The 57,505-nt window shown below is 41.2% G+C and overlaps 2 protein-coding genes across 5 annotated transcripts; one reads left to right on the top strand and one right to left on the bottom strand.

Moving 5' to 3' along the window:
• Window positions 1–4,398: 4,398 nt before the first annotated feature.
• PRIMPOL (primase and DNA directed polymerase) lies at window positions 4,399–30,324 on the top strand. The gene is made up of 12 exons (XM_067551651.1): window positions 4,399–4,590; window positions 7,731–7,822; window positions 8,647–8,788; window positions 10,710–10,857; window positions 14,830–15,120; window positions 23,222–23,384; window positions 24,546–24,643; window positions 25,479–25,565; window positions 25,666–25,774; window positions 26,884–26,966; window positions 27,052–27,098; window positions 28,904–30,324. The coding sequence occupies exons 1-12, from the start codon at window positions 4,411–4,413 to the stop codon at window positions 29,213–29,215; spliced, it is 1,752 nt and encodes a 583-aa protein (XP_067407752.1). The 5' UTR covers window positions 4,399–4,410; the 3' UTR covers window positions 29,216–30,324.
• A 219-nt stretch (window positions 30,325–30,543) lies between these two features.
• On the bottom strand, window positions 30,544–55,048 carry CENPU (centromere protein U). Of its 4 annotated transcripts, none has more exons than XM_067551647.1 (14): window positions 54,697–55,011; window positions 48,177–48,258; window positions 45,593–45,635; window positions 44,394–44,547; window positions 43,485–43,608; window positions 42,242–42,338; window positions 41,087–41,218; window positions 39,661–39,733; window positions 38,538–38,658; window positions 37,229–37,307; window positions 36,279–36,326; window positions 32,843–32,904; window positions 31,649–31,805; window positions 30,544–30,937 (listed from the first exon to the last, which is right to left on the bottom strand). In XM_067551647.1, exons 1-14 carry the CDS (start codon window positions 54,926–54,928, stop codon window positions 30,803–30,805), a joined length of 1,539 nt encoding a protein of 512 aa, XP_067407748.1. In that variant the 5' UTR covers window positions 54,929–55,011; the 3' UTR covers window positions 30,544–30,802. The 4 variants fall into 4 exon arrangements, with proteins under 4 accessions (XP_067407748.1, XP_067407749.1, XP_067407750.1 ...); XM_067551648.1 differs by having other exon boundaries at window positions 44,394–44,511; window positions 54,697–55,007; XM_067551649.1 differs by lacking the exon at window positions 54,697–55,011 and adding an exon at window positions 53,366–53,586.
• Between the last annotated feature and the right edge of the window lie 2,457 nt (window positions 55,049–57,505).

Below are 57,505 nucleotides of genomic sequence, written 5' to 3'. Positions count from 1 at the left end.
TAGCAAATTCTGACAGTGAGACCCCTATTGTCAGAATTTGCTATCCTGGAACTGCAAATGGAAAAGGATGAGGGTTAGCAAAGTCTGATGGGGCATGTATGTCAGTATGTGCTACCAGTATCAAATTTTATGACACTATCACAGCACAGTTAGTCTTCCCCATAGTGCCTTACATAGTGGACCAACCACTCCCTCCACAATCCACTGCACATATCAGTCCAGCTGGGAGCTATGAAATAATTTCCCTGGTGTCAATGTGCTTGTCCCGCTTTACTGTACGATTGTGTGTGAAGATGTGGGGGTAAATCTAAATGAAATAGGATTGATAGTCAGATGGAGATAGTGAGCTGTAATATGGCAGCTACACATGGTCCAATACTAGCATTTTAAAATACATAATTTTCCAGTGTAGATTAGGCTCAAAGATACATTGCTGAGAACTGTTTTCAGCAACAGGTCAATTTCCTTTCATAGGTCTTTTTCCCATCAGCCTCTTTGGCCATATCTGTGCTAGTAAATATCAGCTGAAATTCTCTGATGGTGGAGGTCATAATGTAGACAGGGCTCACTAGTGGATCAGATTGTTTGGCGTGAGTAGTTTACGCATTTCAAGAGACAATTTGAGTTGAAGTAGCCCGTTAGAGTAGACACGAAAAATCATGAACTGAATAGAGACATTGGATTTATGGTGTACAACAATCTGAACCCACTAATAACACCCTCTTTCCTTTCCTCCTTATGACTGGAGGGGTGTAATGAGCCACTTTACCTTGAATGGTCCCTTGAAATGTGTTAAATGCTTATGCTAAACAATCCGTTGTACCTTGTATTTAGCAGTGACACTCTGACTCAGAGTTTTGTGGACCTGAAGAAAAGTTCTGTGTCAGCTCAACAGCTAAATCATAAATCTTAAATCATTGCTAGGAATCTCTGGAGTGTGAGATGAGCACCTTTTCTCATTCCTATAGATCTAAGTAAATATGTATATATCTAAATATAGTAGTGTGGGGTTTTCAATTCATGATGTGTTCTCCCACTGCTGAGCTGTAGCACGCCTGAAAACTGGCAGGTTGTTTCCTGCTAAAACGTATACTTTGTAGCATGACTCAGCAATAAGTGTGAGAAATTAAATTTAGTTCCCTCTGTCTACTGGAAAGCACATGATCTACACATCAGCTTTATCAAGTGCTTATCTGAAAGTGACAACCAATTTAGAGTTTATGGTGAATACCAGACTAAATTACTTAGGCATGGTCAACATTAGGAAATTAGATCAGTATATCTGTGTTGCTCAGGAGTGTGAAAAATCTTGTTTTCTGGGTCTAGTTTAAAATACACCACAGCATGGAGTTTTTCTTCTCCATCAGGTTTATTAATATTAGTAAGGTAAAGAGCCAAAAGACCCAATATTATTGTCATAGCCAGTGCAAATGTAAGTTGTAGAGAATTTGCATGTATTTGGGTTTTTTTGAACTAAGTGGAACTTCCCTGTCTAGAAAAGGCCAAATTGTTGGTGGATGTGGAATAAGACCTTAGATTTCCTTCTGGAAACCAGGATTTTCCTTAGAATAGTTTTTCCTATGGGAGCAGTATTGCAAAGATCCTTGTGTGATAATGATATGAATAGGGTTTACTGTCTCCTCTTGTTCTATGGCAATAAGAAGATAACCTCCATTTCTAAGTGCTTTAGTTCATTTTGTTCAGTTAATTCTAAAATAAAGAAAATCTAAGACTATACTGTGCAAAAATACCAAGTCTCCACTGTCCTTAGATTCATTTTCTGACTCCTTGTCAGTGGAAAGTGAACTATTGGATTCATGACATGAATTCTCAGGAGATACTTTTTCCAACTGAATATCTTCATGTTACCAGTAAGAGCAAACTTAAAAGATGAACTGAAACAATAAGAAGTTAGTATTGTGTGGGAAATATTTCTAATCCTGATCCAAGAAGGAAATAAAGTTTTCCCCCTCATTTCTTCATTGGAAGAGATGATAAAAATGGAGTGGGAGTTTCCCAGTAAAAGCAGAAGGTTTAATAGGAAGCATGTAAAACTGCAGATTCTAAACAAATATATTGCCATGAGGAGACTGCAGCTACTTACTTAGGTGGCTAAAGACCTAGGATTCTCCCAGTCTGAGATCTTCAGTTGTTCTTTCAAGGACAGGAGAAAAGAAACAGCAGGAAGAGAAACTGAAAGGCAACAGTCTCTGTGCATATTCAGGAATCTATGTTGCGCACATGTTTTTGAAAAGTGGCTTTTTGAGCTACCAGGGAGTTAAAAATTGAGTGTGGAATTGTAGGAATTCCACATAGTCTCCTTCCCTTCCTTTCTTAAAATACTTCCTTATGGGAGAATGCCAGCAAGGAAAATCCTACTTGTGCTGCTGGACGCAGTGCATCCACAGCAGTGACAGCAACATCAAAATGAAACCGATGAGGATTGTATTGTCCATGTTAGCTGCGCTTCTGCTAGTGTTGCTGAAAAAGGGTGAAGTGGAGGAAGCAATTTTTTGAGAAGAGTAGTGGAATCAGGAGGAAACTGATAACTTGTTGAAAGGACTGGGCTGCTCTGGTGGCCTATAGGCAGTACCTATTAATTTGATATCACCATCATTACCTCACTCAGCAGCTGAACAGGGTCTGGGAGCATTATGGAAGCAACATGGTTGGCCACTGGGTAGATGAGGTGTACTTGTCACTCTCTAGTGATGCCTTCTGGCTGAACAGATGTAATTGATTAGAGTACTATGAGTATGTACAGTATAGCTGTAGCCGTGTCGGTCCCAGATATTAGAGAGACAAATTAGGTGATGTAATATCTTTTACTGGACCCACTTCTGTTGGTGAGAAAGACAAGCTTTCAAGCCACATAGCTTTCTTCAGGTCTGGAAAGGAATTCCCAGTGTTGAACCAAAATGCAAGGTGGAACAGATTGTTTAGCATAGGTAATTTAATTAGCACATATTGTAAGGGACCATTCAAGGTAAAGTGGCCCATCAACATCTCTGCAGTAATCGGACAAAAAGAGGGGATTAGTGGGTTACAGATTGTTGTAATTACCATAAATCCAGTGTTTTCTGAAAGTGTTGTGCAAGTTTCCTTTGAGGATGATATAAAAAGGAAACTTGCACAATCTGTTACCTCGCCTACCTTGTCTTTCTACTATGAGTATAGTCAGTTTCATTCTACAGCTGTTGCCACAGAGATGGGATGGGATCAGTGAGGGAAAATCTAAGGGACTAAGAAGAGAGATGTGGAGAAACAGGGAGAGCAAAATGCAGATGAAAAAATCAAAGTGGGGGGAAGGGGGCATGGACAGAGAAATCAGGTAGTGGTAATGGTAACTGGTCTTGTAGCTTAAACAGAACAACCTCTGTAATAACATCTTTCCCATTTCCCTTCCTTCCTCCCATTCCCTCTGCTTCCCAAAATTCTTAACTCTTACCTATTTGGAAGAATTTTGAGGGGGAGGGAATTTCCCTGGTCAAAAGTTATTAAATTGAAACTTCTCTGTAATGACACCAATGTTAAATTAATGTAGTTTTTTGACTGTGCATTGATTTTCAGAGTTTCTACCATGTGCTTACTACACGTGAATAGAAGTCTAAAGGTTGAGTGATAGTGAGCATTGCTGGGCAAAATGTCTTTTCCGAGTACTGGTAAGTTAACTGTTTCAAAGTCCTGAAAATTCTGACAGTGAACACATAGGTAATTGATAAGTAAATTACAGTAACATATTGAAATTGTTAAGCAGATGAAAGCATTGCTGACAGAGAGTCAAAGGCTCAGGGTGGAGCACCAGCGTCAGTTTTGAATTCTGTCTGTCTATTTGAGTGGCAATGAGGCTTTGTGGGCATAAGGCTGGAAGCTAGAAGCCACTGAGATCTAATCAGGTGCTGACTTGCTATATGGGCCTTGACAAGTCACCTAAGTCTCCTGGTTCATTTCCTGATCTATAAAATGAGCATGATTTTTACCTACCTATATAGGAGGGTGTGAGAAAGAATTAATACAAATTTTTACATTATTTTGAAGATATAAGTATTATCAAATACCATCTATAAACAAATTATCATTCATTGCCCTAAGATCTTCCCCTATTCTGTATTGTTTCTATTGTGCTGATAATAAAATAGGCTTGACCAGTCAGAACTTAATTCTTGATACAATTGATGTTTTCATAAATTCTCAAATCCTCATGGAGAACTTAGTGCTAAAGGGAGTTTTACAGCTAAGTTTTGTGTTGATTTGGAATATAGGCTGCCCTTAGTCATTAAACATAGAGTATGCTCAAGTACACCCACAGAGATGTGCACAGGTGAGAAACTGAAGCCCATGCAAAATGCTTTTGATTTGGTTATTTTTAATATAGTGTAAAGATTTCATTTCCTGACTGCTTTAGAACAAATGAAGAGAAAATGGGAAGAAAGATTGAAGAAAGTTGATGAACTAGCATCTCAATATAAAAGAAAGCCACTTTGCCCTGTTTACAGGCCACAGCTGTCCAAACCATGGCAACCACCCTCTGTTTGGAATCTATTTCGTCGACAAGCTCAAGCTTTTAACTTTGCAAAAACCTGTAAGGAGGTAAGATATTAGATTATTAGGAGGATGTCTTTGCTATTAAGATACTTTGAACATTTTACTTCATTTGTAAAGTTCTGATAACCTACAAAATTCATTTCAGGCTTCAGGTTTCTTTTGTTGTGCAATCCTGTTACATCAGGCAATTCTTTTCCTTACAGGTCAGCATGATGCATCAGTTGTAAATAGTGATAGATCTAACATCAGACTGTATTTTTAGTTGTAATAAGTGCTAGTTCTAACATTAGACTCTAGACGTGTTATTAAGGTTTAATAGTAGAAGTGCTTGTGGGGAAGAAAGACCAAAGTGGTGGGATAAGACAAGGGAGGTCTGGCAAATGATGTAGGTGAGGGAAAGAAGTAGGGAGCCAAAATGGCAAGGGGTAGTGGAAAAATGGGAAAGATGTGAGAATCAGTAGGAAGGAGAGAGAAGAGGACAGAGAATGAGGGAGAAAGAGGAAAAACAGAGAAGGTGAGATACAAAAGAGGTAGAGATGCATGAAAATAAAGGCAAAAATATATCCCACGAGAGACAGAATGTCTTATTGAGAGACAAGAGGCAAGCTCAGGCACTGAAAGAGAAGAGCTAAATCACCTAAAATGAAGCCTCAGCTGAAGATGTAAGTGTTTTTGAAAGAACAAGCTCATTTATTTGTAATTACCTACATTTCATATTTTGCAACTTGATTGCCTGTTTTTAAAAAGAACTGTGGAATGTGCAATTTCTTCTGCCATTTCAGAAGGTCTGACCTATATCTTGTAATAATGCCTGTCAATGTTATCCAGGAAAAGTGCCCGATGGTGTTGAAACATTTGCAGCACTGCCCAATTCTTTTTGCTCCATAAAGCAGCACAGTCATCTCCTCACCTTAGACAGGGAAGTGATGCTGTGTTGTGGAGGCATGAGGACCCATTAAGGTTCTTGAGCCCTAACAGGTCTGGGGAGGAGGGGATAAGGAACACTGTAGTTCAAACAGATATCCTTATCACATGGTGGTTGTAATATATAATTGTGGATCATTAACTAGTTTCAAATCAGCAAGGGGAAGAAAGAAGCCAAAGTTCATTATATTTAAAAATAGGGATTTTATATTAAAGTATCATACAAGGTGAATTACTTTGGCTTAGAAGTCAATGTAACAAAAGTCAGGTAATATTTATATCTGTCCTTCTAAAGATCAAGGGGGAGCGTGTCAAAAACACAAATGGCAGTTAAATGAAAATCTCCACCCACCTTGTTTTATCATTTGAGAAGTCCTGACTTCATCTGAAGTCTAAGACCTTGTCTAGATGAGAAAATTGTAAGCCTTTGGCTCAACCACACCCAAGGTTTCATCCAGTCAGTCACCTTCACCTTTCCATGCTGTATTTTTTCCCATACCTTTTCCTTTGTGTGTGTTTTAATTATAAAAAACAATTTTCCACTTAATTTCCCCTACCCAGGAATACATAAGGTGCTACATTAATCCCAAGTGTCTGTAAAAACACAGACAACAAACAAATTGGAACAAAAAATACCAAACCAACAAACTACTATTGGGGAGTTCCCCATTCATTTAGCTGGGAAGCTACAGTGTTGACATAATCATATGGTGGTATAAATAGCAGCCCTCATAGGCATCTTTACATGACTCAGAATGACATCCACCAGGAAGTACTTTTGGCTACTTCTGGATCCAGAGGAACCCCAGAATGGTGTGTTTAAAAATAAATAAATAAAAAATTACCCCTCTGAAGTCAGGATGCCTGGTCTCCTGCATGCCCGGAAGGAAAGAGCCAGCTCTGTGTTATGCACTGTACATCTGGGTTTTCCTTGTCTCTTTTTTCCCCCCCCCCTCTTGGGGCTTTATATATGGTTTTAATGAAGGTCACTCTCCTGTCTTAAGGGGTGCACTGCTCCATCACAATCCTTCTAAATATCTTAAAATTAAACTACTATTTTATGAGATAGATCATAAAGTTACTTAGTTCAATTAGTCAATTTTCTGTTTTATTCAAACATTTAATAAATATACTCATTTAATCAAACTAATTTTTTGTATTAACATCAGTTTTAGTTAGTAAAGTTGTCCAACATACAAACTGTCATTAAAGGGACAGCATCAACTTGATGTCTTGTCAATTAAAAAAAATAGGAGTGGGTGTGACGGGGTGTTTACCCCAGACAGGTTGCAAAAAGGAAATATAGGCCTGAGTGTCTAGTTACCAACCTGGGTGCATCTGGAGGGTGAGTCAGAACTAATTAGAAATAAAGCCCAGGGGTGGGAAGAGGAGAGTTTGCTCCTTAAATAGCTGGATGAACCCAGTTGGGGAGGAGACTCAGAGGAGAGAAAGTGGGTAGTGTCCTCTAGGAAGAAACCTGAAAAGAAGGTTGAGAGGCGGAAAGGGGAAAAAAGAACCAGGCAGGCTTCTCTGGGGTACTGGAAGTCTCCAGAGCAAGGTCCCTGATGGGCTGAAGCCCTCTGGAAACTCCAAGTAAGGGATGGAGTATGCCAGTCCTGGATTGGGGGATTGATCGAACCAGGGATGAGGAGCAGCAGCAACAGAGGCACACTTGCACCAAGGATTGCCTGCAGAGCTCAGCTGGGCTGAAGGTTTGCTTTGAATGCATTTTTTGTTGGACTTTGATAAAGGACTCTGTGGTCACCGTAAAAGTGGTCAGGCCAGAAGGCCAGATCCCTCTTATGGCCAGAGCATATAATTAAAAGGATGGTTTGGGCATAATTTTGCTTGATTTAGGCCATATGTCTCTCCTCTCTTCAGTAGGAATCTTGTTCTCTGTACACTGTTTCTCTTCCCACAGATGGTACCATGCTGCTGATCAACATAAGATTTTACTATACAAATACCACTTTAGGGTTTGATTCTGATCTCAGTTACATCAATGCAAATACATAGTAGCTTCATTGACTTCAGTGAGTTGCTCAAGAGTTATACTGGTGTAGTTTAAATAAGAAGCTGACTTTTAAATATTAAAGGTACTTAGGCTTTTTTTTATTTTTAAACCTAAGCCATCCCTTGATAGGTTGCTGCTAATTAGGAAATAATCACTAACCTTTGATCTAAGAAATTAATTGCAAGCAAAATATTTTGATTAGTACTCTGAAAAATGAACAGTTAACTCTTTCTTTTAATTTAAAAAGGAAGTTCATGTATTTGCTGTGGAAACGAACACAGAAGATGGACAAAGGTATTACCTTGTGACAACATATACAGAGCTTTGGTTTTATTACAAGTGAGTATTTGAAAAAAATACCTTTAAAGTGCTTTAAATTTCATCAGGGCTGGGGCTAGTATAGATCAGCTCTCAGAAGCACGGTACCATAACTGCTCCCTGACACTGACCCCCCCTCAAATGCGCTACAGTGCTTGACCATTGGAGATAATTGGTATCCATAGTGAACAGCCATCATCATTCTAGTGCATCAGCAGATAAAATAATTACATCTCCATGAGCCATTTTACATATAATTCTTAATAGTTGTTTAACGGAAACATATCACATGATAAAGTTAGAGTTCTGAAAAGTCTAGTAAAGGTCTACAGTCAACTTACAAATCAAACATATCTTTAAATGTTTTAGCAAATAACACATCTGATTATTAAGTGATAGAATTCTAAAAATCCAACATTTTTATTAAAGCTCTTTTCATTTTACATTTCTCTCAGTTTGGATATCAAAATTCAAAGAAGTTGGTTTTACTTTTGTGTATAGTTTAAGGTTCTCAGCACTGGTGGTTTGCATTGTAAAATTGCAAGAATATTTTTATTGTTTAAAATTACTGTTTCCATTAGTTATTTTTATTCATGAAAACATATCTATTAGTCTTAGGTATTGTAAGAGTTTATTTTTTAGAAATCTAAAATTTAGGCCAAATGTATGTTGATCGAGTTCCTTTAGTTATAGTCAGGAAATTCATACTTTAAGTTGTTCAGAACATAGTAGAGCTAGTCTTTTAAAAAATTTTAACAAGTGTTTCACTAAAGACGAATAACAATCTTTAGTTTTTTGGATTGTTTATAAACATGTATGATGATTCTTGATTATTTTCTGTTTAGCAAAGAACATAAAACAAGTCTTCTGCATTGCTATGAAGTTATTCCTGAAAAAGCTGTTTGTAAACTGTATTTTGATTTGGAGTTCTATAAACCAGTGAATCCTGGAGCTGATGGCAAGAGGATGATTGCAAAGTTAATTGAGGTAAAACTGGAACAATAATGAGAGTACAACATATTGTAGGTCTGTATTACTTGTTATTAACCTTAATGTGGAACAAAGAGAATAAAGTGAACTATTTTTCTTATAGTTATTCAATAGCTGAAGTTATCCCAAATAAAATTAAAATTGATTACATGTTTTTAGAGAACATTAGAAAAGCATGTTTAGATATTGTTAGTTAAAGTAAAGTTTTTTCTGGGCTTCCTACTTTAAAGAAATGAGAGCTGAATGGCAGTTGGTAGGACAACATGTTCACCAGAGGCTTGTGACAAAGTTATTTTTCTTTCACTGATGAGTCTCACTGGTGGATTATGTGCCCTGATACAAGAGCCATAGACCAAAGAAAGCAGTAAAACTGTTAGGGAGCGTATGAACATGTCCTTTGGTTCTATCAAAAGACCTCACCCTCTAATTTTCCCTCAGTTCTTTTCTTTCCTAACTAGTGCAGTCATGTGTCAAATCCCTTTTTCCCAGCGTGGTTTTTGTTAGGCATGAGCCTTTTATGATTGTTATACAGAGTCACTCCTTCTTACTTACTGGTTTTATTAATTAGCATAAGTGTAGTTTTCACATGGATTTGGTTGGACTTGTGGTGGGACTTTATCTCCAGTGTGGCAGACAAGCAGAATAAAACAGGCTTTCAGAAATACACTTTCTGCGGTAGTAAAATATAATCTGTCTCAGATAAGTTTAAGAGCATTCATCCTAAGAGCCTTGTGCTGCATTCATGCCTCTGTCTAGGAAGGAAAGAAGCCACAGACTGAGGATTTTCCTCTTGGAGGAGTCTTTACTTGCTAGAGAATCCAGGAGGAAGCCCTCCTTTGTGGGCATGTGAGTCAGTTCTGAAATCTAAGGGATCCTCTAAATCAAAGAAGATTGTTGGATCCAACTGGAGAGATCTGAGGTACCAAAATCTGAAGCTTTTAGACTCATGGATCTAAGGTCTTCAGTCTGGCCTTAGCTATAAAGTGATCTATAAGTCATGCTAAGTTTGGATTGTAGAGTCTTCAATGCTGGTTTTCGCTGGAGCTGTAAACTGCACTTTGGAGGCAGTGTAACAGAAAAATGTATAGATGAGGCAGTCATGGGCGGCACATACAAGAGGTTGGGGGAGGCTAAACCTCTCCAAAAAAGTGGCCATGCAGGAAGGCAAATACCGTTGATGTGGCACAGTTCACCTCTCTTTGGAGGCATGCTGGCCCACCGCCTTTGGAGCGCCAGAAGCAAAGCTCCTAGAATTTGGGGGGCTGCCAGCACCCAGACTGGCCGCACCTGTGCTCTGCCTGGAGGCCTCACCCCTGCTTGGACTCTTCCCTTGAGGCCCTGCCCCCACTCCACCTCTTCCCTCTAGGCCTCACTGCCCGCTCCTCTCTGTCATGGAAAGGAGCAAGTGGGTGGGCCTAGGGGGAGGCAGAGAGGAGTGGGCCGGGGGGGGTTTGGCGAAAGAGGCAGAGAGGAGTGAGCAGTGGGTGTGGGAGGCTTGAGGAAGGGGGTGGTTAAAAGCAGAGCAGGGCAGGGCATCGGGGGAAGATGTGGGGGGGGGGGTCTTGTGGGAGGGTCTAGGTGCCAGTGGCCCCTCACTTCTAGGGACCTTCCAGCGCTTGCATGTAACCCTCCCCAAATGGAAGACTCACACACTGCCTATGGAGACAATATATTAGGCTTTGTTGCAGATTTCCAGTTTCTCACCTAAGTCTACTACTGATACCATAATCATAAATTATGCTATTTATAAGATTCAATGTGTTTGTATTTTGGTTAGAATTTAATAAGCCATGAAATTTCATAGTCTAAAAAAATTGTATATTCAAAACTAAAAATATTTTTTAAATGAATGAAGACATAACACTTGCTATTGTGTCAAGATCTTAGAAAAATAGCCCAATTTATTTTTATTTTTCAGCTTGTTAGCAAAAAGCTAGAAGAACTTTATGGAGTTAAATGTTCAGCTGAAGATGTCTTGAACTTAGATTCCAGCACTGATGAAAAATTTAGCCATCACTTAATATTTCTGCTTCATAAGGCAGCATTTAAAGATAATATTCATGTTGGTAAGCATGTTTTCTTATTTCTAGTACATATAAAATTGCACACATTTCCTTTTTATCTTAATAGTACAAGCACTCAGATTATATAGTAATGAGGACCATAGGTGGAAACAAAAATGTATTTCCAGCTACATATTTGTGCTTTATTGTGCCTCAACTCATATCCTGCTCATGTATTTTCTTTTGTTTTCTGTGACTAGTAGTCCAATTTGTAGTCACCCTTCTACTTCAAGTAAACAGCTACTATGCATGTATATTCTGTATTTACAGAACAAAGACATCACAAAAGCCGGTAACAGGTTTGTTAATGGTTTTACAGTTGCTTACTCATTTTGTAGATTGAGATTTTTTTTAATTGGCTGAAGTTAAACTTTATTGGGTAGATTCTTGAATCCAGCTGAGCTATACTCAGCCCATGACCTGAGTAATAAGGCAAAGGTGTGGCTTAAAGCCACCTTGCATTAGCCTGATCTAGGGGACAGTGGGAAGCTCTTTGGTTCTTCACATAAACTGGATGTCTTCTAGGCTAGAACAGCCCTTCATGAGCCATTTTACCAGCCCAGGATTACCAAAGCATAGTGGACTCTAGCCAGACTCTCTCATGCTACTTACTTTTGTGGTGCTTGGAGGAAGTGGTGTAGTGTCTGCCTATGCTAGCCAGAGAGTTTGCTATGCAAGAGGAACATTCAGCTGTTCTTTAGGGCACCTTTCTGGCTGTTATGTGCCACTGGAACAATATGAAGAAGCCAGGCTGGAACCAAGAATCTGGCCGTAAATGCCCCTATTGGGCCTTATCTTGCTCCCATTGAAGTCACTGGGAGTTTTGCTATTAACATCAGTAGGATTATGATAAAATCCTTCATTCTGTAAGAGTAACAAAAACTCCTTGGAGGTGATTGAGAGCACAGGAGAGACAGGCTCCTTGCTCTTAATTCCAGTGCCTGGTCCCATCTTAGCCCACAGCAACAATTATGGGGAAAGTCTGACTTTGCTCCTGCAGCCCTGGACTGGAGCATGTACTGTCACTCTGTAAGGACGGTACATGCACAGTGTGGTCAGCACTAGGAGCTGTGAGCAGATGGAGCACGCTCAATGAAGACAGAATCTTTGGCGAATTTAGCAATGAAACTGTAAGAAGTCTCTACTGAGCATGTATGAATTGAGATTTTTTTCAAGTGTTTATAACTTGGCCAAATTTGGATGAATTTTCACAGAAACAGCAAAAGGGTGCATACCAACTGTGGCCGAAAGGCCACACCATACTAAATTTCAAGTCCCTGGTCCAAATGTGGAGGTGCAAGAGCTTCTCAAAGAAAAGAACAACAGAATTTTAAAAAATATTGCAAAACAACATATTTTTCCTTAATCTCAGTTTCCTAAAATCCTAAATTGTTTTGGCTGAAACCTGCTCCTCCCCCACCTCCTCTCGCCTACCACTACAAAAAAAGAAAGAAAAAAAGAGAGAGAGAAACAAGTAAAAAGACAGCTTGAGAGAGAGACCTGACATGGAAAATTTCAAACCAAACAGACTAGCAAAGTGATAAGAACTGCATATTGCTCATTATTTCCATTATGGCTAGTAGAAACAAACTAAACCATTTCTTCTCCCACACTCCTCACTACCTTTTTTCCCCACTGAGACTCCTCTACTACAGCCACAAAAACAAAATGATTAAATGTGATAATTAAAATCTTTCAGTCTAAACGTTTGATTCCATAATCTCTCTCTCTCATAAAATTATTAAAGAATATGTGGATCAAAAATATTTTATTTAAAAGTAATTTTAGCCTTGTGATCTAGATAGCTAAATGCAGAACAAAAACCATACTCTTCCAGTTTATTACATCAGCTGGTTTGGTTCCCTTTCAATAACAGCACTCGAATTATTAATTCCAGCCCATTGGTTAGGCTTTTCATGTCCCCATTATGAACTAAATTATTAACGCTGCCGGACATGAAATGTTTGTGTTTAAAATCAGTACTGGTTCTACTAGATTTATAGGGTCAGTAGACAAAGTAAGCAGTAAATTATTTATTATTATTATTATTTTGCCTTCCTAGTGGTAATAAGAAACTAAATTTGATTACAAAATGACACTTCTGAATCACAAAGAATGTTATTCTTTAACACATATTAATTAAAGATGAGACTCAAGACCCATGGGTAGAGCCCTGCATGGATACAAAATTTGTATCTGCATCCGATCTGTGATCCGCAAACCTGGTATAAAGCAGGTATCTGCAGATTAGCAGGGCGCTACCCATAGCTAATCTCTTTTAATTATCTATATGTCAAAACTGGTTGGTTGTCTCTTGAAGCTTAGCAGTTTTATATTTTGAATAATTCAGTTTTTAAATGTTAGCAAAATGCCTCATTATCTACTGCCTTTTTTTTTTTTTTTTTTTTTTGCACAGAAAACTATAAATTCAAATTGCTTGATACAGTGATATCCAAGCATCTAAATATCAAACAGGAATTTTTGTGTGTGAAGAGTGAGGAAAGTCAACAGTTTAAATAAGCTGTCCAGTGATATTAAAGCTATAAGAATTTTATTTTTTTTAAATCAAGTCTTTATTGTGGAATACCAGTTAATGAAAAGTAGATTAAATCGTCTAATATGTTTCATTGCTGCAGTCTTATCCTAATACAATTAATGAGTGTATTATTAGAATTTTTCTGTGTCAAAAATCCTGCAAAATAAGTAATATCCTAAAATATTAAGTGCATTACTCTTTTACCAACTTCTAAAAAGGAATTAAAGGGATTAAATTCACAGGTGGGGTAAGCAAGTTCAACTCCATAGATCAGTGGACTTGCATTCATTTGTGCCAATGATAAACTTGGCTCAAGACACAGGGAGATTCAGGGAGGGGTTCCCACAAATAGTGCTTCTGATCTGTTGTGAGAAATAAGATGAGAGCGCAGAGATGTGTGTGGATAAGAAATATATATAAACAAACAAAATATTGTCTTCCCCTTGCCAAAAAAAAAATCTGTTGTTCAAGCTCCAAGCTGTACTGACAGATGCTCCCTCATGCCACAGTACTGACCTATTGTCCAGTCCCGCACTTATGCATGTGCGTAGTCCCATTGACAATACAGTAAGTGATGTGTATAAGTGCTCGCAGAATGAGGCACCAATTGGCTAGGAGAGTGAAGCATCAGTATTGCTCACTGGGAATCAGGCAGTCTAATGAGAGATCCAAGTCCATAGTCAGATATCAAATCCAAAATTCTGGCTCATGCTGATCATTGGCAATGTCATTCATTAATAAAACTAGCATCCTATGTGCTCTAATCATGGATGAAATACCAGACCTCGATTGTATCAGCAAGCAGTAACAGCTTTTGGGCAATGGCATGGGTGTCCTCTGCCCTGTTGTCAGGTTGGTAGAGAAGAGTAGTGTTCTCCTTTGAAACCTTGCACAAGGCTTGTTTACTAGGATTTTGCATAGGTATCCAAGATTTTGCCTCAATGTGAAATTTTCATTAGAAAAGCTGTAGTGACATTACTACACATTTGTCCTTCATAACATGTTCAGTTTTCATTATTATTCTTTTTCTTTTGAGGTAGTGCCCAGAGGCTCCAGTAGGACCAGGGCCCACTTGTGCTCAGGTGCTGTACAAAAATATAGAAACACATGGCTTCTTCCCTGAAGAACTCACAGCTATCAGATGGTGAAGGGTGTGGGAGAATGAAGCAACCAAAATATATACAGTTCTTCTATACCTATTTAACATAGTATGGTGTTTAAAAAACAGCAGCACAAACTTTAGTTTTAAGTAAAGTTAATGCCAAAACTTGGGCCTCCCATTTAGCAGTTAAAAGCATTGGTTGTGCACTGGGCTTAGGGGGAGAAAAGAGAAATCCTATCCTGGTTTTTAATTTGAAATCTTTGAATAAAATCTATGAAATGCATTTTTAACTTGTGACTAAAACAGACTGATCCATTTCTTGTCCTATTATTTTAAGGGAATTTTGTGAAAACAGTTTTGCAACCTGCGCTTGTTTTCACTAAGAATAAAGCTGATGTTCTGATTCTAGAAGAAGGGGCAGACAATGTTGTTTCCCAGTCTTCCAAAGCTACAGTTGATTTAGAGGGTTCTGTTAACCTTGGTGCTGTGAAGGAGGCTTTTGGGAGACAGCAACCTAATATACACAAAACGCTGGGAAATGGAACACTGCAAGAGAAAGAAAATTCAGATCTTTCCTTTCTAGTTGTGAATGATAAGGAAGGAGGCAAGCAACTTCTCGTTGATCTGGGTATGTATAAAAGTTAGTTATTGATTAAATTCTGAGCCAAATTCTGCCATCAGATGCATGCACAGAAAATGAGGTTGGGAGGAGGAGGTATGTATAGGTTGTGTACTAGAATGCAACAAAGGCTAAGTAACCAGAGACTTCTTAACGTTCGATCACAGCACCATTTGCACAGTGTTCTGATTAATGTATAGTAATACTATTATGTAAACATACAATAAAACAGGATGCAATTCAACAAAATCAAACAAATGGTGATCTTAAAAGATGTATTTTAAATTTGGCCTTAAATACTGACACTTTTGTGGAACTTTTAATATTACTCAAGTTGCATAATGTGGTTCTGCAGTAAGTAAAAAATCTGGCTTCTAGAGACTTCAGTTTATGTTGAGGAACTATGGGGTTATAGGGTTGGTCTGTTTGATAGTTGTGTATTTAAGATTTGTCACAGACTGCCTAGAGCAAGGGATGGATGTTCCTTTTGAATGGTGTGTGTACAAATATAAGGAATGTATGATTCTGAACACCTTCTAGAGATAATTTAAAGTTAAGGTCTATTGCATTTGGAGTTGATTAATAGAAACTGAAGAATCTGTAATCCAGGTAATTTTTGTATTTTAGTAAGCAAACAAGTTGTTGCATTTTGACTGGTCTGGAAAATTCATATGCATAAAATCAAATAATGACTAACAAGAAACACCTTTGTTCAAATATATTCAGAGTCAATGCCATTCACTGGTGCAATTCCTGTATACAGAGCAGATTTTTTTCTTAAAAAAAATATAAAATTCAAAGTAATTGGAAAGCACAGCCAGGTCTATAATGACTACTTTTTGTACAATTTTCATTTTGGCTTCTGACTTGGTATGTTATCTTTCACTGTGAAGTTTTGGAAGATTGCCTTATTGGTAAGAGTCTTGGGTTGGTTTTTTTTACCTATTAATAAGTGGCTCAGATGGGAGTACAGTTATACAATAATAGTGTTCTGGACACATCTATTTTTTGTATTTGCCACAGAAAAGTTATTTTGTAACCACTCTTAGCAGTGTTCTTCCCTGGATAACAGGTACCTTAGTTCCAAGGGTGGCTTGCACTGTTATGTTGGTTTCTCAAAAAGCAATTAACAAAGTGCTCTGCAACAGAACTGTAACTGTTAATAACCATAACTCCTGCAAAGAGATTAGTGAATAAAAAATAAGGTGGGAGGGTGCAGTTATGCAGCACACCAAGCTGATAAAACAGGGTTACTTACCAGTAACTGTTGTTCTTTGAGATGTGTTGCTCATATCCATTCCAATATAGGTGAGTGCACGCCACCGTACACTGGTTCCCGGAACTTTTTTCCCCTTAGCAGACCCCGTAGGGTCGGCTTAGGCGCCCACTGGAGTACCGCGCTCATGCCGCAGTATATGAGGCACCGCTGATCCTGTGGGCCCTCAGTCCCTTCTTTCTGCCGACTCCGACAGCGGGGACGGAGGGTGGGTGTAGAATGGATATGAGCAACACATCTTGAAGAACAACAGTTACTGGTAAGTAACCCTGTTTTCTACTTCGAGTGATTTCTCATATCCATTCCAATATAGGTGATTAAAAAGCCATACCTTGGAGGTGGGTAGGAATCACCGGTGAGCTGCTCTCATCAGCACAGCCCTGCTGAACCACACGTCCTCTCTCGCCTGCTGCATGATGGCGTAGTTGGATGTAAAGGTGTGCACCGATGACCAGGTAGCTGCTTTGCAGATGTCCTGCAGGGGCACTCTCCAGGAAGGCTGCCGCGGAGGCCTGGACTCTGGTTGAGTGCGCTGAAACAGCTTCTGGAAGCAGTACCTTCGCCTGTTCGTAGCAGCACTTGATGCAGGCGGTGATCCACGCGGAGATGCGCTAGGTGGAGACAGGTGAGCCCTTCATCTGGTCCGCCACTGCCACGAACAGCTGTGTTGACTTCCGGAACGGCCATGTCCTCTCGATGTAGTAGGCCAGGGCTCGTCTCACGTCCAGTGAGTGCCATCTCTGCTCCTGTCCGACCCATGCGATTTTGGAAGAAACATGGGGAGGAAGATATCCTGATTATAATGGAACTGGGAGACCACCTTAGGCAGGAAGGCCGGATGGGGTCTCAACCTCACCTTGTCTTTATAAAAGACAGTGTAGGGGGGCTCTGAGGTTAAAGCTCTTATCTCGGAGACCCTCCTAGCCGATGTAATGGCCACTAGGAAGGCTACCTTCCAAGAGAGGATGAGCAGCGGGCATGTAGCCATGGGCTCGAAGTGGGGCCCCATTAGTCTGGCGAGGACCAGGTTCAGATCCCAGGGAGGCACCGGGTCACGGACCTGCGGGTAAAGCCTCTCCACCCCCTTGAGGAACCTGACTGACATGGGGTGGAAAAATAAGGACCTCCCTTCCAGCGGCTGGTGGAAGGCTGAGATGGCCGCCAGGTGCACTTTCAGGGAGGCCAACGCTAAACCCTGGAGCTTCAGATGGAGCAGATACTGCAGGATCGCCTGTATAGGTGAGCAGCTCAGCGGGATGCCCTGGGACTCCGCCCAACAGGTAAACCATCTCCACTTTGCCAGGTATACGACCTGAGTGGAAGGTTTTCTGCTGCCCAGCAGAATCTGTTGGACCTGCGCTGAGCAGGCTCTCTCCCTCTCCGTCAGCCACAGAGCCTCCAGACCATCAGGTGGAGGGAGTCCAGGTCCGGGTGCAGCAGGCGACCCTGATCCTGGGAGAGCAGGTCGTAGTGCCTCGGGAGCTCCATGGGCGGGGCGATCGACAGGTCCAGCAGCATACTGAACCAGTGCTGCCTCGGCCAGGCTGGGGCAATCAGTATCATGTCCACTTTGTCCCTCTTGATTTTCAAGAGGGCCTTGAGCAGGAGCGGAATGGGGGGAAACGCATACATGAGGGTCCCCGTCCAGTCTAGGAGGAACGCGTCGGAGATGGAGCCAGGCTTGCGACCCCGGAACGAGCAGAACCTTGGGCACTTACTGTTCCAGGATGACGCGAACAGGTCCAGTTGGGGAACACCCCACTTGTGGAAGATAAAAGTTATCACCTCCGGGTGTAGTGACCAGTCATGGTGGGGTAGAAATGACCTGCTGAGGCAGTCCACCTTGTCATTCCTGACCCTCGGGAGGTGAGAGGCAGATATATGGAAGCCGTGCCACACCACAAAGTCGAATGGCCTCCTGGCAAAGAGGAGCATGCTCCCCCCTGCCTGTTCATCTAGAACATGGCCACTGTATTGTCCGTGAGGACCTGCACCATCCTGCCCCTCAGGAATCTGAGGAACACCTTGCAGGCCAACCGGACTGTCCTGAGCTCCCGGACGTTGATGTGGAGGCTCTTCTCCTCCTCCATCCAGAGCCTCTGGGTGCTCAGGCCGGTGCTGATGTGGGCCCCCCACCCCATGTCCGAAGCGTCTGTAATTAGGGTGACCGATGGGAGCAGATCCCGGAAAGGTACCCCTCTCAACACCTCCCCGGGAGTCCTCCACCAGTTTAGGGAGGCCAGGACCTGTGGGGGAACCGTGAACACCCTGTTCAAGGAGTGCCTGGCTGGTGCATACACCAAGGCTAACCACGCCTGGAGAGGCCTGAGTTTGAGGCGAGCCAGCCTCACCACATATGTACAGGCCGCCATGTGCCCCAACAGCTGCAGGCAGTGCCTGGCTGTCGTCGTGGGGCACCTGTGTAGTTGGGCGATTATCGCGGCCATCGCCTCGAACTGAGGCTGTGGGAGGAAGGCTCTGGCCTGGGTAGTGTCCAGGGTGGCCCCGATGAAGTCTATGCGCTGCACCGGGGTGAGAATGGACTTCTGCTCGTTTATGAGCAGCCCCAGTCTGGTGCATGACGCGCAGGTGAGGGATAGGCTGTTCCGAAGGCGGGCCTTGGACTTGCCCCTGATCAGCCAGTCGTCTAGGTAGGGGAAGGTCTGCACCCCTTTGCGGCGCAAGTGGGCCGCCACCACTGCCATGCACTTCGTGAAGACCCTGGGGCGGACGAGAGGCCAAATGGCAGGGCTGAGAATTGGTAATGGTAGCCAGCTACCATAAACCTGAGGAAGAGCCTGTGGCTGGGAAGGATGGAAATGTGAAAATACGCATCCTTCAGGTTGAGGGCGGCATACCAATCTTCTGGATCCAGAGCAGGGATAATGGAGGTTAGGGAGACCATGCAAAACCTGAGACACCTGATAAACTTGTTCAGTCAGCGGAGATCTAATATGGCTCTCAGGCCCCCTTTTGCTTTGGGGATAAGAAAATACCTGGAGTAGAATCCCCTCCCTGTTTCTTGTGGAGGAACCGCTTCCACAGCCCCGAAAGGAAGAGGGAATTCACTTCCTGCAAAAGGAGTTGCTCGTGAGAGGGGTCCCTGAAGAGGGACGGGGTACGGGGGGAGTCCGGGGGGAAAGCTGTAAACTGAAGGGCATATCCCGAGAACTACGCCGAGGACCCAGCGGTCTGATATGATATTCTGCCTTTCAGCGTAGTAGGGTCTGAGCCTTTCCGCAAACGGGAAATGTGGATCCAAGAGAGAGGTATCGGTGCCACTCTCGGCTGCACCATCAAAATTGTTTCTTTGAGTTAGGCCCCTGAGAGGGTCCTTGCTGGGAGGCCGCGCATGATCCGGAGCAGTCGCAGTGTCCGAACCCCCTGCTCCTGTCTCGGCCCCTACGGGGCTGAGAGGGTCTAGGCGGCACCCTAGGGGGCAGCTGGGCCTTGCGTTGGGGCTGCGGCCGAGACTGACGCCTCAAGGCCTGGGGAGTGTAAAGTCCCAAGGACCGGAGCGTAGCTCACGAGTCCTTTAGAGCGTGCAGCTTCTTGTCTGTTTTGTCCAAGAATAGGCCTGCTCCATCGAAGGGCAGGTCCTGGATAGATTGCTGCACCTCCTGGGACAGCCCGGATGACTGCAGCCACAAACACCACCACATGGCTATCGCAGAGGCCATGGCTCTGCTGGTGGTGTCCGCAGCGTCACTGGCGGTTTGCAACACCGCCCCTGCCACCGTGACGCCCTCCTCCAGGACTGTGGCAAAGTCCACCGCCTGGTCCTGGGGCAATCCCTCTGTGAACCACCTCATAGAGTTCCATAGGTTCAAGTTGTATCGACCTAGGAGGGCCTGATGGTTCGCTATTCTCAGTTGTAGGGCCCCGGTGGAATAGACTGCGGCCAAACAAGTCGAGTTTTTTATTGTCCTTGTTCTAAGGCCTGGTGCCCGGGCTACCTTGGCTGTCTCTCTGGTTGGCCGCATCAACCACCAGGGTCCCCAAGGCTGGGTGGGTGTACAAGAATTCAAATCCCTCTGCTGGCACATAGTAGTTTTTCTCAGCGCCTTTAGAGCTGGGGGCAACCAAGGCAGGAGTTTGCCAGAGTGTCTTGGCCAGTTTAAGGACTCTCTCATGGACAGGTAGGGCCAATCTCGATGGTCCCGTTGACCCTACCACCCCAAAGAGGGGATCCTCCTCCTCAGAGAGCTCCTTAAGTTTGAGGTTCAAGTTATTGGCCACCCTTTTAAGGAGGTCCTGGTGGGCCCTGAAGTCTGAGAGTGGCGCCCTGTGGTCTCTGGCGGCTGCCTCATCAGGGGAAGAGGATTGTGGAAGGGGCCTCGTGGAGGGTCCCTCCTCAGGGTCCGATTCCTCCTCCAAGGAATGGCCCTTAGCCTGTTGGCTTGGTGGGGGGGGGGGGGGGGGCACCAGCTGTGCCATTGAAGATGGGACAGATACAGTGCCCTGCCCCATTTGTGCCCCCCCATGAACCTCAGTAAGGCCACTGCAGGGCGTCATAGCAGGACTTGCCCTTGCGGGACCCAGAGCCACTGGAGCGGTGCCGACGGTGTCTGTGGCTTCTGCTTGACTTTGCCGGGGACCAGCCTCTTGACGACCCCAACGAGGTTGAGGAGCATCGGTGCCATCGCGAGTGGTGCCTATGGGCGGATGCGTGGCTCGACAAGTTGGAGGAGGACCTCCATCTCGGCACCAAGGACTTGCGGCGCCGCTTGCCCTTCGGGGACCGGGAACAGTGCCATCCATGCTGCCTCGGTGCCAAGCCCGACTCCAAGGACCGCGATCGGCGACGTGTCGAGATGGATGGTACTGTCAGTGCCGGGTACTTCGGCACCGGGCTCCGTGCTGGGGATCAGGACCGGTGCCGTGATGGCAAAGGGCTTGGTGCCGGAGTGCGGGAGCAGGAGCTGCGCGCACTTCGTGAGGCGGACCTGGAGCGACGCCACCTTGAGCGTAATGCCTCCGGTGCCACGGACCGTCCTCGGTGCCGCGGGGAGGAGGAGCTCGACGACTCATAGTCGAAGCTGCGAGGGGAGCCGCCGTGCTCTGGCCGTCTGGAGGGAGACTTCACCCCTGATGGGGGTCTTGACCATCCACCTGAGGCACCAGCGCGGGTTTACCCCGGGACACCAGTCCCTTCACCCTCGGCCGAGGGGGGATGGAGCATGGCCATTAAAGCGCGTGTCACGTGGAATGCCTCCAGCGTTGATGGTGCTTGCAAAGGCGCTCCCCCACCCCCAGGAGTCGGGGGAGGCTCCCTGCGTAGAGATGCAGGCACCGGAGCAGGCTCAACAGGCTGTGGCTGGTGCATCTCCTGGCTTGACCACGGCCGCGCAGGCGGTGCGGGGGAGCCTTGGCGCTCGGTACACTGGTGTCTTCATTTCTTGGGCACCGGAGACTGGCGTCGTCGGGTCGACTTCGGTACCGGTGGAGTGCTCAACACCGAGGAGACGCTCGGTGCCGTGGGGGAACATGCCGGTTCAGAGTCTGAGTGGAGCGCTGCCTCCATCAAAATAACCTTCAGCCGGATATCTCGCTCTCTTTGAGTCTGCGGCTTGAAGGCTTTGCAAATTTTACATTTGTCCTGATGATGCTGCTCCCCCAGGCATTGAGGCAGTGATCGTGGGGGTTGCTTACAGGCAGAGGCTTGCTGCAAGCGGCACAAGATTTAAAACCAGGAGAGCCTGGCATGGCCTGGCCCTAAGCCCCTAAGGGCGCTTTCTATTCTAATTCTAATTATCTAAACTACTTAACACTTAATTCTAACTATTCAACTATTGAACAACGATTATAGTCCATAAGGGGAATGCTACTTGCTAGAAGGCAAGAGGCAAGACATTCCAGCAACCCTCACGGGTGGAAAGAAGGAACTGAGGGCCCGCATGATTGGCGGTGCCTCATATACCGTGGCATGAACACGGTACTCCAGGGGGGCGCCTAAGCCGACCCTATGGGATCTGCTAAGGGGAAAAAAGTTTCGGGAACCAGTGCATGGTGGCGTGCACTCACCTATATTCGAGTGATTGCTCATATCCATTCCAAGTAGAACCTGTGTTTTTCACTTCCATTTTTGGCTTTAGTCCAAAGTGAGCTAGAACATGGTGGTCTTACAAAATGATTGGTAGATAGAGATCAAGAATAAATTGGAGGAGGATATTGCAAGACAAAATTAGGGTGCATTGATGGAATGGGTGGGGATGCTTATAATTCCACTACCAGCAATATACCTGTCATGCCAATGCTTTTAGTTCTTCACTTTCATGAAAACTAAATTCAGCTTCAGAATTAAACACCCGCTCAATCCCTATAAAGCCTCAAGCAGAATTGCTTGTGCTTGCCAACCTATGTTTGTTTTCAGTTTGGGATAGGAATTGCATTTTTCTGACTACTCTTGATGAAGTGTGACTATAATATACTCACATTGACACAGACAACAAGAAACTGATAAATTGCCAAACCATATTTACAATGTAAAATTGTTACACGGTCTTTCATGCTAGGGAAAAGAACAATTTATTATTTAGATTGGAGAATGATCTGCAGAGATTTTGAAATAGTATCAAATAAGTATGATATTTGCTAAAATGCCTCTATCAGTTTTATGTCTTTTGTACTTGAATATTATGGATAAATATATGGCTGTATGATTTATTCTTATCCTGCTATATAACTCCTATTGTGGAAGACTAACTGGAATAAAGTTTGTGTTTACTCCTTTAAATGCTTTTTTCTTAGACACCCAAATATAGTGTATAAACAATACATATGAGAGAACCTAGCCAACTATAAATACATTATGAAATCTTTCTATCCCTGTAGGAGTTTATACAAAGAATAGAAATTTCCGGCTGTATAAGTCATCAAAAGCAGGAAAGCATGTGACTTTGGAGATAGCTGAAGATAACAAATTTGTTCCTACACCTGAAAAGAATATTTCTGTTGAGGAGCAATATTTCCTTTCCTCTTTGGTCTGCAATATTAGGTAACCATTTATTTACAGTGGTATTTAAAATGTAGACTTTAAAATGTAATATTTATAATGGTTGTAGCTGCAACCACTGCTATTTGGGAGGCTGACATTCCACTGATGCATTCTATTCTAGGAAAGTTCAACTATTGGTTTCAGCAGGTAAAATTCTCTGGATTTCTGACAAACTTTTGCTTCATAGAATAACCATCAATCTTCTGCTTCTATCTTCAAATGTGCAATAAGTTTAGAGAACTTGTGCCACTTGTGATGGTTTCTGAACTGTGCTTTGTGTGTGTGTATGGAGGGAGACGGGGGTTGTGTTTTTATTTTTGTTTGAGATGAAGAATTTGACTTGTTCAAGGTTGTTTGGCTGAGAAGTGCTACATTTCTATCAATGTAAATTAGACAGGACTCTGAAATGGACCAAAACCGCCATCACAGAACCATTTAAGAGAGAACGCCAATCCAGACTTTCATCCTAAACACATAAAGCGAAAAGCATTATTTGTATGTAAACTGCTGGTACTCACTAAAGTTTTCCTTTGTGCTGCACAAATATATGCAAACAACCTATTCTTAAAGATGCATATTACATTCAAACTTCCTGTGAATCTTTGGTTATCACAGGCCTCAATTCAACAAGTAGTTAAGTATGTGCCTAAATACCTTTCTGAACTGAGGCCTACATCCCCATATTATATATCCTATATCATGATTTAAAAAAAATGGATTTCAGATGTCTTTCCTGAGTAAGGACAAGAAACGATATGTTGTAGAATTTGGTCCTATTGCTGATTTGTCTTCATATCAAACACAGCAAAGAAAAACCATAGTTCTTTGCAAATGATGATTCTAACTCCAAAAGGATATGGGTTATATGCAAGAATGCTAAAAACCATCCAAAAGTAAACAATACTTTGCAAGGATTACATATATAGCAAATAGGGCTGGAAGTAGTGCAGAGGATCCAGGGTTTGGTGGGGATAGATCGTCCTGCCTCGTCTGTGGAAGCAGGAAACCGTGCCTGCTGCTGGAATGAGTCAGAGGAAACTTCTAAGTCAAAATGAATCCTTCGAATAGGAAATAAAGGGGCCATAGGGATGGAAAAAGGTAGTGGGGTATGTTATAGGTGAGAATTATGATGTATTTCTCCCCATCCTCTCTCTCCATCAGGTTCTCAGACATTGAAAGAACCCTAACTTGTTACATCCCAGAAGGAGAGAGAAAAATAGCTAAACAGACAGACAGTAAAGGTGCCAGAAGCGCTGCAGGTATTTCATAATATCTGAATATGTGATTTTACTGAATAGAAAAAAAATCTTTTTAAATGTTTGAAGTAATTAATTTGCTATATGCACTACAGTGCACCTTATCTAATTATGGAGTATATCTCAAACTGTACATGTGAATCTGCGTCCTGTTGGGCTATTCTTGTACTTGATGAAAACTTTTTGCTGTGCCTTATTTAGGCAATATCCCTTCAGTTAGGGCATGCTCTTTATTTCCCAGGGAGCCTGCCTACTTAGTTACTCATGCAGTAGTAAATTGGGAGCCCGACATGCAGGATTGTGGGTCTTTCCCTGGTTACAGCCCCTTCCAGCACAAGTTACATGAACAACATAGATGTTTTACATGCAGGATGTGGAGTAAAGCTTAAAATTAATAAAGGATCAGAGTCTGCTACTCCAAATCATCCTGAATAATACCATACGTCACCACAGCCCCATTGAAATCAATAGGGCTGTTTGTAGTGGAAACTCATATTCAATATGAGTAAAGGAGCCAATCTAGTCCACAGTGCAGAGTTTTCTTGTTCACAGGAATAGTAAGCACTGACCAATTTCCGAAGTACAGGAGCATATGGTAATTGGAACATGCCACTCCCAAAAGCAGGGATCTGGCTCTAGACTTCGAGCAAGGGCAACTTCTTATATCATGAAAAATGCTTTCCAAGATGTATACCAATCAGACGTTGAGCCCAATCCTGCTTTATTGAAGATAATGGGACTAGAAGTAGGCCCTTCTCATAGTTAGTGAGATTCAAGTACACTTATTTTATTTGTGGATCTCTGACAGTCAGTTTTTTTTGTTTTGTTTTTAAAACAGATCCCCTAGGAGGATATCAGAATTCACCCTACCCAGAAATTGACTGTTTTGTCCGGTCTTTAGTTACTAAAGATGATAATCAGGGAGGTAAGGACCACTAGCACCTATTTTTTGAGAGACAGAGAGAGAGTCTCACGTTGTTATAATTGCTTGGGAAAAAAAAAACAAAAAAAACTTAATTTTCCAGGGATACGACGATGGAATTATTTTTCCTTGGAAGAACTCCTTGTTTATGACATATCCAGATATCGCTGGTGTAAAAATATTGGAAGAGCCCACAAAAGTAACCACATAATGTAAGTATGTAGCATTCTCTACAAAAGTTTTATTTAATAGGCACTTACTTTGAAAGACTTCAAAATAAGCTTACACTATGGAATTCTTCATTATGCAACTATAATATCCAGAAATGCTTGAACAGAAAGTTGTTTAGGGAAAGGAGTGTGTTTTTACAGCACCTCATACACCTAGATTCCAGCTCTTACTGCATGCTAATAATAATTTTCTCTGGAAATAATAAAGGGAGAATTTTTTTCAGTTTACTCTTTAAGTAGGCATACATTTATAGCTGTTTATGGTGTTAGTTCCACTGGCTGAGGATAATGAGAGGTATTGATCTCTGCAGGGTCAGGATTTCACTACAAATGTTTGTCAATATTCAGCTTCTAAATAAGATTAACTAAGAGAAACGCACTTTTTTAGGTTACAAATTCTAAATGTAAAAACTTCTATTCAGGGTAAAAGATAATCAAATGACAAGTAACTGCCAGTCTCCTTTCACCATGTGTGTTTTTTTTTTTTTTTTTTTTTAAAAGAATCTTTCCAGTTGAATCTAAATGTTTCTCAAAGATGATTTTTATAACAGTTAAACAGCAATGGATGCACAATATTCTATTAATCCACAGTTAAAATGGTATAGTATCAAATTATGTGGTGACATTTGTCCCATATTGCAGATTATGCAACTGTGTTAAGTGCTAAGGGTTGTAGAAGTGCTTTAGCTAAACTCACTGCAGGAGGGAGAGGTTTAGCTCACATTATATAACTATTTTACACAAATCAATGTCTTGTAAGGTAGTCTTGTTTATTTTCCCTCTTTGTTCAGAGTTAATGTAGACCGAAGATAACTATCTCATTTTCAACCCATTGGCTTTAAAATAAAATGCCAAAAACCTGCATATTTAACAGATATACACAATCTTATTGTAAATTTTACAGTATCCCCTCCTTTCTTTCTTGCATATATGTAATTTCAATTGTGAATGGGCCAGACCTATACAAATACTATTTTAGCAACAGAGGAAGGACATAGTGTCTTCACTCTCTGGGTAAAATCCTGGCCTTATGTGTACATAATGTAGCTATTGCTGTTCTTAAGTGCTAACACATGCATCGGTATTTTTAGGATTCTGGTAGATCTAAAAAAGGAAGTTTACTATCAAAAATGTTATGACCCGGTCTGCAGAGCTAAAAACTTCCAATCAGAGAGTGAGTATGTTTTTCAATAAAATTACATTTAATGATTTCAGAAACATTAACTTTAAACAAAATATAAACATTGTATTTGATTTAGGTATTCCATTACCCCCGGAGATATGCCTCCCTTCTCTTTTCAAAGAGGTATGTGTTTTTTGTTCCTTTCCTCCTTCCCCCTCCTAACCCCATTCAAAAAAAAAAAAATTGAAAAGAAGACCTAATGGTAACTCAAGTGTGTTCCAAACTGTGCTCTGATAGCCCTTTAACCCTTTAAAAGTTTGCCTGCACTAAAAGCCTGATTGTGCAATCCTTACTCACTTGTGAGTAGTTCCATGGATGGCAATGGGACTAATCAAGTGTAGTGATTGCATAATTAGGCTCTAAGTATTTCAGAATTCCCCTGCTGTCAGTCCTACCACCAAGGCAACTAGTAGTGGAGGCGGGCTGTAGGCAAGTTTACTAATGTCTCGTCTAAACTAAGGCATATCTACACTAGACTTTACAGCAGCACAGCTGCAGTGCTGCAGCTGCGCTGCTGTAAGGTCTCCCATGTAGCCATTCTATGCAGAGCATCTCCTGCTGACATAGCGCTGTCCACACGCTTTAGTCGGTGAAACTTATGTCTGTCAGGAGTGTGGGGTTTTTTTCCACACCCTGACCGACAAAAGTGCTAGTATAGACAAACCCTAAGGAAAATCTCTTCCTCATGGTGTAGCACTAGATCTCTTAATCTCTCTAGCTATAGCTACACTATCTAACTAACCAATACATGAAGGAAAGGTGACAGTCTCATTGAGAAATTCAATGAATACATTTAGTTTTAGTTTTTCCATTTTTCTGATGCTTGGGCAAATACAAGTCAGATTTCACTGTCATTTTGTAGCATACAATAGAATAGTTATTAATAGGGTTTTTTCTAATGACTTGCGCTGCAGCCGCGGTCAACTTCACACTGTCATGTATCCTTGATGAGTGCCTAGTGACTTATTTCAATGGTGGACTACTGGCTCTACCTTGTTGATGATGCCATCAAATGGCTGGGCACATTCACTGATAAATTAAGATTTACATTTTTAAAATATGCATTAATGTCTGTGCATTTGTGCTTTAGTATTCTGTAATGATTCACACTTTTAAAATAGTAATTAAATGATAGTCACTGACTTTGAAAAGTCCTTTTGTGTCAGGTAATAAAGCATTCAAAACATTTAAATATTCAACCTTTGTAGATAAGACAATACCCTGAGCTGTATAGGTAACAGCTTTTCATTAACTTTTAGTAGCTGGCACTCTCTTGACCAAACTTTTAATGTTTTATTGATGTGTGTACTGGAAGATTATAAAGTCCTGGCTGAAGCAGGACTGAGTGTTGGTAAATTACACTTAAGCAAATAATTCTTAGTAAGCAAATCACCACTATTTAAAGAGACACTCAAGCAGTGTGGGCACACTTTAATCTACATTGCTAGCAATCTTCTAGTTTTGCTTGGAAAAGATGTAATTTCCTTAAATTGGCTGCACCCTTTCAGTAATTATTTTCCTTTTTGCAACAGCACATATCCATAAAATGCATTACTACCTACAGATGCAGGAAGAGCAAACTCAGTAGTGCTTTTACAGCATGATTTTTCAAAAGCTTGCCAGTTACAAGGCACTGCTTTTAAGGGCTAAATTTTGGTCCTATTGAAAACTGACTTCCATAAGATTAGGGGCTGGCTGTATGGTAAATGCATACAATCCAAAACACAAAGGCCACTTGCCCTGTCAGCTGACCTACCTAGTGTTCATTAGAGGTGATTTTTAAAAATTCTCAGCCTTGGCCTAACTGCTCCCATTATAAAGCCAATAAGAAGATTCCCCTCTCTTCTCCCCCTCCCCCCCAAAGTATTGAACACATTCACGGTAAGTAATATTTGCTTTTTTTTTTTTTTTTTTTTTTTTTATTAAAGGAAGAATATGTACTTTTTATCAATGAGAGTGGAAACATAGAAGAAAAAGCAAAATTGCCTAATCTTACGGACTTGTCAGAAAGCACATCATTAAGGATCTGTCAAGTAAACAGTGAGTCTCTTGACAAGCTCTGTTCAAATACAGAATGGGATGATGATGCCTATTTTCTGGAAGCTACTGAGGATGTTGACCTTGCAGAAGCTGCAGGCAGTCTGCCCAAGTGGAACTGTGACATGAAAGAAATACCTGATGAGCTGCTCATAGAGGTTTTAAGAAAACAGGAAGTTTGTGGTAATAAGACATCCAATTAGCTATAAACTAGGCTCAGCTGTTTAGATTAAGATAGAGTTGAGTTAAACTTGGGCTTTATAAAATGTGCTGTCAGAAGTCTTGTTTATACTGCCAAAATAAACTGATAGAACCCATCCTAGCACCCTCTCTTTATACGAAAGCACACAAACTTGCCATTAGCTGTGTTTTTACATTTGGTTTATATACTAATGATATTTACATGGCGTAATAGGACACAATCTTTCATTTCTGGTTTAAATTCAAGCCTGGTGGATAGTAGTTCTGCCACCTACAGTGTGAAATGGTGCATACAGCACAAAAAGCCATCCTCTCTCTTTTTGCAAACAGAAGCCAAGGACTTGAATAGTATATCCTCTCAACCCTTGAAGTAGCTGCTCCTGGACAGGGATGAAACAAGACCCATGTAGATCAGCTTACCCTAGTGGTACTGTGTTGAGCCTGTATTTAGCACTAGAATATTCAAAAGGACTATCAATTAGGAGCACTAAATTTAAAAAAAATTTAAGTGCAGTGTCAGCACTCAAAAAAGCTTAATGGACAATGATTCAGGTAAAATTCACTTAGTGAGGGCTGTGTGTGGTTAAAACACGTTGCTTCCCCTCTGTCCAAATGTTTAGGATTTTGCCCATGGTCTGTACTGTACTTTTAGCCATTCTACAAATGGCAGGCAGGATTCCTTACCTATATGTGGACCTGGCCAAAATATTTAAAGTGGATTTACCTTTTCACAATTTAAAAAAAGTAAGCCTTGTCCTACCTTTCACTATGCTCACCACCTTCCCTATGACTTGTTATAACTAAGCTGTTCTTAAAAATCCACATACTGGTTTTAGAAATCTTACCCATATAATGGTGCAACAATTCATGGAAGGCCACTATTAAGAATTTAGTCAGAAAAATGGAATTTATAGTGCTAGTTTTCACTGTACACTATTTGTAGTTTCCTGTTAAAAACCTATCTCTGTGCTATGTTAGCTGGAATTATAGTGGATATTTAGTGAAAAACCTGTCATTACTCACCCTAAAAAAGAAAAAGGCCATCTACTCTTGTCACTTTAGTTTTTTCCAAGTGGTTACTCACATAATCCAATAATAAAATCCTATAATTTTAAAGCAATAGATGTCACTGATTCATTGAGATCATTAATGGTTTATCATACTACCTCTGCTCTATGATAAACAAAATTTGACACACAATAGGTAAGAGGTAGCAGGTAAATGTTCAACTGAAAACTACACCTTCGTGATTGTTAGTAAATCTGCAGAAACATTGCAACTTTTCTCTCAAGAGGCGCACCCACTTAGTTATAGAGGTTAAAGTCAGAAGCAACTTAAACACAGTGCTTTATTTACTAAAGGCTTAAATGTAGTATTTACATAGGTGCTGCTTCTATTATATCAAAAGTTAAGAGTGCAAACACAAGCTACCAATATCTAAATATACATGGATTGACATTCCTATTCCATTTAGGTCTTTACCACAAGAAGAAACATGCTTCAGTTAAGTATATTCATATCCCTAGTCGAGTTGTAACTGCTGGTTGCCGCTAAGCATAATCTATAAGAGGGTATATTGTATAAAGCATTTAAAATTTCTCTGGCAACTCCTTTTGCAAATTCAGAACCTCTTGTAATCTTGTGCTGATATTCTGAAAATGACTTTCAGCTCTTAAAATTCGTCGTGATTCCACCAGCAGAGCAGGAATGCTGGAAGTTCCATACTGGTGGGGAGGAAAAATTACAAGCCATTAACTTTTAACCTTTGAAAGCTAATGTAGTCCCCTTATGTGCCTATTGTTCCAAGTACTTCATTTGTCTCCTGCTTGACATATTTGAAAAGAGTGGATTATAATATGATGTCGCTTCTCTTCAAATAGTCTAACTTGACTTAAAAACATACAGAATAAAGTTTGTCTATATTAAGTGTAAATAGATCATATGTCCTAAAGTGGACAGCTTTCTAGACTGGGAGGTCAGCAGCGCATCAAAGAGATGCGACTGTATTCCAGGCCACGAGTACAACTGCTGTAGAGATCTCCTACACTTCTTAAACTACATATTTGAGAAGTTCACTGTCAGTGCTCTGCTGATGAATAGACATTTGAGCATTAAAAGGGGTTACAAAATTCACTGAGATTTGAAAGTCAGCGTACACACTTTGCATCTTTGTATGCAGGGAAGCTCCTGGGCACCACAGTTTGACCTATAATTATATTAAAAAGAATGACTTTACTTTGTTTCTCACTGAATTTTTTACATGTCTGTAAAAATGGTCCGGGACACACCACTGAAGTTTTTGCTATTCTGTACAAGACCTTGACAGACATGAACATAATGATATTGCTATCTGCCCTGAAGCATCATTTAGTTTCTTCTCCTAAAGGAGGAAACGAATTACCTAGGGCAATATCATAGAATCAATATGTACTTACTACTATTTTCTCTTTCGGGGCATCTTCTCTGTAATTTAAATACCGTTGCTGCACCTCCTTTAAATCAGTTAGGAACTGGGTTGCATTTCTGAGAGAAGATTCTTTTTCTTGTAGCTCAGCATATTCTCTTTGTAGTTGCTTCAGTTGTGGTCCAGTCCTTAAAAACATCAATGCTTGAGAATTGTGTTCTGAATATTTTTCTATCATGAGTTACTTTGAATGTACTGTTTCTACTGAACATGACTTAATGAGGTCATAAACTGCAACAGTAACAGCCTGGTATTTTTCTTAATTAGGGTAAATGTTCGGTAACTAGATGGGCATATGGTCCTTTAAAGTATGCATACTGTTTAAATTTCTATCTACTAAGGACATAGATCTTGTCCATAGTACAATAATTCTTCTGACAGGAATCCAGTTTTCACAAATGTAATCAACGGGATTGCTCTTGCCAAGGAGTACAATTTAAAATAGACTCACTCATAACATTTAAGGTTAAAGTACAGCCAACAGTATTCTCTATTTTGAGAAATATCCTATTTCTTATAGTCATGGTATTATGTATCCTGTGACTCCACCATACCAAACTGCTGAAAGTACTATCTTGGGGAATGCCCCTAAAGCAGGTGGGGGGGGAAGAGTTAAAAATCAGAATGTATTGCACATGTTAAAGGATGAGTTATTCTATTAAGGGAATTTGGTAATTTACCCAGTAAGATTAAGGTGAGCTGTACTGGAGGTAGGAACAACACCACAGACACTATTCCACCCTCAAAGTATTTGTTAATTTTAAGTAATTTTAACCTAGCTGATCATCTTCTCACCTCCAGTCATGCAGCTGGTGTATTTTTTATGGAATGTGTAGCTCAACGAAGATATGATCCCAAGAATTTAGAGTAGCTGGAAATACCTTGTGAAAATGACTGCCTGTTTCTATTAGGCAGTTCCACAACTCCTGGGGAGATGGGTGGGTTTAATTTTGGCTTTTGCAAATAGAAAGCAATGCATATGTTCAGCTAGTGCAGGCTTTAAGTGTTTCATCTGCCATTTACACACACAAAGCCAGTGACCAACTAAGCAAGAGTTACTTTCAATTTTCTGGATACTAACAGGACTCCAAGTTCCACGGACAGGCTATTATTGTATGTTTTCAGTCAATATAATCAATATACATTTCAACAAATGGAAACTTACCAAATTAGTTCTTCTCTAACTTCCAGCAAACGCCTTCTTTTCTTATTGATGTCTTTGATTACCTATAATATGATTAAGTGAAACAGCAGTCTTTGAAAATCCCTCCTGCAACCATAAGGGCAAGACAGTTAAATAACAATGTAGATTTCCCCCTGCCCCCAACTCTGGGGTCTAGACATGTAAGATCTTGAGATATCAATTCTTACAATTTATGACAATGCAATATATGGAAGTAATATTTTAGGTAGTTTTTCTCCAAAAGGTTTCTAAAATTTTTAAGAATTTTCCCTTTCCCTCCATGACTTTTACTGTTGAACTCACTGTAGTAAGTGATCCTTCTCCTTCAAGACAAGTAAATTCTAACAGTGTTTTTAAAAAAATTCAAGCATTTTCAAAGTAACTTTTCTGTAACATTGGCATAAGACGCTAGTGGAGAAATTTGTTCTATTCATACTTATTTGGGAGGGTCTCCATAACTCAGGAGTTGCAAAGCCAGTCATAACACAAGCATCCCAAATTCTCATCCATAAAATCTTTACACCACAGTACATGTAATTACATATATGTTCACAAGTCGTTTACATGTAATAGCCTAATGTTGTTTGTGAAGTACTTTAGGATCCTTCAGAATGAAATGTGCTCTAAAAATTTAAGATTTTTCTATATTGTTTAATTCAATGATTTAAGTACTTGTAAACTACAGCCCTGATCCTGCAAGCTGCTTTGCACAGGTAGAGAGCCCCACTGAAGTCAAAGGGCTTTTCGTATGTTCAGAGTGCCATCTGCAAGGAACAGCTTGTAACACTGGAGCCTTAGGTCTGGATGATGTAATAGAGAAACTCTGTCTTTATAAAATCATGTTCTAAATCTGAAGTTTAAATGAGAAAGCTTGCATGCAAGGTGTGACTTGGATTGACCATCACTATTTAAAAACAGATGAAAAACATACTATTTTCAATCATGGATACTATCAAGTTATTACATGTAATTTTACCAGGAATCCCTTCCTGTTTTCCCCCTCAAATCTCCTTCTTCAAGAGAAATTTAATTTACATTCAAAGACCAGGAGGAAGACCTAGAAAAAGGTGCTATGAGGCACTAACATGGGACACAGAGAAGGTTGGCATCAGCTTGGAAGATGCACTTGACAAGAATGCTTGGAGACGAAAAACAAGAGCTGGCCGACCCCACTTGATGGGAGAACGCAAAGGCAATGACAATGATTCAAATATACTAGAATTGCAGGGTGAGGCTGATGTTCTGCTATTTTCAGAGGTGGACTAGATTATGCTTTTGAATTAGAAGTGGGCAAAGCTTTTTGGACAAATGTTCACCAAAAAAAATGCAGTTTTGATCAACCCAAAACTATTTGTGAATTTGACATGAATTCACCAAATGTTTCTGCCCAAAAGACTTAAATGCCAAGGGAGGTCTCTCTTCTAACCTTGAGCACAGAGGTTAGAGCACACACTGGGGACATGGGAAACCCAAGATCAATCCCACCCTCTGTCTGATGGGGGAGGGGGCATTTGAATTTGGGTCTCCCACATTAAGAACACCCTCATCACTGGGCTATGGGATATTCTCGGACAGATCTGTCTCTCCTACTGAAGCTGTTCCACTTTATATAAATAACTAAATAGCCACTGAGCAGGAACTTGAATGTGGTTCTCCCATCTCCTAGATGAGTGCCCTACACCACAATGCTATAAAGCAGTGATATTCAGACCTCAGCGGCTCAGGAGCCAAGATGGCAATCAACATTACCCAAAAGAGCCATAGTCATGTGAATTCATTATTTCATTTACTATAGTGCTATATATTCTGTGGCTGATGGCCGGCTTCCCTCAGTGGGTCTCGCACCTTCCTGCTTGTAGTGGGCCAGGAAGTTGCCCGTCACCCCGTCTTCCCACAGGGAGGGGGTAGGGACCCGGGCCCACCCGCTCCTCCGGGTCCCAGCCCAGGGGCCCTATAAGAAGCAGCTATGTGCTGCTGGTACTGCTTTCCAGACAGCACACTCTTCCCCTGGGCTAATTTTCCCCCTCCTTCAGTCTTTCTGGCTTCTGGAGCTGGTACCTTCCTCCTCACTGCTCCACCACAGCGCTCTGCTCACCAGCTCGTTCCTCGGCACAGCTCCGTACTCCTATCACCACTGCTCAGCACTCCTCTCACCTCACCACAGCACTCCTACCTCACCACAGCACTCCTCCAGCTCGTGCACTGTGTGTTTGGGGCGGAGCCCTTTTATGGAGCACCTGGCTGATCACTAATCAGCCTCAGCTGCTCCTAATTGCCCCCAGTGGTTCTGAGTGAGTCAGCAGGGAACAAAGCCCGGAGCATTCTGGGGCTCACATATCTCCCATCCAGCACTCTTCTACTGCCTTCTGCCTTCACCATATCACAATTCATATTTAAACAGTATGATGGGGAAGTATTAATCATTTTGCTGTGAGAATATAAAGTATTATTTATCAACTACAATTGGTTACTAATCTAATAAAAGCATCCTGATTGGTTTATAATTAAATCAGTGTTTTAATATCATGTGCTGCAAAGAACTGCAGGAGACACATTAAAGAGTCACTTGTGGCTCGTGAGCCTCAGAGTATCACTGCTATAAAGTCATTCTCACTCTGTCCCAGTAACTATTCATTAGTGGCAATTCATAGTTCAGTGGTGCTCACACGTTCTCTCGAGTACAAAAGTACACCTTCATATACATGAAGCACAAGGTAAACAGAGTACCATACTATAATTAGAGAACAGATATTTATTTTTTTTAAAAAGCAGTGTAATGTACTTTTAAAGTTATTTGTAGTCACAGCATGTATCAGTATCAAATCAATAGCAATCATATGAGGCGTATGAAAATAAACTGACAATGGAATTTAAGCATACTTTTTGGTTTTTCCTTTTAAAATGATACTCTAGCACCATTACATGTGAAATAAAGACTGAATAGCGTGTGATAATTTGTTTACCGTACATGTTGTTAAAGTGTTGAATTATTGAGACATTTCCACACAGGCAGACATTACTATTTATCTTTCACCACCCAAAAGATTGGTTAACAGAGATCAGAATCTGGCATTTAGCATATTTTACAGCTTTAGTAATTCTTTGTTTATACAAATTGTTCACTGATTACTGAACTGGCACAACTAATTAACAGTCTTTTGCAAGTCTGGCAACAAAACCGTTTCAAACTGGATTTTTGTTCTGTTTGATTTTACAGGTACATTACAAACAGAGTTATTCCCAGATAAAATGCACTTCTTCAACTTTGAGATCTAGGCATATTTGTATTCTAATAGTTTTAAAAGCAATAAACATCCAAGTTTGCTTTTGTAGTTGAACATAGAAATGCATAGAGCCAATCTCTATAGGGTTTGAATACAATATAGCATCATTTAAAGAATTCATTGCTCTATTTTACCTTAGCATTTTTTCTTTTCAAATCCTTCAGTTCCTGGACTTCTGTTATCTAAAAGGCAAAGGAAAACATTGTGTATTGACAGTAAACCCTATCTGATCTTTTCTTCCCCATCCTTTTATCTCTTCTCTCTATAATCACTGCTATAAGAACTACTTTAGAAAAAAATCATTTGCAAAAATACTACTCTCTAGCTCCCTAGCTAAAAATTCCAAGTTTTTTATCATCTTGTTACAGAAATGCATGAAGTTTTGTTGTTTTAAATGATTCATTAGCATGGACAATTTTAATACTGATTGTACCAATGGTCATAAGTAAAGACCAGAATTCTGAATTTATTTCACTATTTGTATTAACTCTCCAGTTATAATTACTGTTCTCTACAGTCAGTTTGTAGGTCTGAAAAATGATAGAGGAAGTCTATTCTCCATGCACTGTATGCCAGAGGCCCCTTAAAAACAAATTTTGAAGCCCTGAACATGGCCCTCTTGCAGGCAACAGGAAAGGCATTTCACAAACATAAGGCTGCTGAGGCAGACATACAAGAAGTATGTCTTGTATTTTGACAGACCTTCAGCTCTATAAACCTCAACCCTTCAACACGCATCCACTTTACAGGACTCCCTGCTCACTGGCAATAGGAGTGTCTCCACCTTTTCTTTAAGTCTTATTTATATAGTGCCCATGATGAACACACTGCTTTATAGCAGTATCTATTGAGACTCTGGGTTGCTTTATAGTGGTAACTGCACAAAAGAAGGTTCTTGGAGTAATGGGGCCTAACAGTTTCATTTGTTAATTTCATTAATAACTCACAAGGTGGATTAATTTTAAAATACCCTGAGATGCATCAGTAGAAGGCCATATAAAAAGTAGCACGTGTATCAGCATTCTGACTCAAATTTTACAACCACCACTACACAACTGTTTTTAATACTTACTACTGTACTTACAATATTAGTGAGTTGATCCTTGAAGTCACAATAGAAGTCACCAATAGCCTTCCTGCAAATCCCAGACTCCACCCTTTGTCTGGAAGGTGGTGGTGGTGGGGTAGAATAAAAACACAACTGGGTTAGCACAGGAAAAAGTTCTCTCTGCTTATCTGAACATTTCCTTTCTTCAAGTATCAAGATCTACAGATATTAACATTGGGCTTTCAGGACAGCAGGAAGACACAGACCTGTCACTCACAGGCCACAAACTAACTCTTACCCTTGAAGAGTTTGCCAGTTGCGATGACTTCTGCAGCCAAGAATTTTAGTTCATTCAGCTCCCCCCGCACTTTCTTATGATTAGCATATGCCTACTGCAAAGCTAAGGAAATAAAATGTTGGGGTTTTGTTTTTTAAAATCAAGATCTTTGGACCTTGCTATTTGAAGAAAGGAGTTTCCTTCCTATTCTTCAGTGAGGCAAATCCACAGAAATCAGCACTGGGATTTTAAGAGCAATTAGACTCTGGGCAGCAGGAGGCAATGCCCAATAATAAACTACATACAGGGCTTCCCTTCTGCACTTTCTGTAACTTGTCTAGTCAAATAATGCTGCATGAAGCACTTTTCTTTCTAAGGGCAAATCCACCCACGGTTGCAAGTCTAATATGTAGACTTTAGTAAACTTGTGGGACCATTGCCAGTGTTTTTTTTTCCACAAGTGTTAAGAATTAAGCAGTTATACAGTTAACAACAACAGGAAAGATGGTTTATTTTGAATAAGCTCTTCAATTCTCATTAAGAGATCACAACAGCAGATTAAGAACATCAACGCCCTGGTGAAAAGATGGAATTGCATATTAAGTGAGCCTCACAGCCAAATGCTTCAATGGAAATTCAGGCCACTACTTAATTTAGGAATTTTATAAACAAAACCGAGCCCATGAAACCTGCTTAACAAACATAGGATGATTCCAGCCTTCCCTGGGGCTTGATAGATCAAAACACAATCTTCAAGCAGATTTTGCATTTTGAGGTACATCAGATTCAGAAATAGCTTCCCAATCACAACAGCTATCCACAATGAAGATATTATTTACATTTGGGCAATGCCAAATCCCTGAGGCCAACCTCCCTAGGATCACATCTTCAAGAAAATGCCATTTGTATCACAGAAATAACAGTCATCTAATATGTCCCCCAATAATCTAATAGGATTGCCCATACTTTGTATTGCATTTCCTAGTGTTCCATGCTGTCTGGTTTTAAGCAAACTAAATATACTGTGTCAGCTCGGAGTTTTCAATCCAAGGAAAGCAAGATATTTACTCATAGTCTGCAGTTATCTTCTCAAACTCAGTCAGAACAACATCCAATTCTGTAATATCTTGGGAAAATCGTTTCAGCCCTTTTGGACACCAAATCTGTATAGAATCTGGGCTATCATCAACTGAAACAAAATAAATAACTTGTTAAAATAAATATTATGCAATTAAAATCTTTGTTTTAAAGTAATTGAATGCTACACAAATTGACTTGCGTATTAACCTTCTAACAAATGAGAATTTTCTAAAATGGTAATTACTTCACTTGTCTGAGTATATGCCAGCTACCTAGAATTGATTATGCAAATTTTAAATTAAGATTTAAATGCTACTTTTTCAAACATTGTTTTATTTCATAGTCTAGTGGCATTCAGTAAGGGAATCTTAAGGTGAATTTAGCATAAGTAAATAAGATACATTGATGATTGTACTTTTATATCAAACATTCTGAAAGTCACCAACTCCGCTCAGTAGCGAAGTACAAAATCCTGAAATATAAGGTGTGATGCACATATTTTACTTTGCAAGAAAGACTGCATTATTACACTTAAGACATTTCATATAAAGCTTAAAGTCTATATAGTTTTTCTGAAACATACACAAAGTTGTTGTATGAAGGGTATAGACACTTTTTTGGGATAAACAACTCTTAGTCACTAGGAGTAATGAAGCCCTTGCAAACTCATGCTGATGAAGTCTTTATACCACATCATCATGTATATATCGCAGTTATTAAGGAAAAACTATTTTATGAATGTTTTAAGTGGGTTCTTAAGAACTGAACTGGGGAACATATTTTATTTATCTCCATATATAAAGTCAAATGCCTGATTCCAACTTGACAGGATCCAGAGGGAGTCAGAAAAACATCAAATTGTTTGTCTATACCTTAAATTGTCACAATCTTGAAACCCAACATCTCATGATGTTACAGTGTTAGTGAGGGCTGAGTCCATCTATATAAAGAGTCTCTTTGTTCTGATTATACAAGACTCCCATTCCTAGCCTTACTGGGCTGCAAAATACCAGATATCAAAAGCAGTTTTAGGAAAACCCATTATTGGCTAATAAGGAAAAGTTACAAGGAAGTTTAAAATTATGAAGAAAAAGTTTCAAATGCCTTTTACCAGAAGGATGTAATGCACTCTTCTCTGAAGACATCTTTGGTTTCACATGCAATTTAGCACTGTTCTTGGGCTTCTACAATACAAAATGCAGCAGATTAACTTTCAAGAACAATTACATTCGAGCATTTTAAAGCCATAGCTATAATGAAATATTTCTCATGATAGCAGTTGGTAATAACACTAGACTAGAACCACCACTAGCATTTTAATAACTGGGTTGTCTAGATCTGCTCTGTGCAGAGTTTTGAAAACACATCGATTATGCTGCCAGTGAATAGCTGCCAGACTGCATTAGCATTCCTACTGTACGCATTACTGGTAAAGTTGCATCAGTGGGAATATTTTGAAAAAAAATGCAGAGGGCAGTATCATTGGGAGACTTTATTAACGTTAACATATCGTTGGGATCCATTGTATTAAATGAATGGTTTATTTATTATTGTGGGCTGGGATTGTATGTAACTTTTGAGGGTGGATATGTGACAGATGTGAGACCTGGGGGGTTCAAAGAACTATACTGAACAATGTGTCACATAAGAATGGACTTTTGGAACAAAAAGTGTTAAGTTGTTTTCTTGGGGACTATCTAGGAACCTTTGGTTATGCAAAAACCCAGTCTTTTGATGCTAAGTCCTGAGAAGTGGTCCATTGTCTGCTGATCACCTGCTGCATGAGGCCAGGATTAAAGGCCCAAATGGACTATTCATGGTGGTTCTTGTTCTGAATCTGAGACAGTTATGAACTTGTAACCATTGGGATAACCCAGTTGGGGGTTTTGAAGAACTGACACCAACTGAGCCCAAGATTGGAGCTGGGGTGACCTCAGGTATGCTTTTCAGCATGTGTGTAGGTTCTTTTGTTTTTAATACGTTTTCTCTGTAATGCTTTCATCTTAAGATAAATGCACTTCTTATAAAGAGTTCTGCTGCAACTTATAACTGCAGGAAATACATTAGGTATAACCGCTGGAGAGAAAGCGAAGCACAGACATTGGCCTGTTTAGGCAATTTGGCATGCTGGGCGTATCAGTGAATAGACAGGGAACTGTGCAGTCTGGAAAAACCCTTGTCAGGAGGGAGCGAGATGACAGCTGAGGAACCAGAAGCCTAGCATGGGTGATCATTGAGCGACTATGGAGAGGGAATGCAAGTTCAAGGCAACTGCGCTATGACAGGTATCATTGGTGAAGATGCACAAAGTGAGAATATTTTGAAAAGAAATGCTAGAATAGACAAGGCCTCTGTGTTCAGTCTTCTCTTTGTCCTACACCCAAAACTATTATTCTTTCCTGAATACAAACATACCCGTCTATTTAAAATATTAGAGGGATCAATATATGTGCTTTAGTACTTAATTCTCAGGAGAAACAAGATTTTAGAGACATTTCTGATAGATTTTGGGACTTTGTAGTTAGGACAACTTTTACCTTTTGTGCATTCAACTTCTTCACTAAATCTGTAACTTTATTTGATATGCTGCTCTCTGGAGAGCTTTTCCTCGGTGCTAATGCAGATGGTAACTTAGATTCCTCCACATTGGTCTTGGATTTTCCTGATATCTATATAAAGAATAATTTAAAGTAAGTGATCAGATTTTTAAATATGCAAAAGAAAAAAGGCATGAGCTGTAACAGTGTGAAAGATCTAAAACTCTACTGCTTTAAAACTGTACTAAGAACTTTTAAAACAAGTTTGAGATGTCATGAGCAATCAAAACTGCTACAGTATCCTGTGATGGTTTCAAAAATACATTTGAAGGCCTTCACGGAAACAATTATTCACTATATATTTCTGAACATTAGCGTTGACTCTTCTCGCAGGCCAGCAATAACTACACAGTAGGGCTACACACAGGAAATTCTCTGAGTGAAAGGACTAGATTGTGTGAATGTAGTGAATTTAACACATCAGTCATGTCAACATGTAAGATTTATATTGCACACTACTGCATAGCTTCTCTCATTATAAACTGACTTGTCAGAGTCTGCTATTTTAACAGAGAGCTTCCAGGCTCACAGCAGACAAGATTAAAAAGTGTGGCAAAAGAATTTTTAAGTATCAAAAGACTAAGTGTGGTGGAAATGCAACGCATAAGTGCTTTGAAGGAAAACCACTGATAGTGTGTCAAGTTTGACTATCACCAACATAAATTTTAAAAAAATAGTTTTAGTATTTTAACACACAATTCTACTCTTACAAGTCTGTTGTAAATTTGATACTGAGCAAATATTCCCTATCTATATTTTTTTAAGAATGACAATATATTTCATAAGTAAACATACTTTCTTTTTGCTAAGGAAAAAATCTGTTGCACATCAAATAAGGAAGACATGGATTAATGGTCTGGTAGGATCCAGGAACTTCTGAGTTCTAATCCTTGGCTCTGGCACTCCATCTGTGGCCTTGGGCATTTCACTTAATACTTGCCCATCTCACTGGAGTTTTCTGAAGATTATCTATGATGCTCTTAAGATTAATTTCACTATGTAAGTGCTAATGAGTGTAAAATCCTTTCCTGTGTCTAATGTGAATATGTCGTTAAATATGTTCTAAATGAAAGTTGCTGATACATTCTTACAAACCTTTTTCTGTATCTTATTCTCCTTTAGGGATTCATCTTCAGAATCCTCCGTTTCTGACTTGTTGTCTTCAGGCATTTTCAAGCTACACCGATTTTTTCTAGAGTAAAGATGAGCAATAAAAAAAAAAAAAAAAAAAAAAAAAAACTTTCCTGATGCATAATTTAAAAAAAAAAAAAAAAATCTTTATCCATGTGTAACCCACTGCATACTAACCAATGGGTTGCACATTTGTCTTCAACGTGTTTTATAGAAACAAAAAGAACAGGGGTTCATTGGTAGCCTAATAGGGATGTGCTGTACTGCTTTACAGGAGTCCCATCTTTAATTTCTTCTCAGTTTTCAATTCCCAGGTTATCAGCTGCAAGAAGTGCTGCAGGAGCCACATATCCCTCAACAGCAATCCCCCCACTGTCAGTTGAAGAAACAGAGTTAAAAGGCTCTGGAAGGCATTCAGCGTAGTGCTGACTGGTCATAAAGATGCCTGTATTGCCTGGGCCCCAGAAGCAGTTGAGGTAAGCTTGGAAAATTGGAATGGAGGGGTTGGGGGAGACAATGATCTTCAGGAGTTTGATAGGGATGCAAGAGATTACCTGAAAGATCAAAAACCCTTTTGTTTTTTTTGTCTTGATAAGTTCATTCAAGCAAGTATTATTTCATATTTACACCAAATCTGTTTTAACAAAACAGAAGTGAATGAATAGAAATTGTTTTACAATAAGTTGAAATTAAGATGAATTTTCAAAGTTAGGTCAACAAAACTATATCAGACTCAAAGTAAATTTGATTTCCTTTCAATTGTTTTCCTAATACTTTTTTTGCCATTTTTGCTAAATATTGAAGTCATTTGCAATTAGAAATTTCACTACTGGATTACAAAGCAATTTCAAAAGCCTTTCACTTCCTCCAACACACCCTGACACCTGCAACATTACAGGAAGAAAATCTGAACATAAACAGATTCACTATACCAACCATGTATTGCTTATAATTTACAAGCCAGAATTCTTTTCCCTCCAACCTACTGACTGATTTGGGCTTTGAATTCTTACCTGGACTGCATTAAGCAGGGGCATTTTCAAAGACAGTTATTGAGATATAATCAAGACATTTTCACCATTTAAAAGTGTTTCTTGAAATAATGGGATGAGCCTAAGATCACATCAACGTACAAAAGCAAGCTTAAGTTTTCCAAACATTGTCTGATAGTTTTCCAGGACTGGAAAATATTTTATTTTCACTGTACCGTCTTCCTGTATTTTTCCCTTGTGGAGTTGAATCAGATGAATGACTAGCTGACATGTCATGTTCCTCTTCCTGCAGTTCCACATCCCCATCAGCGTCTACAGCAGTGCTGTGCAAAGGATGATCTATATAGAACAGAAAAACAAACATGGAAGTTTGCAACTTTGTCTGCTTAGGCAAAGCGCCTGGCTACCCTAGCCCTGTTTTGCTATATTTTATACAATTGGACATTGTTATGATTTTTATGTCTGCTATGCATCTTTTTCAAATTAAGTCTTATTTAAAAATACACTGTTTGAAATTTTTGTGAGAAGTAATAATAAAAATGTCTTGCGAGAGCAAGGAGTCTCTATCAATGGGCCCCACATGAAGCATGAAAAGTGGTTTTAATATTTCAACAGAAAACAACATATGTAGTTGAGAATAAGATTTTTCCTTTTTACTAATATTTGAAAGTGACAAGATAATGCCTCTGCTCTTTGCAAATGTTTAGAAATATCTCCACATATATTCTTAGGACTGCAGAACAGTTTCAATTCACAGTTCTTACCACCTATGGACGCAAGAATGGAGGAAGATGACAAATAGCCAAGAACCACGAAAACACTGCCATTTTATATAACAGCACCTTACGAGAGATGTTCTACTGTGTACTTCCAGGTTTGCTATCTGGAATTTACCAACCTATTGTCTGTCTTTAGCTATTACATAGCACCTTTCACTGTGGTATATAAGCAATACTCAAAATTAAAGAGTACAAAAGCCCAAAACAAAGAGGTAATTTTCCCTTTTCATTTCCATAGGCATGGAGTGACATTGGGGGTTTTTGTTTATGGTTTTTTAAAATAACTTATGTACAAAATAATACATTTTTTATGAGTTAAACAGTTTTAAAAAGTGAAATACTAACCAAATGAATCACTGGGCTCCTCAGCTTGCCCATTCTCAGTTATCTTCAATATCCTTGAGACATCTGGTTCCTGACATGGAAATAATTTACTGCGAGAATGGGACTTGGCTTTGTATTCCTGGGTGGGTATTAAAGCAATGTCATCTGCATCCAACTTTCCAGTGTAAAACAAATTAAACATAACTGATAAACTTCAAATACTTGATTAGAATGGTATTAAGAATTCAAATGGAATCCATGACACTGAGCTATGGTGCAAAAAAACTTTTGAAAGAGAACATGGACATGTATTTTCTTTTTTGAACTTATTTTTAATGAGAAAAAATGTAGATAAAGTGATACATATTACTATTTTGTACATATTATGCTATGACATTTTTAATTGTATGTTATAAAACTTATAATAAGTGTTACTTTAGACATATAAAAGATCAGCACATTCCAAGAACTAATCTCTTTTCAAAATCTATGCTTTTTTAAATTTTCAGACAAGAAGGGACATTTTCAGCCATCCCCTTATTATTCACATTTCTATAGTGTGCTCTAGTCATGGATTTCCTTTGCTGCAAAACCTGCACTTTAAAAAAATGAAATAATTGTAATTTGCTTAAAGTTCCAAAAAGTAAGGGTAAGTAGATCATTCAGCACAAGTCACTCTATATTAGAACAGGAGAAAAAGTGTTTAAAATCACTTATAGGCTGAATTTGGTTGTCCAATGAGCTTGCCATTTGTATGTATGTAACTTCCATTGATTTCAGTAGTTGTGCAAGTGCAAATGAAGATCAGGGAATGAAGCAACATCCATCACCTGCACTTCTATTCCACAAGCATAATACAGTTCCCCAAGTTAAACTTTAAGGTTTTCATTATGGCACTGAAAGTAAATGCATTAAATATTCCAGTTTTGGATGATTTCTAGTTTTATCATGGGATACTTACCAAACATTTGCCAGGTTTTGAAAACTAGAGTCACATTTTCAAGCAAAATGTCCATTTTACCTTGAGGTGCATCACTCTCACAAAAGCTGCAAAGCAGCAAGATTATAAAATGAAGTTCCCAGAGAGGATGAAAGCTCATCCGTGCAGGCAGACCCCTATGCCCACACAGAAGGGTCAGCTTTCGGGATCTAGCCCTTCAACAGAATGGCACATTTATACTTTATTGTTTTTTTAATGGACTGATATTAATATAACTTACATCTAGTTTATTTCTTTCCAGTTTTTTCTTTGAGGTCTTCTCACTATTAAATATGTACAAAAGAAATTAAATGAACAGTTGAATATACTAAAGTTATTTAAAAATAACTCCACTATAAATCCACTCTTTTCTTCTCTTTATTCCTGCATCAGAATCAGGGCTACATTACACTATTAAATACCTGTGTCTAACTTCTTAGAAATAACAAAGCTTTATCTAAGGGACAAAAGGAAATGCTCAAATATAAGTTTATTTAATATTATATATTTACTTTTAAAAGACAAAAACATACATAATCAGGACTTAATCCTCAATACACTTCTATTTGAGCAATAGTTATGGGGGGAGGAACGAACTGCATCAACCCAACTGTTACTGTTGCTCCAAAGGGTAAGTAAGTTTACACAGGAGGCCTTTGTCAGCAAGAAGTTAACTGCTCTTTTCCCGGCTCAGCTACTCTGGGCAGTTATTAGTGAGGATTGGAGCCAAATCTCCTTCCATTTTCTACCCACCTACTGCAGAGAAAAAGCAAGTGAAAGAGTAGCCTTGCTTACTTCTACATGACCAGGCCTAAGGTCCAGATAGCCTGCATCATGGTGGGTGTTTCATCCAAGTCAGAGTCTAGGCCCAAAATAAGGCAACCAGATATTTTGCATTAACTTTAGGATCACTTCTATTACTCCCAAAAATAAAAACTATCACTACAACAGATGAGGACGATGATGATTAAATAGCAATTTCAGAGTGAATTTCAGACATGAAATGCAAAAACAAACTAGCACTTTTTTGTTAAAGCAAATTAAATTTGAAGACAAGCCATAATAATCAATACAAATATCTTAATACAATTTGATAATTCCAAACGTCTGAATGGTCAGCACTTTCAAGACTGTTTGTAGCATGCATGACATTGAAAATTATTTCTTGTTGATTTGGAATAGGATTTTCAGTTTGACTCAGGACCTAAATGTCATGCTAATTGGAGCACTTGTAATACCTTCTTTCCTAGAAATGTTCCATTACCTCCACTAGTTACCTCCCCCAGCAGGGTTTTTTGTTTGTTTGTTTTCTATTTGCCAGGCAATTCCATTGATAAAAATTAGCTAGTTTAAGAGAAATATTTTGTATGAAAAAGTTCCGTTTTGTGCTTAAAAATTTATTGTACAACATCTATATTTTCAGGATAATATATATGCACACCCACAACATTTAACAGATTTCCCATTTGAAAAAGAAAATTTACCATAGTTTTAAAATATTATTTACATTAATAAATGTTTTCAGTTGCAAATCATTAACGTAAATATAGTTTTGAAGACGATAGGTTAAGTAAAAATTGCCAAAAATCCTTTTTACTTGTCTTCCAAAGTCAGAATTCAGAGTAGTGTGTTATCTAAAACCTGATGACAGCACTGATATCTGAGAGGGGTATTAAGTTGTCAACTACTGAACAGAAATCAAGATTTTAAAAAATGGGTACTAAAGTTAGGTTCTGATCCTACTTTTCTCTGTAGAAAAGCCCATAGAAGTCAATAAGGCTATGCAGGCATAGATCAGGGGTTTTCAATCTTTCCAGACTACTGTATCCCTTTCAGGAGTCTGATTTCTCTTGTGTACCCCAAGTTTCACCTCACTTAAAAACTACTTGCTTACAAAATCAGACCTAAAAATACAAAAGTGCCAGAGCACACTATTACTGAAAAATGGCTTACTTCTTCATTTTTACCATGTAATTATAAAATAAATCCATTGGAATCTAAACATTGTACTTATATTTCAGTGTGATATTTGAACCTGTTTTTTCGCTTGTGAGCCATGTCATTCAGCGGCCGCAGAGCAGCAGCTGCTGGCTGGATGCCCAGCTCTGAAGGCAGTGCTGCCATCAGCAGCAGTGCAGAAGAAAGGGTGGCATGGTGCAGTATTGCCACCCTTATTGTTGTGCCGTTGCTGGCAGCAGCAAGGTCTTCAGAACCAGGCAGCTGAAGAACCGCTGGCCGGGGCATTCATGTTGTTTGTGGCACAAGAGGACTAGTTTTATAATCCCGCGCCTGTCCCATCCCACAATACCCACTCCTACATTGTTGAATTATTATCCTGCTCCTGCTATCATGGCAGCAGGGCCTGCAGGATCCAGGGGATCCCAGTATTGCTGCAGGCTCTACAGGCAAAACAAGGCAAATATCTAGAGGAGTTGATGTACCCCTGGAAGACCCACGTGTACCCCTAGGGGTACACATACCCCTGGTTGAGAACCATTGGCATAGAGCAGTGCACTCAAGCACAGCCAATTGCAGGACAGGGACCGTAAGATCTTATTTAGACCCTGACTCAGCAACTGGATGTGTGGGGACAGCTTCTGTGCCTACAAGGAAATAGACACCACCAGATCAGGACCTAAGGCTCCTAAATAAATAGTCTGATTTTCAAAAGTGCTGAGAACTTCGCTGCGCCCACTGACTTTAGGCACCCATAAAAAAAGTCTTAGCCTCAGTAGTCTCGATTTAGGTGTGTGCAGGTAAAACGTTTCAGTTTAAAGAAATGGGAGTTCATTGGTAAAGGAAAACTTACAGCGTTATTTACTTACAGAGCAGGCTTGTGGCTTTTACCATGCATCTTCCTTTTCTTATCCATGTCACTTACAGAAGTTTTGTATTCAAATGCCTGTTCTGCAATGACACATTAATTGCCTTTTAAGGTAGGACTTGTCCTTTACAAAAAGAGTACATGGATGCAGTGTGTGTCTATGAAGCTACTTCAATAACACTGTACCACGGAACCAAGGCCGCATGCAGACTCATGCAGTGCAGTGTAGTGCTGGGGCACAGGGGAGTGGGGGCTCATCCGAGCTGCTGCTGCAGGGGCCTGGATGGGGAGTTCAGGGTGATTTGGCTAAATGCAGCCACTACCTCATATTTAGCCAGGCAAAAAAGCAGTCAGGCCCCACATCCCAGTCCTTCCTCCATCACTCAGCCCTTCTTCTATCCTGGTCTCAGTGCATACTATGAGATTTGGTTTCTCACACAGTTAGTTGCAATGGGAGATTAACAAAGTCAAGATGTGAACATATTTGACAGACAGACAGAGACAGACCGACCCGAGCCCCGCCTCCAACACCCAATCTCCTTCCCTCCTGTAAATATAGTCATTGACATAAACAGCTCCTTTCAGAGTCTCAGCCAAAGACTGCCCTTTAAAAATCATCAGTTTCAACGTGGAGGGATTCTGTTCAGAGAAGGCTGACATCCTATCTGAAATAAAGCAGACATCATGTGCCTGCAAGACATTTGCAGGGGTCAGGAAGGGATCCTCCCATTCTATTCCAGGGGGGTGTTTGGATGTCCTTCCTCTGATGTAAGGTTGGAGGTCTTGGGAGGCCCTGTTTTTTGGCTAAGCTTAGGCCTTGTTCTTGAGCCAAGCAGTACAGCCATATTAGGAGAGACTGAAGTCATAAGCTAAGTAGCAGGTAGTCACATCTTCACATTTCTGAAACTATTTCAAAACAATGTAATATCAGGCTGTCAAGAAGGTGCTACTATCTTAGTAGTACCTACCACCACCAGATAAAGAAACAGATCTTGGGATGTTTAATGAAAACTTTGATAGCATTCTGTCTGGAAAGGAATCACTTAGCAGTTGTGGTTGTAAAATCTAGACTTATTATTTTGCCTTTATGGTATCCAATTCTCTATTGTTTATCTGAAAGATTTCTGTCTGGTTCTTTGATTGTTTCTGTCTGTTGCATAACTGAGCCCTGGTCTACACTTACCTGGAAATTCGGTGCCAGTCGACGGGAGTTATGCAAGCTACGCAGAGTAGCTTGCGTAACTCCGGTTGACTGCTGTGCTTCCCTTCTGCGCACCATCTTCACTGCGCTGCCCCACTTGAGGGGGTGGATTACCAGCGTCGACTTCCTGATCGATTGAGCGGGTCTACACTGACTGTTCAACTGATCCAGAAAGATCGATCTGATGGTGCTGACTTTGCCGCTGTCCATAAGACATACCGTAAGTGTGCACTATTTAAATCAATTAAGGTGGTGCGATATGATTGGTTAAAGAACTGTTTTGCAATGGGCTAGGACTGGTGTGTTGTAGTCCTTTAGCTTAAATGATTGGTTAAGGTACAATTAAGCAGGACCCAAGTTTTAACTATATAAACTAAGGTCCAAAAGGAAGTGCTTTGGAACCTAACTCCAGGACACAGCCCAAGAAGATCAGAGCTGCCAGACCTCAACACCCTACCAACTGTACTTGCAGAAGCTGGAGCCCCCAGATGATCTAATCCTGATTGGCCACCAGGAGAAGTTTGTCTGCCTTATTGGGAATGGTGAGCATTGTATGTTTAGCGTGTGTATTCTGTTTTGGTAACTGTTAACAAACAGAGAATAAGGAGATTACTGTGTAAGGCTCCTTCTCTGGTAAAAGATCCTGCAAACCCACAGAGAATTACAACCAGAGCCCTACAAATTGGGAAAGGTGGGTACTTCAGTTAACCAGGTTACACCCAGAGCCCTATGGTCTGGGAATGGGTGACTCTGAGCTCTACAGTGTGAATTGGGTAAGGGTAGGTGACTTTCCCCCGGAGCCCTACAGATTGGGAAAGGTTGGGGGTGCCTTAACCAGGTTATGTCTTGAGCTCTACAAACTGGGGTAAAAGTGGGGTGCCCTAGTATGTGAGTAACACTGAAGCGTCTCACTTAATCATTTCCCTGCCATTGAAGGGGCCTTGAGCATTGCCATTGGTATGCTTCAGTCCTTCCGGTGGGCTGTAATACGTGGGTCTCATTTCAGTTATTGTGTTTTATGTGAGGGTGCTAGGTGGTGCTGATAGTCTGTGATATACAGGCGGTTAGACTAGATGATCTGCGGTTCTTTGTGGCCTTAAACTTGATGAGTCTATGACAGGGAAAGACACAATCACACCAAACATCCCTGGCATGCATATTGCTGCAAAGGTTAAAAGCAACACCTATGGTAGCACAGTAACTTGTACTTGACAAAAGACTGGTAAAAACAACTATGAAACACCATGGTATAACAGAATTTATGGTTGAACTTGACCAAATATCAGTAGTTTCTATTTACAAGCCACCAAGTGAACAGTTGGTATGATCAACTGACCTTCTCATGACAAAAAAAAATATGCCTTGTCACAGGTGACTTCAACAGTCACAATACCATCTACCACAATACCACAATACCAATGAAAACGAAGTGGAAAAAGTTGAGACGTGGAAGGCAACAAACAACTTGACTTTGCTCTACAACTTCAAGAATAAATGTACCTTCTAAAACAAACAATGGAACAAGAGGTACAATCCCAGTCTACCCTTTATCACCTCTGAAAATACATGCTACTTCAGAAGGGAGATCATGGCAGCAATCCCATGATCACAGGATAGACCAGTGAAAGTCACAGTAGAGGCTGCAGTACAACCCAAGAAAACATAGTACCTGCCAAAGTTCAACTTCAGAAAGGCTGACAGGGAAGGCTTTATCTCCTAATTGAATAGATTCATTCATATCATCACTGTGAGACAAAAGCACTACAGAGAATTTGTCTCTTTGATGTGGAAGATTGCCCAAAAGCACACCCCCAGGGGTTGTCAGACATAATATGTACCTGGGCTTTCAGAACAAACATGCCAACAATATAAAAGATATTTACAACTATTTGATTGAGATCCCTTCAGTGAAGAAACTACTAGGCTCGAAAAAATGCTGATGAGAGAGATCAGAAACAAGTCACAACCACTGGAGCAACCTGATTGAAACAAACTTGTGCCATAATAGCAAAACATCACAGGCCATCATTTGCAAGCTGAACCTTAATAGACAACAAACAAAATGTTGCAGTCCTCATCCTAAATGGTAAACCAGCCCACAAAGCAATGTTGCAGTCCTCATCCTAAATGGTAAACCAGCCCACAAAGCAAAGTACATAATGAAACAAGTCAAGCAGGAACTTCGCTTGCTCCTCAGAGATGGCAAAATCTGCAATGAGCAGTCTAACATAGACGAGCTGATAGTCTCAAGATTGATAGTCTCAATAACTCTGAAATGTGGAAAGGCTGATGGACGTCTCATGAAATATTACTACACTTTTGGACAAGTGTATAGAAGTAGCTACTTGATTTCCTTAATTCTTGCATGGAGACAATGCAGATATGCAAACTGTGGAGACAGGCTAAAGTGGTTGTGTTACTTAAACCACATAAAGACTAATTGTGAAGAGTTACCGACCAATATCTTTACTCTGCTCAGCCTACACGCTATTTGAGCAGATGATAACAGGTGGAATAGCACCAATAGTAGAAGGCCAGATGACCAAGCTGGTTTCCACCCAGGACGTCAATACTGTGGTCAAGTTGCAAACCTATGCCAATACATCCAAGATGGCTTTGAAACAAGCAAAATTACAGAGACTGTTTGTTCGTTCATCTGTTGGCAGCTTACGATACTGTGAACCATCGTGTACGTCTACTGAAACTGGCAAGGATTTTGAGAAATAGTAAGATGGTCCAGGTCATCTCCTTCCTGCTTGTGAATCTACGTTCTTTGTTGAGATAGAGGATCAAAAATGTCAACAGAGTACTCAACGGAAAGGACTGCCCCAAGATTCAGTGCTATCACCCCCTTCTTTTTAATACGTCTTCACAAATGACCAACCAAAATTCCCTGATGTGCAAAGATTCATTTATGTAGATGATCCTTGCGTTGCTACTCAACCAGAAAGATCTGCGGACACTGAATGCATTCTAACTGGCTCCCTGAGTGTACTTGGAGAATACATGGCTCCTGAGTGCCAAACCTAATAAGAAGTAAATGTGTGCATTCCACCTGAAACACCATCAGGTTAAACAAAAATTCCAGATAATGTGGGATGCTACAATTCTTGAGCACTATAAACATCCAGTGTAACTTAGGATCACATTAGACTAAATGCTGACATCCAAAGAGCACACAAGGAAGCTGAAAAACAAAGTGAATTCCAGGAGTATATAATGGGGAGCTAACCCCAAAAGACTCCAAGCAATCAGTCTCACGCTGTATTTCTCAATCGTGAAGTACTGTGCCCCAGTATGCACAGGCTTGAGTCATGCACAAAAACTGACAGCAAATTTAATCAATCCAGTAGGATCACCACAGGGTTCCTTGAAACTGACTCCCCGCCTGTCCCTATACTACCTCACAGGGACTACTGCACTAGCATTGGTCAAGAGGCCCTCAATAGAAGGAAACAAAAACCAGACGCATGATCCAAGTCACTCACTGCACTGACATCGCCCACCACCAATAAGTGGAAGTCCAAAGACAGCTTTGCCTCTAAAAACCCCTTACTCTGAAACAGCACTTTGGAAGGCTACAGACTAACAAAAAGGCAGGAAACACCCATGATCCTGGAGAACCCAGGTCCTTCCGACCTGACCTCGAACGCAGACAGAGTGCTCTGTGTCAAGTCAGGCCCGGGGTGCCCAGAACAAATGGAAGCCGAGGATTGACCCTAAATGGGAAGAGGCCCGGGACAAACACTTGATGCTCCCAAACATGGGCCGCCACCACCAGGCCTGGCCTATGGCTCTGGAACAACGAACTGTGATAACCCGGCCCTAGTCCCACCTGCCTCCGGCACCTACCCTGAGGATCCCCCCCCCCCACCCCCTATTACTTCATCGCTCGCCCCGCCCCCGCTGGGCCCCGCCTCGTGGGTGAGACGGGACCACCAGCACCCACCGTAGGGCAGAACGGCCCCCTGCCCGCGCCGTATACGTACTGGTCGCGCGGGAGCCGCCACACCCACCCCGAGCCGGGTGCGCGCGCGGGGTCGGTCGGTCTCTTTCAGTCACTCAGCCCGCGGCAGCCGCCCTCTGAGAGTATCTTCAATTCCCGCGGTAATTCAAACCGCCGCGTCAGGCCAGGCCAGCCCACCGCGCCGCCGGCCGGCCCCACCCTCGCCCGGCACTGGCGTTACTCACAGCCCCGCCCCCCGCGGTTAATCCTTATAGAGGAGCCGCCGTCGTCGCCGCCGGCTAGAGCATCCTGTGGCTACTGGGCGACCGAGTAAAATACACCCCTCCCCGCGCAGCGTAAATGGTCTGGTCCGTATGGGGGCTCACCGAGGACTGACAAGCGCCCTCCTGCGACTGGAGGGGGAAGCGCCGCTGCCGCCTCGCGCGGACAGGGGGCGGGGCCCGGGGTTAGCTCGCCACGCGCTCCCCTCCCAACTTCCCAAGCCAGTACACGTCACGCCTGGCGGTTGCTGCCAGCTGAATGGGGGGAGGGGCGGGAGCTGGCTCCGGGGCGGCCTGGCCAAAAGCCCCAGACGCAGTCCGCGCAGCGAGGGCGGGCACGGCCGAGCTCTCTCCCGCTGCAGGCCCCCAGCTTGGCCGGGCCTCCGCCCCTCCCCCAGGCTCCTGGCCGCTGCTGGCGCAAGGCTGCGATTCCCAGGCCCGGCACCTGCCCAGGCCGGCGCTAAAGCGCGCGTTGGCGGCTCGGTCCGGCTGGGCGGCCCGCAGCGCGCTACGGAATCGGGCCCGGCTGCTGCCGCCGCCTCGGGGGCTGCCCGAGCTCCGTTTGAAGCAGCGCTAAAGCCCAGCCGGTGCGAGAGGCTGCTGGGTGCCGGCCTGGGCCCTGCCCGTCAGCCGAGCCGCAAGGGCCCGAGAAAACCCCGCTCCTGTCCCCCGCGCTGCAGCCCCGGGGAGGGCGGCAGCAGGGCGCTGGGCCACTCGGCCCCGGGGAGGTTGGCGGGTCTGGGACAAAGCAGGAAGTCCTGCTGCGCCGCCCGGGCCTGCTGCGCCCCTCTCGGGCTCGCCAGCGGCTGACTCGGGCATTTTCTCTCTCGTTTCTACCCCGCGTTGACTCCTCTCGTTCGGCCGCGGAGATCTTCCCCCTGCTGTGTTCATCATTCACGCAGCTGGGACAAGCCCGTCTCCCGCAGGGCTCGTGGTGACTCGAGAGAAGCTAAGGACGCAGCATGGCAGGTCAGGGGCCCCGGGCTTTGGGGGAGGAAGAATAACAAAGCCCAGTCTCTTTAAGCGTCCCGTCCTTCCACCACCCTTACTGCAGCTAACACTACAGGCAGCTCTCTTCCACTCAGCCACCTACCTTTACATAATGCTGACACCACAGCTGACGTTCCCACGCTCCAGGTCTCCTCTGTTACCGTTAACAGAGAAGCTGCTCCAACACAGTCAGTGGGGCGATCGCCTTGAAAAAAGCTGAGGGGAGGCAGCTGTCTAACTCCCGCTTTGAAAAGCAGTCCACCAAAACCTTTACAGAACTGGCCCCAGAGTAGCAGTTCCTTCCCCTGTGACTTTATGAAGGCACCGAGTCTCATGAAAGTAACATTCAGGCAGCTACAAGCACAGAGCTAAAAATATGTTTCAGCTGGTAGCCTGGTTGAACACATCTGAGTTCTAGAATGTAATTTAGAGATTAATTTTGAAAATCACAGCGGCTGCCCCTGCTTTAAGTATGTCCATTGTAAGTTATTTAAACAGGCCACCTTTTTGAAATATTAAAAGAGCAGATTTTACTTCCCAACGGCTCCCTCTGGTGGTACATCATGAGTTTTCGAATACTTAATCATACTTTTAAAGACTAACACATTTAAAATTAAATGTGTTAGTCTTTAAAGTGCTACAGAACTCTCGTTGATTTTGTTGTATACAGAGTAACATGGCTACCCCTCTGGAACTTAATCCTACTTGAACTTTCTAGTCAAATTCAAAGCATACTGGACTACAGCATGGACCTACTGTAGCAAATTACAAGTGGTTATCCTTTTGAAAAGGGCAAGGAGTAACCAAAAAGCAGAGCAATTTAAAAAGGTTCATTGTACCATAAGTTTAGTCTTTAACAAGCAAATGAAGATTTATGCAACTTTGTGGGCCAAGTTCAGCTGTGATGTAAAATGGAGTAATTTATCCAGCAGCAAGTGGAGAGTGGGTTACAGCTGCTTCATAACCGATATTCAGAAATGTGAAAGACAGGTAAAGTGTTCATTGCAGGAAAAACATTTAATGGAATGGTGTAAGGGAGGCAATTACTCCCGTGGTTCTCAACCTTCACAGACTACTGTACCATTTCAGGAGTCTGATTTGTCTTGTATACCCCAACTTTCACCTCCCTTAAAAACTACTTGCTTACAAAATCCAGAAGTGGCACAACACACTATTACTGAAAAATTGCTTGGTCTGTATGAAGTTTGTTTGTACTGACTTCACTAGTGCTTTCTATGTACTTTGCAAAACTACGCAAATATCTAGATGAGTCGATGTACTTTCTGGAAGACCTCTGCCTACACCTGGTTGAGAACCACAGGTCTATTCCACTCCCACTCAGAAGTGGTTATCCCCACATACCAAATATTGGGTCAGTGTAAGTTAGAATACAGCTGTTGCATCTTAAAGACATCACTGCATAGTCCACTTATTAGAGCTTAAGAACTAATGTAGGCCAGTTGCAGTACGCACATCATTTCACTACTTGAAGCAGAGTCCAAAATCAAGATGGAAGTATTGTGCTCTATGTTCAGCTATCACTGACTTCAAGATTTATTTGGAAACTAAGCAAACCCATTCTGAGGGACAGCTTCACAGTTTAACCTAGGATAGAGAGGTAGTGGAGAGGGGAAGAACTGGTTTCTCTTACTCATGAAAAGAAAGATTCTGCTCAACATTTAGGAAGGCTTGTTACTTTTATTCACATCTCTACCATCCCCTTATCCCATGAGATAAAAGGTATAGACTAAATTTTGCCTTCACTCTAACTGGAACTTGGTTAATAGATGCTGGTGATACACAAAAGGAGATGGAGAATAGTAGTAATAAAACAGCTGTATGTATTTTCTTAGTTGCATTATTCAACAATCCAACCAGGAAAGGAAAGCATAGTTGGTGCTTTGAGTTACAAATAAATGTAAAGTGAATGTAGAACACATTTCAAACGTGTGTCCCTGTGGCTAAGCTAAATTCCCTGCCTCTCAAAGGCACTTCCTTATCAAGCTGTTTCTATTACAGCATTGGCATACTGCACTTCTGCAACGAGAAGTGCCCACTTCTCCTGTATGAAAGGAATACTGGAAGAATGAAGATTCATTGCTTATTAAGACACCCAGATGTTTAGTTGGAGCTGTTGACTGATATATAGGGTATGTCTGCAACACAGGGGAGTGTTTTTAACTCATGTTAACTAAGTTGGTTAAAATAGCAGTGCTTTTAACTCAGGCTAGCAGCTCATCTTCAACCCCACATGTCCTAATAGCAGCTTAAAGTCAAGCTGAACAAGCATTCCAGGATTGAATCTGAGTCACTAGTCTGAGTTGCAGAGTTACTATGTCTCACTTGTTTTAACCCAAGAATTTAGTTTGCACTAGTCTGCAATGTAGACAAGTTAAGGATATCAGTTACATGACTCCACAAATCCATCACAGCACGAGAGTAAGAAAGGTAATGTAGGGGATGTCTACACTGTAATTAAAAACCCACAGCCGGTTTGGGCTAAGGTGTAGTTTGATTGCAGGCTAGAACCCAGGCTCTAGTACTTGGGGAGAGGGAACGGCCCCAGAGCTCAGGCTCCAGCTCTAGCCTGAACCTCTACACCACATTTGAACAGCCCCTAGTCTGAGCTAGCTGGCATGGGCCAACTGTGGTGGTTTAATTCCACTACAGACCTATCCTTAAAACCTAGTCTTGAGGACTACCATTGTTAGTCACATTGATAATTCACCTCAATACAAAGGAATCACATGGTTTAAATCTGTGTCCACAACCAAGAAGTAGAGTTGAACATTTTATCAATCACATAAGTGCCAAGAAGGGATTACCACATCTCAGCACCCTTGACAATGGTCAAAAATACCCCAGCATAATTAAAACAGAATATAATCTATCACCAGCAAGACAATAGAAGG

Source organism: Emydura macquarii, unplaced genomic scaffold (genome assembly GCF_026122565.2).
Source record: "Emydura macquarii macquarii isolate MOO-44397 ecotype Brisbane River unplaced genomic scaffold, CSIRO-AGI_Emac_v2 contig_1363, whole genome shotgun sequence".
Classification (NCBI taxonomy): domain Eukaryota; kingdom Metazoa; phylum Chordata; order Testudines; family Chelidae; genus Emydura; species Emydura macquarii.
The sequence above is the reverse complement of the archived record's forward strand: the minus strand, read 5'-3'. Positions and strand labels throughout refer to the sequence as shown.

Coding starts and splice junctions, on each gene's coding strand:
- PRIMPOL (XM_067551651.1), top strand. CDS start 4,411: ATGAAGAGAAAATGGGAAGAAAGATTGAAGAAAGTTGATGAACTAGCA. Junction 7,823..8,646: donor GAGCTTTGGTTTTATTACAA/GTGAGTATTTGA, acceptor TTTTCTGTTTAG/CAAAGAACATAAAACAAGTC. Junction 27,099..28,903: donor TCCCTTCTCTTTTCAAAGAG/GTATGTGTTTTT, acceptor TTTTTATTAAAG/GAAGAATATGTACTTTTTAT.
- CENPU (XM_067551647.1), bottom strand. CDS start 54,928: ATGAGACTCGGTGCCTTCATAAAGTCACAGGGGAAGGAACTGCTACTC. Junction 43,609..44,393: donor GGAGCCCAGTGATTCATTTG/GTTAGTATTTCA, acceptor TGTTCTATATAG/ATCATCCTTTGCACAGCACT. Junction 30,938..31,648: donor CCCCGAAAGAGAAAATAGTA/GTAAGTACATAT, acceptor CCTCCCCACCAG/TATGGAACTTCCAGCATTCC.